Raw genomic sequence first — 72,089 nt, 5'->3', positions numbered from 1 at the left:
AGGCCACGACTTCAGAAGGTGCAAGCCACAAGTCTTGGCAGCTTCCATGTGGTGTTGAACCTGCAAATGCATAGAAGTCAAAAACTGAGGGTTGGGAATCTCCACCTAGATTTCAGAGGATGTATGAAAACACCTGGATGTCCACGGCAGAAGTTTGCTGCAAAGACCTCAAGAAGAACCTCTGCTAGGGCAACGAAAAAGAGAAATGTGGGGTGGGAAGTCCCACAAGGAGTCCCCACTGGGGCACTGCCTAGTGGAACTGTAAAAAGAAGGTCACTGTACTCCAGAACCCCAAATGAGAGATCCACTGACAGATTGCATGGTGTGCCTAGAAAAGCTGTAGCTGCTCAATGTCAACTTTTGAACATAGCCTGGAGGGGAGCTGTACCCTGCAAAGGCATAGGATCAGAGCTGCCCAAGGCTGTGGGACCCCAATTCTTGCATCAGCATGACCTGTATGTGAGACATGGAATCAAAGGGGATAATTTTGGAGCTTTAAGATTTAATTACCTGGCTGGATTTTGGACTTGCGTGAGTCCTGTAGCCCCTTTGCTTTGGCCAATTTCTTTCTTTTGGAATGGGTGCATTATGTAATGCTTACACTTCCATTGAATATAGGTAAAAACTAACTTGCTTTTAGTTTTACAGGCTCATAGACAGAAGGGACTTGCCTTGTCAGATAACACTTTGTACTGTGGATTTTTCCTCATGCTGTGGACTCATGCTGAAATAAGATAAGACTTTGGTGGACAGTTGGGAAGGCATGAGTGGTTTTGAAATGTGAGGACATGAGATTTGTGAGGGGTCAGGGGTGGAATGATATGGTTTGTCTGTGTCCTCACCCAAATCTCACCATGAGTTGTAATAATCCTCACTTGTCAAAGGTGGAACCAGGTGGGGATAATTGAATAACTGGGGCAGTTACCCAATATTATTCTTATGGTAATGAATAAGTCCCATGAGATCTAATGAATGGGAGTTCACCTACACAAGCCCTCCTTCTTGCTACCATATAAGATGTATCTTGTTTCCCCTTCACCCTCTGCCATAATTATGAAGTCTCCACAGTCATGTAGACCTTTGAGTCAATTAAAATGTTTTCCTTTATAAATTATCCAGTCTTGGGTATATCTGTTCACTTTATTGATCATTTTTTTTGCTGAGCAGAAGTTTTCAGTTTTATTAGGTTCCATGTCTCTGTTTTTATTTTTGTTTTCTGTGTTTTTGAGATCAGTCATACATTCATTTCCTAGATCAATATGCAGAATTTTTCCTAAGATTGTGTTGAGACTTAAATCTCACATTTAAGTTTTTAATCCTCTTTAAGTTAATTTATATATAGTTAGACATAGGAGTTAAGCTTCATTTTTTAATGTATGGTAATGTAACTTTCCCAGCATCATTGATTGAACAAAGTGTCTTTTCATCAATGTATGTTCTTCTTAGCTTTGTAAAAGAGCAGCTGGCTGTAAGTATGTTTGTTGTTTTATGCCTGGGTTCTATATTCTGCTCCATTGATCTATGTGCCTATTTTATACCAATACTATCCTGTTATGGTTTATATAAACTTGCAATGTAATTTGAAGTGAGATAATATGATGCTCACAGCTTTGATCTTTTTGTTTAAGATAGCTTTGGCTATTAAGGCTCTTTTATAGTTGTATATTAATTTTAGGTTTCTTGTTTTGCAATTCCGTTAAAAATGACACTGATATTTTCATAGGGATTGCATTGAGTCTACAGATTGTTTTGGACAGTGTGATTATTTTAAAAACAATATTCATTTTTCCAATTCGTTTGTGTTATCTATGATTTCTTTCATCAGTGTTTTATAATTTTCCTTGTAGTTATCTTTCACCTCCTTAGTTAATTTTTTTCTAGGAATTTCATTTTTTTGTAACTATTGTAAACTGACCTCCTTTATTTTTTTTCTTAGCTAGTGTGTTGTTGGTGTAGCAGAAATGACAGGCAGAAATAGTAGAAAGGATAGAGTAGCAGAAATGCTCCTGATTTGTTGTATGCTGATAATGTATTTTCTAAGTTAATTAAATTCACAATTCAACCTAAGAGTTTTTAGTAGAATCTTAAGTTTTTCTAGATGTAAAATCATATCACTGGCAAACAGAGATAATTTGACTTTCTTTTTTCCAATATGGATACCTTTCGTTTATTTGTGCGGCCTAATTTATCTGGTTGAGGTTTATAGTATTATGTTGAATTAAAAGGATGAAACTGGATATCTTGTCTTGCTTTTACTGTAGAGGGAATGCTATCGGCTGACCTCTCCATTTAGTACGATGTTGGCTGTTGGTTTGTCACAAACAGCCTTGATTATTTTGGGATATATACCTTCTATGCATAGTTTGTGGGAGTTTGTATTATGAGAAAATGCCAAATTTTATCAAGTGCTTTTTTCTGTATCTATTGAGATTATCAAATGTGATTTATCATATTCCTTGATTAATATATGTTGAACCACCCTTGCATCCCTGGTATAAAACCCACTTGATCATGACGTATTATCTTTTTCATGTGTTGTTGGATTTTGTTTGTTGGTATTTTGTTTGAGAACAAAATATATACGTTAATGGGAGATTTGGGTCTGTAATTTTTCTTTTTTGTTGTATTCATGTTTATTTTAGTGTCAAGGAAATACTGGCTCATAAAAAGAGGGAGAATTCCCTCCTCCTTGATTTTTTTTTTTTTTTTTGGAACAGTTTCTGGAGGACTGGAATTACATATTCTTCACATGTTTGGTAGAATTTCACTGGTGCTGGGCTTTTTTTTAATTGAGAGACTTTTTATTACTGATTCAATATCAATATTCGCTACTGATATGTGCAAGTTATCTATTTACTCCTTGTTCAAATTTGGGAGGTTTTATGTTTTCAAGAATTCATCCATTTTCTCTTGTTTTTCTAGTTTGTGAGTGTGTTGTTCATAATAGTCTCTTATGACAGTTTATATTTCTGTGTTATCAGTTGGACATATTTTCATTTCAAATTTTCTTTATTTGTTTTTTTCTCATTTTTTTTTTTTTTACTCTAACTAGCAGGTTATAAATTTTGATTATCTTTTGACAGAATCACCTTTACATTTTGCTGATCTTTGTGGTCTATTTAGGCTGTATTTCATTTCCTTATTCTTTGATCTTTTTTTACTTTTTTCTTCTGTTAATTTTGAGTTTAGTTTCTTCTCACTTTTCTAATTCCACGAGTTGTGTTGTTAAATTGTTAATTTCTAATAGTTCTATCGTTTTGATATAGGTATTTAGCACTATTAAATTTTCTCTTAGCACTGCTTTTGCTTTGTGGTGGTTTTGGTATGTTGTATCTTTATTTTTATTTGTTTCAAATATTTCAAAATTTTTGATCTTAATTTCTTTGTTGATCCCATGTTTGTTCAGAAGCATATTCACTAATTTTCATTTATTTATATAGTCTCTGTGTTACATCTTGTTTTTTTTTATTTTATTTTACTGTAGTCTGAGAAAATACTTGATATGATTTTGATTTTTAAAAATTTTTTAAGACTTTCTTAAGACCACATGTGAGCTAAAATATGGTTTATGCTGGAGAATGTTCTATGGGTTGATGAAAATAATTGTATTCTGCAGTTGTTAAGAATAATATTTTGCAAATTTCTTCTAGGTCCAATTTGTCTAAAATATCATTTAAGCCTAAATTTGTTTGATTTTTATACCTGATAATCTGTCTAATGCTGTGAATGGGGTTTAGAAGTCCCCAACTATTATTTTATAGTTGTCTATCTCTCACTTTAGGTCTAATAATATTTGGTTTATGATTCTTAGTGCTCCAGTGTTAAGTGCATACTTATTTAGAACTGTTGTGTTTTCTTGTTATATTGATCCATTTATCACTACAGAATAACCTTCTTTGCCTTTTTTAATGGCTTTGATTTAAGGTATGTTTTTTCTCATGTAAGTACAGCTCATTTTACTCACTTTTGATCTCCATTTGCATAGAATATATTTTTTCACCCTTTTAATCTATATATCTTCAGTGGTAAGTTAAGTTTTTATGAGCAGCATGTAGTTGTATCATTTTATTCGTAATGTTATATCCATTCACCAATAGTTGTATCCATTCACCAATCTTTGTATATTAAGTACTTAATCAATTTACATTCAAGGTTATTATTAATACATTAGGTTTTGTAAGTCCTTAATCTTGTTATTTGATTCTTTTTCTCCTTTGTGTAATTGCTTTACCAGTGACCTTTATACATTTCTGCGTTTTCATGATGGTGAATATATTCCTTTTGCTTCCAAGTGTAGGAGTCACTTAAGCATTTCTTATAGGCTCATCCAAGGTTTGATTAATTTCCTAAGAATTTGTTTGTCTGAAAAAGACTATTTATCCTTTATTTATGCAGATCAGCCTTGCTGGATTTATACCGATGACAAAAACGTTTTCTTTGAGCATTTTGAATATATCAGCCAAATTCCCTCTGTCCTGTAGGGTCTCTGCTGAGATGCCCACGGTTAGTATGGTAGAGTTTCCATCTAGGTTACCAGATGCCTTTGCTGTTTTCAGAATTTGCTTTTTTGGTTTGACTTTAGATATTCTTATTATAGTGTACCACGTCAAAGTCTTTCTTGCATCCCTTCTCCTTGAGGATTGCTGACCTTCATTTATATCTAAATGTGTAACTTTCTTGCTGAACTCGGGAAGTTTTTATATATTATACTCTTATACAGGTTTTCAAACTTCTTGATCTCTCTTCATACTCAGGAACACCATCACTTCATAAATTTGGTTGCCTTATGTTATTTCAAAGATTTTTAAGTCTTTCTTCATTCTGTTTAATTATTTTTTTTCTTTGTTTACCTCTAACTAGATTATTTCAAAATACTTCTCTTCTAGTTCTGAAATTTATTCTTCTGCTCAGTCTAGTCTATGATTGAAGCTTTCAAATGTATTTTGTATTTTTATCAATAGTTTTTTTTAATTTCAGAATTTTTTGTTTGTTGTTTGCTTACTTGTTTTTAAAATATCTGTCTTCTTGGTAAAGTTCTCCTTCACAAACTAAATTACTTTTCTAAATTTCTGGTATTAATTTTCGATTTCTCTTGCATCCCATTGTGAATCATTGATTAATATTTTATATTTTTTATCTGAAATTTTGAAGTTTTTTAACTAAGATATATTGGTGGATAATTATTTTATTTCTTTGGGGTGTGATACTACTTTGCTTTTCATGTTTCCTATGTTTTCATTTTGATTTGTCTGTATGTGGTGTAAAAGTTTTTATTATTTATTGAATTTACTTATTTTTGAATTTACTTTTATTAAGGTGTACTTTTGCTTAAGGATGTGCCTATAATGTTCATTGGGTAGAGTCATTTGGTTTTGCTTCTGGATGCATGCCATAGTGAAGTATATGTACGATTTTTTTTTTTTTTTTTTTTTTTTTTTGGCTATATGCAGTGTAGTGGTATCTGTGGTTTCATTAGTTCAGGTTATTGGTGGTGGGGATTTTGGTAAAGTTGTGTTGAAAACTAAAATACCAGATGGGCCCATCTTCAGGTTTCAGTGGTGGGGGTGCTGGGTTAAGTACACATTATACGAGATGTAAACTGTGGCTGAACCATCTGCTATCTACACGCTAACGGTGCCTCTATGTTCTTTATCTGCCTCTTCCTACACGTAGGCCGAGGCTTATATTACGGCTCATTCTTTCTTCTAGAAACCTGAAATATCGGCATTGCATTTCTACTTATAACCATAGCAACAGCCTTCATAGGCTATGTACTCCCATGAGGCCAAATATCATTTTGAGGTGCCACAGTAATTACAAATCTACTATCAGCAATTCCATATATCGGAACCAATCTCATCCAATGAGTCTGAGGCGGATACTCCATTGACAATCCTACTCTCACATGATTCTTCACCCTTCACTTTATCCTACCTTTTATTATCACAGCCCTCACAATTCTGCATTTACTATTTCTACACGAAACAGGATCAAATAACCCCTGCGGAATTTCCTCCCACTCCGACAAAATTACCTCCCATCCCTACTACACAGTGAAAGATATCTTAGGCCTAGCCCTTCTCCTTCTTATCTTAATAACACTAGTACTATTCTCACCTGACTTTTTAAGCGACCCAGACAACTACACCCCAGCCAATCCACTAAGCACTTCCGCACACATTAAACCAGAATGATACTTCCTATTCGCATATGCAATCCTACGATCAGTCCCTAAAAAATTAGGAGGGGTATTAGCACTCCTCTTGTTAATCCTTATCCTAACGATCATACCTATACTCCATAAATCCAAACAACAAAGCATAATATTCCAGCCACTTAGCCAATCTCCTAATCACAATCCCACTAACCCTCACTTGAATCAGAGGCCAACCAATAAACCACTCCTTTATCATTATTGGACAAGTAGCATCCACACTATACTTCATTACAATTCAAATCCTAATACCATTTGCCTCCTTAACCGAAAATAGCCTACTCAAAAGAACCTACCCTCGTAGTACAAATCAATACACTGGTCTTGTAAACCGAAAATGGAAACTTCTCCCTAGGGCAATTCAGAAAGAAAGTACCTAACTTCACCGCCAACACCCAAAACTGGCATTGTAATTTGAACTACTTTCTGTATTCTATGGTGTGCAAACTTTAAATGCAACTTAAGTACTAATTTATTTTAATATACTCCTATGTAATTCGTGCATTACTGCTAGCCAACATGAATATTATACAGTACTATAAATGCTTAACTGTACATAGCACATATCTTTACATACCTACTAACAATTCTCGAAAACATGCTTACAAGCAAGAACCTTACTAGATAAACCAACTATAATACATAATTCCACTCTCCAAAGCCCAAGCACTTCCCCTAGGATATCAACCAACACATCTCTTTATTTATTGTACTATAGCACATAATATCGTTCATTGGACATAGCACATTTCAGTCAAATCCATCCTTGTCACCACGGATACCCCCCTCACTTAGGTGTCCCTTGTTCACCATCCTCCGTGAAATCAATATCCCGCACAAGAGTGCTACTCTTCTCGCTCCGGGCCCATAACTCGTGGGGGTAGCTACAGTGAACTGTATCTGGCATATGGTTCTTACCTCAGGGCCATATAGCCAAGATTGTCCACACGTTCCCCTTAAATAAGACATCTCGATGGATCACGGATCTGTCACTCTATTAACTAGTCATGGGAGCTCTCCATGCATTTGGTATCTTTTATCTCGGGTATGCACGTGACCCCATCGCAGAAAGCTGGTCCCACCACACTACATGCCGCAGAACCTGTCTTTGATTCCTGTGATTATTAATCGCACCTACGTTCAGTATCCCAGTCCCACATGAATACTATAAGGTGTTATTTAATTCACGCTTGTAAGACATATTAATAACCCACTAAACAGCATATCTTCCGTTATAGTATAAAATCATAACAAATTTTTGTCAAACCCCCTTTCCCCATCTCTGAGTTTCCTCTCCAAAAATCCACTTTTGCCAAACCCCAAAAACAAAAGCCTTAATCCACTCAGCCAGAGCTTAAATTCTCATCTTTTAGCTGTGCACAACTTCAACTGTTATCCCTCAACTAATATAAATCTACTTCATTTATCACACTTGACCCAGCTCCTTGTCTTTTCCCTCTTTCTCCTTTCTCCTGCACACTCACCTAATACCAAATCTATACCCTCAACACCACAACCCCAAATATAGTACTTCGCAATTATACTTTTTTCTCCCCATTTATGTAGCTTAATATACCTAAAGCAAGACACTGAAAATGTCTAGACAGATTCGCACACCCCACAAACAGATAAGTTTGGTCCTAGCCTTTCTATTAACTCTTAGCAAGATTACACATGCAAGCATCCCCGCTCCAGTGAAGACACCCTACAACTCACCATGATCAAAAGGAGTAAGTATCAAGCACGCACAACACAGCACAAAACACTTTGCTTAGCCACATCCCCACGGGAGACAGCAGTGACAAACCTTTAGCAATAAACGAAAGTTTAACTAAGCTATGCTACATTTAGGGTTGGTTAATTTCGTGCCAGCCACCGCGGCCATATGGTTGACCCAAGCGAATAGAGACGGGCGTAAACAGTGTTTTAGATCTAGTCCAATAAAGCTAAACTCTATCTAAATTGTAAAACCTTAGCTGATGTAAAATAAACTACGAAAGTGGCTTTAAAGTTTCTGAACACACAATAGCTAAGACCCAAACTGGGATTAGATACCCCACTATGCTTAGCCCTAAACTTCAAAAGTTAAAACAACAAAGCTACTCGCCAGAATACTACAAGCAACAGCTTAAAACTCAAAGTACTTGGCGATGCTTCACATCCCTCTAAGGAGCCTGTTCTATAATCGATAAACCCCGATCCACCCTACCATCTCTTGCTCAGCCTATATACCGCCATAGCCACAAAGTAAGCACAACCCCCCCCCCCCCCGGAAAAATGTTAGGTCAAGGTGTAGCTTATGAGATGGGAAAAAATGGGCTACATTCTCTACCCCAGAAAACCCCACAATAACTCTTATGAAACGTAAGAGTCCAAGGAGGATTTAGCAGTAAATTAAGAATAGAATGCTTAATTGAATTAGGCCATCAAGCACGCACACACCGCCCGTCACTCTCCTCAAGTATATTTAAGGACTAACTTAACTAAACATTCCTACCATTTATATAGAGGGGATAAGTCGTAACATGGTAAGTGTACTGGAAGGTGCACTTCGATAAATCAAGGCATAGCTTAACATAAAGCATCCAGCTTACACCCAGAAGATCTCAACATCATTTGATTGCCTTGAGCTAACACTAGCCCTAAATATAACTAACACTATTACTAAATCAATATATACTAAATCATTTACCGATACAAAAGTATAGGTGATAGAAATTTTATCCTGGCGCTATAGACACAGTACTGTAAGGGAAAGATGAAAAAACTAACGAAGCATAAAATAGCAAGGACTCACCCTTGTACCTTCTGCATAATTAATTAACTAGAGAAAATTTCGCAAAGAGAACTAAAGCCAAATCCCCCGAAACTAGACGAGCTACCCAAAAACAGCCGAAAGAGCACAACCATCTATGCAGCAAAATAGTGGGAAGATTTATGGGTAGAGGTGACAAGCCTACCGAGCCTGGTGATAGCTGGTTATCCAAGGTAGAATCTTAGTTCATCTTTATGTTTACCTACAGAACTACCCAATCTTCCTGTAAACTTAATTGTTAGTCTAAAGAGGGACAGCTCTTTAGACATTAGGAAAAAACCTTACATAGAGAGTAAAAAACCCAACTTCCATAGTTGGCCCAAAAGCAGCCATCAATTAAGAAAGCGTTCAAGCTCAACATCAATTATCTAAAAAATCCCAAGCATCTTACTGAACTCCTCACATTACATTGGTTACTCTATTATACCATAGAAGCAATAATGCTAGTATAAGTAACATGAATATTTTCTCCATTGCATAAGCCTAAATCAGACCGAAAAACTTCACCAATGCTTAACAGCCCAATATTAATAAATACAAACAAGCTAGTATTATTTATACTGTTAATCTGACACAGGCATGCTTTTAGGGAAAGGTTAAAAAAAGTAAAAGGAACTTGGCAAACTCAACCCCGCCTGTTTACCAAAAACATCACCTCTAGCATGACTAGTATTAGAAGCACTGCCTGCCTAGTGACACATGTTTAACGGCCACAGTACCCTGACCGTGCAAAGATAGCATAATCACTTGTTCTTTAAATGGGGACTTGCATGAATGGCACCACGAGGGTTCAATTGTCTCTTACTTTCAACCAGTGAAATTGACCTGCCTGTGAAGAGGCGGACATAAGACAATAAGATGAGAAGACCCTATGGAGCTTTAATTTATTAATGCAACCAAAAACTCATATAAATCTACGGGCTCATATAAACTACTACACCTGCATTAAAAATTTTGGTTGGGGTGACCTCGGAGCATAATTAAACCTCCGAATAACCTATGCTAAGACTACACAAGCCAAAGCGAGCCAACACCTATAATTGATCCAATAACTTGACCAATGGAAAAAGTTACCCTAGGGATAACAGCGCAATCCTATTCCAGAGTCCATATTGACAATAGGGTTTACGACCTCGATGTTGGATCAGGACATCCTAATGGTGCAGCAGCTATCAAGTGTTCGTTTGTTCAACGATTAAAGTCCTACGTGATCTGAGTTCAGACCAGAGCAATCCAGGTTGGTTTCTATCTATTCTATATTTCTCCCTGTACGAAAGGACAAGAGAAATGGAGCCCACTTCATAAAGTGCCCTTACTCCATAGATGACCTAATCTTAATCTAATAAAACACCACATACCCAAACCAAGAGCAGGGTTTGTTAAGATGGCAGAACCCGGCAATTGCATAAAATTTAAAACTTTATAATCAGAGGTTCAACTTCTCTTCTTAACATCATGTCTACAACAAACCTCCTGCTCATCATTATACCTGCAATAGCCGCAATAGCATTTCTCACACTCATTGAGCGAAAATTACTAGGCTACATACAACTGCGCGAAGGACCTAATATTTGTAGGCCCTTACGGGCTACTACAACCCTTTGCCAATGCAATAAAACTCTTCACCAAAGAACCCCTAAAACCATCAACATCCACTACCACTCTATATCATCGCACCAGCCTTAGCCTTTTCCATTGCCCTTCTCCTATGAACCCCCCTTCCCATACCCAACCCCCTAATCAACTTTAACCTAGGACTCTTATTCATCCTAGCTACATCTAGCCTAGCTGTCTACTCCATTTTCTGATCAGGATGAGCATCAAATTCAAACTATGCACTAATCGGAGCACTATGAGCTGTTGCCCAAACAATTCCATATGAAGTTACTCTCGCTATTATTCTATTATCAGTCCTGCTAATAAGCGTATCATTCAACCTTCACATACTTGTCACAACAAAAGAGCATCTCTGACTCCTCCTACCGTCATGACCCTTAGCCATAATATGATTTACTTCCACACTAGCGGAAACTAACCAAGCCCCCTTTGACCTCACAGAAGGTGAGTCAGAACTAGTCCCAGGCTATAACATTGAATATGCCACAGGTCCATTCACTTTATTCTTCATAGCTGAATACATAAATATTATTATGATGAACGCCCTAACAACTATAATTTTCCTAGGGACATTATATTCCATTTATTCTCCAGAACTATTCACAACATGCTTTACTACCAAAACACCCCTCCTGACCTCTCTATTCTTATGAATCCGAACAGCATACCCACGATTCTGTTATGACCAACTCATGCACTTACTATGAAAAAATTTTCTTCCACTTACACTAGCACTCCTCATATGATATATCTCAACACCCACTACAATCTCCAGCATTGTCCTGTCTAGCGGGATCGTTAACACAGATCTTGGAGGAGGGGGTGGGAATTTAGAGAGACAAGAGACACAAGAAATGGAGACAAGACAGTATCCTGATCAAGTCTCGTTTAATGGTGGCGGTGCAATGCCTTATATAGGCTGGCAGGGAAGAGGAAGGGCGGCAGAGCAGGCGGGGAGGAGAATAATGAGAGACGTCACCAGGCGCATGCTCGGTAGACTTAGTCTTTCCCAGGCACGGGAAGTTATCTACGCGCGTTCGGGAAAAGTGCGCGCGCGTGGGAAAAGTTTATGATGAAGAACCAGGAAGTGCGCCATCTTGTCTCTGCAATGCGGAGCTTAAGCAACAGAGGCCGCAGCAATTTCTGGGCCTCACGGCTCCAGACAGGTCCTCCTTTTTTATATTATTAGTGACTAGAAGATAGTCCCTCGGGAACTGTGCCTGTCTTAGGTTAGAGTGACACATCTCTTCACTGGTACCCATCACGGGATTAGGCAGTAGCTATGACAGCCCTCCTGTCTTAGGTTAGTGAGAGATGACACTCTCTTACCCATCATTGGCTGTCCAGTTCAGCGCACAGGGAAGGTGGTTTACGGCAAGCGTAAGTATGGACCACCGTGATCTTCTTGTTCAAGGCGATGATAATGGACCTGTATGGGTTTGGCTTGGATGGCCTCGATTTGTTGCTTAATGAATGTCATGAGCTTATTGAAGATTATAAGTCCCAAAGAGAGTAAGAGCAATAGGCAAAGCAGGGGGCCCAAGAACGGTATAATATAGGGGAGGAGTCCATGGAACCCAGTCCAAAATGGGTTATCAGTCATTTCTTTTCGTCGTTTTTCTAGGTCTTCTTGTAGACGCTTGATTTTATCTCTGACGATCCCGGACTTGTTGGTGTAGAAACAGCACTTTTCCTGTAGAGCTAAGCAGATACCTCCCTGTTCGGCAGTTAATAAATCTAGGCCTCTTCTATTTTGGAGCACTACTTCTGCCAGGAAATCTACTTGATCTTGTAGATCCTGTATAGTACTTGAGATGGCCTGCATATCTGAGATCAATTGGCGAGACAATTTGGTGTATTGAGTAACAGAGCCCCCTAGGCTTGAAGCCCCAGTTGCTACGGCAGTAGTGATGCCTAATCCTACAAGTAAGGGGATACATTGTATTGCCCTTTTGGCTCTTCCCAAAAAGTGATCTATAGCTGGGATAGGTGCAGGTTCATCTCCAGGGATAATGTCTATATCTGGCAGAAGAGTGGCTAAGACACAACATCCTGTCCAGTTTACAGGCAAATAGGTATACGCTCTATTATTGCCACATATAAAAACTGAACTGTTTGGGGCACACAGCGATTGGGAAATATTTGTTGTGATGGAACAATTATTGAATTCAACGATTCCTACATCGATGCCATAGGTGTTATTGAGGAAAGGGGAGTAGAAGCAAGGGGAGTTAGAAAATTCTAGGGGCTGCACTTGAAGGGGAGGAATTATGGTGCAGGAAGTATTGGATGTATAGTTTAAGTCATTGCTGGGTATGGCAAGAGGAATGGGATCTCCTAACGGTAAACATAGCCAGCAGTCATTGGCTAGACTAGAGTTGGAATTATTAAGCAGATTATGAGTAGCAGTGAGGAGGTCAAAAGTCTGGGCATCAATTTTTTCTTTCCCTTGGATTTTGGGCAGAGCCAAAGGGTGGTAGCGAATTTCTGGATATAGAGATTTTTGCAACTCTTCAAGTTTTTTGTATACCCTAATTTCTCGGACCTTGTCTTGTGGTCCTCCTCCATCAGAGATACGAAGAGGGGGGTGAATATTCCAGCAGAGAGGCTGTCCTACAATTCCAGTACAGCCAGATGATATAAGGTTATTGGTATTTCCTAAAACTGTAGGGACATTACTGGCCCCTATAGTGGGGTTTCTAGTTCTTGTTAAGATAGCAGTATAGTATGTCTTATTGTCAGAGGTACATTCTTGATAAGTGGTGTAGCAGGAGCTGTGCATAGTAGCCTTAAATGTGTTGCAAGGGCAAGTTGTAATGCCCCCTACATCAGAAATCCTAGGGGTTGACACACACCTCCATTTGAGGGAGTCACTAGGCAGGTATGCTGTGTGAGCAGAGCAGGACACAGTTGAGAGGTACTTATTTGGAGGGGAGGTCACATATCCCCCATAGCAATCACAGGGTTTACCGTGCCATTGTTGTATATGCATAAGGGCCTCACGTGGATCACCGAAGCCAGCATGAACCTGGAATACTTGGTCAGTCATCACTAAGGTCCAGAGGGGCCTGTAGTTGGAGTTCATCTCTGTAATAGAAGGAAAAGGTACTCTCAGGGAGAGAGTTACTCCCTGGATTGGTTATTGTTAGGTACCTGTCTTACCAGTCGCTCTGGTAGCCATCTGGCTGCATCATGAGTTTGGGAAAAAACACAAACTGAGCCTCTTCCCCAGATTAACACTGGGTCTGGACCATGCCATGTGTTGTCTAATGGGTCTTTCCACTTAACCATGGCAAATTGTTTTTTGGAATCAGAATGCCAAAATCGATCAGCTGCTGATTTGTTCAGATCATCTAAATTTAAAAAATTCAAAATAAAGAGTGTGTGATTAAGAATGTTTCTAGGGGTGCCCTTAGTAGGGTACCATTCTCCCTTTTTTATTTTTTCAATGGTGGTTTTTAAGGCTAGGTGAGCTCTTTCAACTATTCCTTGTCCTTGAGGGTTGTAGGGAATACCAGTAATGTGTTTTATTTGTAATTTAAGACAGAAGTCTTGGAAGGCTTTGGATGTATAGCCAGGGCCATTGTCTGTTTTTAGTTGTTTAGGCTTCCCAACTATGGAAAAACAGTGTAGTAAATGAGCTATGACATGCTTGGTAGCTTCGCCTGTTTGTAGGGTGGCCAGTATAAATCCACTAAATGTATCTATACATACATGGATGTATTTTAAGTTACCGAATTCTGAATAATGAGTGACATCCATTTGCCAGATCATGTTGGGAACTAGTCCTCTTGGGTTAATTCCTAAGTGAGGGACTGGTAGGTGTGTTACACAGATCTGAAATTGTTTGATTATTTGTCTTGCTTGTTCTCTAGTTATTTTAAACATTAGTCTTAGAGTTCGAGCATTAAGATGGTGTAAGGCATGAGTAGCCTGTGCTTGGGCTAGGTTTGTGTTTGTAGCTATGGCTATTGTTTTGGTTGCCATGTCAGCCATTTGGTTGCCCTGGGATAGGGGTCCTGGCAATCCAGAGTGAGCTCTAATATGTCCAAGAAAGAAGGGGGAGTTGATCTGTCATGTATTAATTGTTGGCATTGAAAAAATAACTTGGCTGTGTCTGACACATGTTTGATTTGTGCTACGGTCTCAAGTAAAGGTATTGAGTGAGCTAAGTATGCACTGTCAGTATAAATATTAAGAGCCTGATTAGGGAAGGCTGACAGCACCGCGATTAGGGCCTGTAATTTTACTAACTGAGCCGAGGTATGGCTGGTTTTGAATTTAACAGTGGTGTCAGCAAAGGTATATGCAGCAGTTCCTGTGGATGACCCATCAGTGAATACTAATAAGGAATTGTCTAAAGGTGTTTTACTGATGACATGAGGAAATACAAAAGCATGTAGCTTACAAAATTGAATAAGCTTGTTTGGCGGGTAATGGTTATCTAAGTTACCGGCATAAGAGGTGCAAGCAATTGGCCACGTTTCAGTGTTTTGCATTAGCCAATGGATTTGCGGCTTAGAATAAGGTGTATGATCATAGAGGTTCAATTCCAAAATATGTTTTGCTATTGTCTCTACCTAAGATGATTAAATCTGCTATGGCATCATAATAGGGGAGTAATACCTTTTGGGTGATGAAGGCAAGTGGACCCACATAATAAGGTTATTTTGCCAGAATAAACCAGTAGGTGTCAGTGTTGTGTTAATATTAAAAAGGTTAATGGCTGTGAATAGTCTATGTTAGTAACAAATTGCTCAGCAATGGCCGCCTCTACTTTATTAAGTGATAAAAGAGCTTCTTTTGATAACGACCTAAGGGACTTAGGGTTGGGGTCACCTCTCAGGGTGTCGAATAAAGGTTTTAAGTGTCCTGTGGTGAGTTTTAAGTATAGCCGGAGCCAATTTATATCTCCAAGGAGCTTTTGGAAATCATTGAGGGTTTGTAACTTATCTTCACGGATAACTGCCTTTTGATTAGTAATTTTAGGTCCATTTATTTGAAAACCTAAATATGTATAAGGGTCTTGTAGTTGTATTTTTTCTGGAGCTATTTGTAACCCCGCTGTGGTTAGTTCTTGCTTGAGTTGAGCAAAACACTGTAAAACTTGTTCTCCCATTTTTCCTGCTATGAGGTTATCATCCATGTAATGTATAATGTATATTTGTTGCCATGTCTCTCTAACTGAGTGTATGGCTGTAGCCACATATTTTTGACACAAGGTGGGACTGTTGGCCATACCTTGAGGTAACACTTTCCACTGGTGTCGCTTCATTGGTTCTTTAAAATTTATAGATGGTAAGCTAAAGGCGAATCGTTTTTGGTCAGTAGGATGAAGGGGAATTGTAAAAAAGCAATCTTTAAGGTCTATGATAATTTTAAAATATCCTTGAGGGATTGCTACCAGAGAGGGTAGTCCAGGCTGCAAGGCACCCATGAGGATCATAGTAGCGTTTACTGCCCTTAAATCTTGTAAGAGTCTCCACTTACCGGACCTTTTTCTGATAACAAATATGGGTGTATTCCAGGGAGAGTTACTCTCCGCAATATGCCCTGCCATTAGCTGTTGCTGCACTAACTGTTGGGCCGCAATTAGCTTTTCATTAACTAAAGGCCATTGATAAACCCAAACAGGCTCATCCGACTTCCATGTTATGGGTCAGCGCACTTTTGGGGTGCAGGCATGTCAATGGCCGAAGCTAAAAATTTCCAAACCCTTTGTGTTAGATTGTCCTAAGGCTGGAATAGGCTGTTGAATACCATTTCCCTTTTTCCCAGTCCTTTTCTGGGGCTATAACCTTGGGCTAGCATTTGTGCAGTAACTATATCGTTAGGGCTGCACATCATAAATTTCATCTGGGAGAATAGGTCTCGGCCTCAAAGATTAACAGGCAATTGAGGGATAACAAATGGTTTAATGAGACCTGAGTTATTTTCTTTATCTTTCCAGGTGAGGTATTTAGAGCTTTGTCTGGGATTACTGCTTTGCCCAATTCCTCTTAAGTTAGTTAAAGTCTCTGTGGTAGGCCAGTGAGAGGACCAGTCCTCTTGTTTGATGATGGTTACATCAGCCCCTGTATCTATTAACCCTGTAAACAACTTGCCATCTAGCCACAAGGTCAGGGAGGGCTTTTGATTAGTAATTGGCTGTACCCAATATATGTCTGAAGATCCAAAACCTCCCATTCCTCTGTTAGGATGTTGGATTTTATTAGTAGCTTTAACCAAAGGCAATAGGATTAACTGTGCTATTCTATCCCCTTGAGGAACAGTAATGATACTGTTAACAGCCCTGGCCATAATTTTAATTTATCCAATAATCATTATCGATTACTCCTGGAAAGACTTGTAGACCTTTCATGGTGACACTGCTTCTTCCCAGGATTAATCCAAAGGTATCAGGAGGCAAAGGCCCATTATTCCAGTGCCTAAAGCTTGTGCTCCCATCTCAGGCATTAATACTGTGTGGGAGGTGGACAGAGGTCCAGTCCTGCACTTCCTGGGGTTGCTCTACTAAGTCTTGAAATGGATTGTTGCTGCTGGCTGGAACAAAGCTGATCGCCCCATAACCTTGTTTCGGGGCCTGGAGCTGGCCCCTCATCCCGTTTCCCTGTTGGGATGGTAAAGGATTTCCCTGACTGTCAGTTTTAGATTTACATTCATTAGCCCAATGTTTTCCTCTTTTACACCTTGGGCAAAGGCCTGGAACCTTTGCTTCAGAGTTTTTATTTGAATCCCCATGGCAATCTTTTGCAAAATGTCCCCTTTTGCCACATTTAAAACACCCTCCTTTTTCTTTGTTCTTATTATTAAGGAAGTCTTTTACGGTTTGTCCACTGAAAGCTGCGGCCATTGCTAAACCCTGTTGATAGGAGGGCCCAATGTCTGAACAGAGACAGATATATCCAGTTAAGTCTGTTTTCTTTCTATAAGGTCGGATTGTCGCTTGACAAGCTGGATTGGCATTTTCATAAGCCAATTGTTTAAAATAATCTACACCCGCCTCGGCATTACCAAAAATCCTTCCTGCGGTTGTTATGAGCCTATGTACAAAATCTGCAAATGGCTCATCAGGTCCCTGCTTGACTCCAGTGAGCGAAGCTCCTGGGTTTCCTTTAACAGGGAGTTTCCTCCAGGCTTTTGTAGCGGCCGCCTGGATTTGTGAAAATAGTCCAGGGTCGTATTGCATCTGAGCATCAGTGTCGGTATAATTACCTGAGCCAGTTAACATATCAAAGTCCCAACCATTTCCTGCCTGTTGGTTTCTTTTGGCTGTATCTCTGTAATTTTCAAAAAAACTCCGATTTCCAAATCAAATGATCTCCCCCTGAGAGGACTGCTCTGACTAGTGTGTTCCAATCTGTTGGAGTAAGCCAGATATCGGCCACAGACCTTACTATAGCAAGAGTGTATGGAGCAGTAGCTCCATATTGAGAAACAGCAGTTTTTAATTCTTTTATGACAGTGAAATCAAATCCATTATGATGCCTCCAGGCCTGACCCTGTCCATCTACCGTTTCAGTTACCGGGAAGATATCTTTAGGGGAGGATTCTTCCCTGTCTGGGCTAGTAGAAAATCTTCCTTTTGGGACATGTTGTCCGGGCCGCTGAGGTGGGCGAGGAAGCCTCCCATACTCTCTGAATTAGTTACACTCTCATTTCCTGTTTTTAATTTTTGCAGCCTAATGATTAGTGACTGATAACTCTTCTAGCTTAATTTGCTCTTCAAGCTGAGCGATTTTTCTTTGAGTTCCTCTTTTGGATTGACTACCGCCATTACGTTGGGTGCAGAAGCACCACGTGTCCTGTTATAGGGAGGCGGACGCGTGAAAAAGGGAGGCCAGTTAGTATTATGATATCTAGCTGCGTCTTCCTCTAAGTCATCCCAATTTACATCTGAAAGGTCAGGATTGTCGTTACTTTTATCTTTTTGTGATGTTTGCAGAATTGGGTATTTTTTGGGCCTTTTCTCGCCTAGCATCATTTTGTCTTTTACAGAAGGAGTTGGCCCCCTCGCCATCACTTTCAAGAGAAATAAGATCTACTTCTTTGTCTGGCGGGGGGCTCCCGAGGTCGGTCTGAGAACTGATCTTTAAAATCTCCTCACTCTGGGCGACCGCAGCCATTACTTGTGGATCGGCCTCCTTTTTATCTATTAGATCCTTGATTAAATTCCAATACAAAAAGGCAGTTACAGGAATTTTTTCTGGCCCAAAGGTATTATAATAATCTTGAAAGGCGTCTCCCACCCTCCGCCATCTTTTTATGTCAATGGTTCCTTCCTGTGGGAACCAAGGGCAGGTATCTTTCACAAAATCAAAAAATCTAAATAAATCACCACTTTTAACCTTTACTCCCTGTGTCTTTAAAGCCTCTTTTAATTGCCCTACATAGATTTAATGCTGGCTTAATTCTTGTCCCATTTCGGGCGTGTAACTTACCCTCAACTCCGACGCAGCAGGCTCCTGCGACGGTCGGAGGGATTTTTCTTTCACTTTAGTCGCCGGCCTTTCTATGCGCCCTCTTCCTCACACAGTTCCCTCATATCCAAGCCCCGTGTTTGGGCGCCACGTGCCCCATCCAGCGGGATCGTTAACACAGACCTTGGAGGAGGGGGTGGGAATTTAGAGAGACAAGAGACACAAGAAATGGAGACAAGACAGTATCCTGATCAAGTCTCATTTAATGGCGGCGGTGCAATGCCTTATATAGGCTGGCAGGGAAGAGGAAGGGCGGCAGAGCAGGCGGGGAGGAGAATAATGAGAGACGTCACCAGGCGCATGCTCAGTAGACTTAGTCTTTCCCGGGCGTGGGAAGTTATCTACGCGTGCGCGGGAAAAGTTCGCGTGTGCGGGAAAAGTTGATGATGAAGAACCAGGAAGTGTGCCATCTTGTCTCTGCAATGTGGAGCTTAAGCAACAGAGGCCATGGCAATTTCTGGGCCTCATGGCTCCGGACACAGCATCCCCCCTCAAACTTAGAAATATGTCTGAACAAAAGAGTTACTTTGATAGAGTTAAATAATAGAGGTCCTAACCCTCTTATTTCTAGGACTATTGGTGTCGAACCTACCCCTGAGAACCCAAATTGCTCCGTGCTACCTATCACACGCCATCCTAAAGTAAGGTTAGCTAAATAAGCTATCGGGCCCATACCCCAAAAATGTTGATTATACCCTTCCCGTACTAATTAACCCACTAGCTCAACATATTATCTACCTCACCATAATTATAGGCACCCTCATTACATCACTAAGCTCACACTGATTCCTTGCCTGAGTGGGCCTAGAAATAAATATACTAGCCTTCACCCCAATTCTAATCAAAAAAACAAACCCCCGTTCTACAGAAGCTGCTGCTAAATATTTCCTAATACAAGCCACCGCATCTATAATTCTCATGATAACAATCATTTCCAATAATCTATTCTCCGGACATTGAACCATAACAAACAACATCAACCAACTTTCATTTCTAATTATAACAACAGCCCTCACTATAAAACTAGGAATAGCTCCTTTTCACTTCTGAGTCCCAGAAGTCACTCAAGGAACACCCTTAATTACCAGCCTACTTCTCCTCACATGACAAAAACTAGCCCCCATCTCAAGTATATATCAAATTCACCCATCAGCTAATACAAATATTATCCTAATCCTCTCAATCCTATCTATCATAGTAGGCAGTTGAGGAGGTCTTAACCAAACACAACTACGTAAAATTATGGCATACTCTTCAATCACACACATAGGCTGAATAACAGTAACACTAGTATATAACCCAAATATCACAATCTTCTATCTGGCTATATACATTATTCTAACAACCACTGTGTTTCTAACTCTCAACCTGAATTCAAATACCACAACGCTCATGCTATCCCGCGCTTGAAACAAATTAACTTGATTAATACCATTAACATCCTCTGCTCTCTTATCTATAGGAGGCTTGCCCCCATTAACCGGTTTCCTACCCAAATGAATTACCATCCAAGAACTTACAAAAAAACAGTAACTTCACTATCCCATCATTATAATTATCATGACCCTACTCAACTTATACTTTTACATACGCCTAATCTACACCACCTCCATAATACCATTTTCCACACCCAACAATATAAAAATAAAACTACAATTCGAAAACACAAAATCCACACTTCTCATCCCCCCACTTATTCTCACTACCTTCCTCTTACCAATCTCCCCACTAACCCTAACTATTATCTAGAAATTTAGGTTAAGTAAGACCAAGAGCCTCCAAAGCCCTTAGTAAGTTAAACCATGCTTAATTTCTGAAATACATAAGGACTGCAAAATTCTACTCTGCATTGATTGAAGGCAAATCAATTACTTTAGTTAAGCTAAACCCTTGCTAGATTAATGGGACTCAAACCCATAAAATTTTAGTTAACAGCTAAATACCTTAATCAACTGGCTTTAATCTACTTCTCCCGCCGCAGGGAAAAAAGGCGGGAGAAGCCCCGGCAGAGATTAAAGCTGCTCCTTTGAATTTGCAATTCAACATGAAAAATCACCTCGGAGCTGGTAAAAAGAGGGCTTAACCTCTGTCTTTAGAGTTACAGCCTAATGCTTACTTAGCCATTTTACCCCATTTTTCCACCTATGCTCATTAACCGTTGGCTATTCTCAACAAACCATAAAGATATTGGAACTCTATACCTATCATTTGGCACATGAGCTGGAATTATAGGCATAGCTCTAAGCCTTCTTATTCGAGCTGAATTAGGCCAACCCGGCAATCTGTTAGGCAACGACCATATTTACAACGTTATAGTTACAGCTCATGCATTCGTTATAATTTTCTTTATAGTTATACCCATCATAATTGGAGGTTTCGGAAATTGATTAGCACCCTTAATAATTGGCGCTCCCCGTTTAAACAATGTAAGCTTTTGACTTCTTCCTCTATCCTTCCTACTCCTACTCGCATCCGCCATAATAGAAGCTGGTGCTGGAACAGGCTGAACAGTTTATCCTCCTTTAGCAGGAAATTTCTCTCACCCAGGAGCCTCTGCAGACCTAACTATTTTTTCACTTCACCTAGCAGGCATTTCCTCTATTTTAGGAGTCATCAATTTCATCTCTACTATCATTAACATAAAACCTCCTGCAGTATCTCAATACCAAACTCCCCTATTTATTTGATCTGTCCTAATCACAGCAATGCTACTATTCCTATCTCTACCAGTATTAGCTGCCAGCATCACCATACTACTAACAGACCCTAATCTCAACACCACTTTCTTTGATCCTGCCGGGGGAGGGAATCCCATCTTATATCAACACTTATTTTGATTTTTCAGCCATCCTGAAGCTTATATCCTCATCTTACCTGGATTCGGAATAATCTCTCACATTGTAACATACTATTCCGAAAAAAAAGAACCCTTCAGGTATATAGGCATAGTTTGAGCTATAATATCAATTGGGTTTCTAGGCTTTATTGTATGAGCACATCACATATTTACAGTGGGTATAGACGTAGATACACAAGCCTACTTTACTTCTGCCACTATAATTATTGTGATTCCTACTGGTGTTAAAGTCTTTAGCTGACTCGCAACACTTCATGGAGGTAATATCAAGTGATCCCCTGCAATATTCTGAGCCCTAGGTTTGATTTTTCTCTTCACCATAGGAAGCTTAACCGGTATTGTGTAAGCAAACTCATCCCTAGATATTGTACTACACGACACATACTATGTTGTAGCCCACTTCCACTATGTCTTGTCAATGGGAGCTGTATTCGCTATTATAGGAGGTTTTATTCACTGGTTCCCTCTATTTTCAGGCTACACACTAGACCAAACTTACTCCAAGGCCCACTTCGCCATTATATTTGTAGGCGTAAATTTAACTTTCTTCCCACAACACTTCCTCGGCTTACCCGGAATATCCCGACGCTATTCTGACTACCCTGATGCCTACACTGCGTGAAATGTTCTATCATCTATAGGCTCCTTCATCTCCCTAGTAGCAGTAATATTAATAGTCTACATAACCTGGGAAGCCTTTGCCTCAAAACGTAAAGTCTTATTGATCGAACAACCTCCTACTAACCTAGAGTGATTACATGGCTGCCCTCCGCCTTACCATACATTTGAAGAAGCAACCTATATTAAACTAGATAAAAAAGGAAGGAATTGAACCTCCTAAAACTGGTTTCCAGCCAATCCTATAACCTCTATAACTTTTTCAATAAGGTATTAGAAAAATTATTTCATAGTTTTTTCAAAGCTAAATTATAGGTTAAATCTTATATACCTTATATGGCTCACCCAGTTCAACTAGGTTTACAAGATGCCACATCCTCTATTATAGAGGAACTAATCGCCTTTCATGACCACGCTCTTATATCCTTGATCAGCTTTCTAGTTTTATATGTTCTATTCTCAACAGTCACAACAAAACTAACCAACACTAACATCACAGATGCCCAAGAAATAGAAACCATTTGAACGATCTTACCCACTATCATTCTAGTCTTAGTCGCTCTCCCATCCCTGCGCATCCCATATTTAACAGATGAAATCAACAACCCCTGTTTTACTATCAAATCAATTGGACATCAATGATACTGAACCTATGAGTACACAGACTATGGAGGCTTGATCTTTAACTCTTATATACTCCCCCCATTATTCTTAAATCCAGGGGACCTTTGAGGCCTAGAAGTTGACAATGGAGTAGTCCTTCCAATTGAAGCTCCCATACGTATAATAATTACATCTCAGGACATCTTACACTCATGAACCATCCCCACACTAGGTCTAAAAATAGATGCAATTCCTGGGCGCTTAAACCAGACTACATTTACCGCTATACGACCAGGCGTCTATTATGAACAATGCTCAGAAATTTGTGGCGCCAACCACAGCTTTATACCTATTGTCGCAGAATTAATTCCACTAAAAATTTTTGAAATAGGACCTGTATTCACCCAATAGACACACCACTTCCCACTTTATACTTCTAATGGCCCCCATGGCCCCTCAAAATTTTTACAGACCCACTGTACAGCTATTCCAGCATTAACCTTTTAAGTTAAAGATTGAGAAAAGCATTCCTCTCTGTAGTGAAATGCCCCAACTAGATACATCCACACGATTCACTGTCATCACAACCATACTCCCCACACTATACCTCATCATACAATTAAAACTATTAAACACAAATTACTATCTATCCCCCTCACACAAACCCCCTAATACACAAACCCACAATAACACCTGACAATTAAAATGAACGAAAATTTATTTACCCCATTCATAGCCCCAACAATCCTAGGTCAGCCTGCTGTAGTATCCATCATTCTATTTCCCATGTTACTATTTCCAACCTCCAAATTCCTGATTAACAACTGATTAATTACTATTCAACAAAACCTAGTTCAACTCATCCTAAAACAAATAATAATAATTCGCAATACCAAAGGACAAGCCTGATCTCTAATACTGATATCCCTAATTATTTTTATTTCCATAACCAACCTTCTCGGACTTACACCTCACTCATTTACACCCACCACCCAATTATCTATAAATCTAGCCATGGCAATTCCCCTATGAACAGGTACACTAACTATAGATCTTTGCTTTAAAACTAAAAGCTCTCTAGCTCACTTTCTGCCACAAGGTACACCCACACCCCTTATTCCCATACTAGTAGTCATTGAAACCATTAGCTTATTTATTCAACCAGTAGCCTTAGCTGTGCTCTTAACCGCTAATATCGCAGCAGGCCACCTACTAATGCACCTAATTGGAAATGCCACACTAGTACTATCAACCATCAACTTCCCCGCTGCCTCACTAATCTTTGTACTCCTAGTGCTATTAACTATTCTAGAAATCGCAGTCGCTCTGATCTAAGCCTATGTTTTCACACTCTTAGTCAGTCTTTATCTACATGACAATACTTAATGACTCACCAATCTCATGCTTAACACATAGTTATACCCAGTCCCTGACCATTAACAGGAGTCCTATCAGCCCTCCTGATAACATCTGGCTTAATTATATGATTCCACTTTTATTCCGCTACTCTACTAACACTAGGTCTACTAACCAACATACTAACTATATAGCAATGGTGACAAGACATTGTCCGAGAAAGTACCTATCAAGGCCACCATACAATAGCCGTCCAAAAAAGCCTGCGTTACGGAATAGCATTGTTTATTATCTCAGAAGTTTTCTTCTTTACCGGCTTCTTCTGAGCATTCTACCATTCAAGCCTCACCCCAACCCCATACCTAGGAGGTCACTGACCACCAACAGGCATTACTCCCTAGATCATCTAGAAGTGCCTCTTTTAAACACCTCTGTATTACTCGCATCAGGAGTTACAATCACCTGGGCCCACCATAGCCTAATAGAAAATAATCAAAAACAAATAATCCAAGCCCTATCTATTACAATCCTACTAGGCATCTATTTCACCCTACTACAAACCTCAGAATACTTTGAAGCACCCTTTACTATTTCTGACGGTATCTATGGTTCAACATTCTTTGTTGCTACAGGCTTCCACGGACTTCACATCATCATTGGATCTACATTCCTTATTATCTGTCTTATTCATCAACGAGTATATCATTTCACATCAAACCACCATTTTGGCTTTAAAGCCGCCGCTTGGTATTGACACTTTGTAGATGTTGTCTATATTTCCTCTATATTTCTATCTACTGATGAGGGTCTTATTCTTTTAGTATAACTAGTACAATTGACTTCCAATCAATTAGTTTTGACAGCATTCAAAAAAGAATAATTAACATATTATTAGCTTTAACAATTAACACTCTACTAACCCTACTACTGATAATCATCATATTCTGACTGTCTCAACTCAATTCCTATACAGAAAAAACTAATCCTTGCGAATGCGGTTTTGACCCACTAAACTCTGCTCGTATTCCTTTCTCCATAAAATTTTTTCTAGTTGCCATCACCTTCCTGCTATTTGATTTAGAGATTGCCTTACTACTACCCCTACCATGAGCCCTCCAAACAACAAACCTCCCTATAATGATTAAGTCATCCATCATATTAATTATTATTCTAACTCTTAGCCTGGCCTATGAATGAACTCAAAAGGGACTAGACTGAGCTGAATTGGTAAGTACTTTAAACAAAACAAATGATTTTGACTCATTAGATTATGATAACCATACTAACCAAATGCTCCTTATCTATATAAATATTGCACTAGCATTTACCATTTCACTCCTAGACATATTAATCTACCATTCACACCTAATATCCTCTCTACTGTGCCTAGAAGAAATAATATTATCACTCTTTATCATAAGCACCTTCACAGCTTCAAACATACATATCCCCCTAGCTAATATTATACCCATTGCCCTATTAGTATTTGCTGCTTGTGAAGCAGCAGTAGGCCTTGCCTTATTAATCTCAATCTCTAACACATAAGGCCTAGATTACATCCACAACCTAAGCTTACTTCAGTGTTAAAAATAGCTATTCCTACAATTATATTGCTACCGACAACATTATTTTCCAAAAACAACATAATCTGAATTAACTTAACTACACATAGCCTAATAATTAGCTTTATTCCCCTACTATTCTTCAACCAAACTAATAACAATCTCAACTATTCAACCTATCTATCTTCTGACCCGCTAACAACGCCCCTCCTGATACTAACTGACTGACTCTTACCCCTCATAACCATAGCAAGCCAGTATTATCTGCACAATGAATCCCCCTCACGAAAAAAGCTCTACCTTTCCATAATGGTCCTCCTACAAATTTCCCTACTCCTAACATTTATAGCCACAGAACTAATCATATTCTACATTTTATTTGAAACCACCCTCATCCCTACCCTAATTATTATCACCCGATGAGGCAACCAAACAGAACGCCTCAACGCAAGCACATACTTTCTATTCTATACACTAGCTGGCTCTCTTCCCCTACTCATCATATTAATCCACACCTATAACAGCCTATACTCACTAAACATTACATTACTAACTCTCGTGGCTCAAAAACTAACAACCACTTGATTCCACAACCTTACTTGACTAGCATGTACAATAGCCTTTATAGTAAAAATACCCCTGTACGGCCTACACTTATGACTTCCTAAAGCCCATGTTGAAGCCCCCATTGCAGGATCAATAGTTCTTGCTGCAGTACTCTTAAAACTAGGCTGCTATGGCATAATACGACTCACCTTAATTCTCAACCCCCTAACAGAATATATAGCCTATCCATTCTTCATGCTATCTCTATGAGGCATAATCATAACGAGCTCAACCTGTCTTCGACAAACGGACCTGAAATCACTTATCGCATACTCCTCCATAAGCCACATAGCTCTAGTGATCATAGCTTCCCTCATTCAAACCCCCTGAAGCTTCACTGGTGCAACTATCCTTATAATCGCCCATGGACTCACTTCATCCATACTATTCTGCCTAGCAAATTCAAACTATGAACGAATCACAGCCACATTATAATACTTTCTCGAGGACTTCAAACCCTACTTCCGTTAAAAGCCCTCTGACGATTTACAGCAAATCTTACTAACTTTGCCTTACCTCCCACTATTAATCTAATAGGAGAACTCCTCGTAGTAATAACTTCATTTTCCTGATCACATATTACCATTGTACTCACAGGACTCAACATACTAATTACAGCCCTTACTCCCTCCATATATTTACTACAACACAATGAGGAATACTTACGTATCATATTATTAATATAAAACCCTCTTTTACATGAGAAACACATTAATATTTATACATTTTTCACCCATTCTCCTCCTATCCCTCAACACTAGTATTATTCTAGGCTTCACCTCTTGTAAATACAGTTTAACTAAAACATTAGACTGTGAATCTAACCATAGAAGCCCACTACTTCTTATTTACCGAGAAACCTCTCAAGGACTGCTTAACAAAAAGGCTTTCTCAACTTTTAAAGGATAACAGTTATCCATTGGTCTTAGGAACCAAAAATGTTGGTGCAACTCCAAATAAAAGTAATAACCATGTACACCTCCATTACTATAATAACCCTAACCTCTCTAATTCTCCCAATTATCATTACCTTTATTTACCCCAACAAAAAACACTTACATCCTAACTACGTAAAAACAACTACAATGTGTGCTTTTACTGCTAGCCTCCTTCCCACGACCCTACACATTCGCCTGGATCAAGAAACAATCATCTCAAACTGACATTGGACAACAATCCAAACATTAGAACTAACACTAAGCTTCAAATTAGACTATTTTTCCATAATATTCATCCCAATCGCACTATTTATCACCTGATCCATTATAGAATTCTCATTGTGGTACATATACTCAGATCCAAATATTAAGCAATTTTTAAAATATCTTCTCATCTTCCTCACCACTATATTAATTCTGGTTACTGCCAACAACCTCTTCCAACTTTTCATTGGATGAGAAGGCGTAAGAATTATATCCTTTCTACTAATTAGCTGATGACACGCTCGAACAGATGCTAACACAGCAGCTATCCAAGCAATCCTGTATAACCGCATTGGCAATATTGGCTTTATCCTGGCCATAACATGATTTCTCCTACATTATAACTCATGGGACTTTCAGCAAATATTTATCCTAGACTCCAACTCAAATCTCCTTCCACTGATAGGCCTTCTCTTAGCAGCAGCAGGAAAATCAGCCCAACTTGGCCTCCACCCTTGACTACCCTCTGCCATGGAAGGCCCAACCCCAGTCTCAGCCTTACTCCACTCCAGCACCATAGTCGTTGCTGGGTTATTCCTACTTATCCACTTCTACCCCCAATAGAAAATAACGCATTAATTCAAAGCCTTACACTATGCCTAGAGGCCCTTATCAACATATATACAGTAGTCTGTGCTCCAACACAAAACGATGTTAAAAAAATTGTAGCCTTCTCTACCTCAAGTCAACTAGGCCTAATAATAGTCACTATCGACATCAACCAACCATACCTAGCATTCCTACACATCTGCACTCATGCCTTCTTCAAAGCCATACTATTTATTTGCTCCAGATCTATCATCCACAACCTAAACAATGAGCAAGACAGCCGAAAAATAGGAGGACTATTTAAAACAATACCCCTCACTTCAACTTCCCTAACCATCGGTAACCTAGCACTCACAGGCATGCCTTTTCTCACAGGCTTGTACTCCAAAGATCTTATGATCGAAACTGCAAACATGTCGTATACCAACACCTGAGCCCTATCTATCACACTCATTGCCACTTCCCTAACAAGTGCCTACAGTACTCGCACTATTCTCCTCACCCTAACAGGACAACCTCGCTTCCTAATCTCAATCAACATTAACAAAAATAACCCAACCCTATTAAACCCAATCAAATGCCTCACAATCGGCAGTCTATTCACAGGATTTCTTATCACCAATAGTATCTCTCCTACCGTGCTCCCCCAATCAACTATACCTCACCACCTAAAGCTCTTAGCTCTATATGTAACCGCCCTAGGCTTCCTAGTAGCCCTAGATCTTACCCTTACAATCAATGAACTCAAAATACATACTTCATCACACATATTTAAATTCTCCAATATACTAGGATATTTTCCCACTACAATCCACTGCATAACCCCCTACCAAAACCTACTTATAAGCGAAAATCTAACTTCCCTTTTACTAGACTTAATCTGACTAGAAAAATCTATGCCTAAAACAATTTCACACATCCACATTATCACTTCCATCACCACAACCACCCAAAAAGGTATAATCAAATTTTACTTCCTCTCTTTCCTTATCCCCTTATCCTAACCCTATTCCTAATAACATAACCTATTTACCTTGAGTAATCTCAATTACAATATAAACACCAACAAATAATGTTCAACCAATAACCACCACTAATCAACATCCATAGTCATACAAAGCACCAGCACCAATAGAATCCCCTCGAATTAACCCTCGTCCCTCTCCCTCAAAAATCACCCAACTCCCTATATTATTAAAATTAACCACCACCACTAATCCATCAAAATTTAAAACTCATAAAACCAGTTCTACCTCCATCACTAATCCTACCAGAAGACTCCCTACCAGTTGGCCTTGGGCCAACACATGCTGGCACCTGTATGGGTGATTCCAGGTATCCAAGCTCTTGGGCAGATAGCATGTCATGTTCAATGGTGGTTGCAGTGGTGGTAAAATGTTATTTTGGTTCCTAAGCACTGAACCTTGCGTTGTCTGTGGTTCAATAGGCTGTGTGGTCAGCCTCCAGGCCAGTAGCTATTGCTTGCAGTTAGAGATAAACTGAGTTGATAGTGGTAGAGTGTTTATGGTCAATATCAGTTCTCTGGGAAGAGTACTCCAGTGATCCAGGCGGTGAATTGGGTTGCAGAGCCCCCAGGGCCCTGGATCTTACACTCTGTTTCATGGGAGGAGGCAAAGCCTGGTAGAGATAGGTGAAGTAAGCTTTTACTCAGTGGCCCCAGATGCAAATGCCTCCACCAGCTTTGTCTGGCAGAATGCTTGGGTGCAGGGTGACCACATCTGTGCTAAGGTCCTGCCACAGGAAGGGTGGGACTAATCCCAGTGGTCACAGATCTTACTGGCAGATGGAGGACTTGTGTCCTTTTCACATTCCAGTCCAAATCCATCTTGGCTACTGTAGCTGACCTGTCTAGCCTGTCAGACCCAGGAGATTACATCTAGCCTGAAACTCAGGCCCAGGCTGTGTGAGTCCCCATCCAGCTTAAGACCAAACATTCACAGCAACTCTTGTCTGTCTTATGTCCTGGGGGCAATGCCCACTTCCAGCACTGATGACTGTAGCCTACACTATGTTTACTTCTCAGTTCTGGTTGTGAAAACCACCTCCAACTCATGCCTTGGTTCCACAATAAGCAGCCTGTTTCCCTAATGCATGGGACTAGTGCAGGTTCCCAGGACTGCACACAGCCTGCTAAGTGTAGGAATAAGGATGACACCTTGCTATAGCCAGTTAGGTTTCAGAAACTGCATGGGACCCAGAGTGATTTCTCTCCCTGGAGAAGTTTATTCTCACAGTTTCTTGGCTGTTCCCTAAGATTCAGGAATTAGGAGTGTCAAGATGCTATCCTATGGCCTGGATGGCCTTATTCTCCAGTGGAAAAGTGGACTGCAGAAAAACATTCACACATTCTCATCTGTACTGGGAAGTCACTTTGAATTCCCAGCCAATTCCAGTCACATCAATTGCCTGTTTCTTTTCTTCCTAGTTTTTGAAGTTTCCTGTTCTTTTTCTGTTAAACTGCCATGTTTCTTATTGGATAATGTATACAAAGTATTATATTGTTTATACATTACTAAGGTTTTTCTAAGTGGATAAGATGTACTTGAAATGCTTCTAATCAGTCATCTTAAACATTTTAATAATTTTAAATAAGAGCATTATTGCTTTACAGAATAAAAGCATCTGTATACACTGGTATCAATAAATTATATAAATATATAGCTCTATACATATTTTATATAAAGCATAAATAATGAATGTTGCCTTAAATAATAATTTAAACAATATCTGCCATGGTATCATGAATTTACCATTTTCTTAAATCTAATTTTATTATACTTTGAGATTATTTAATTTCTATAAAAATTATATTCTATTTAAGGAAGTTATTTTTGGTATATATGTCTTGATTAAGTAATATGAGCTTCAATGCTTCTATTTTAATATGACTATTATAATTGTGTGGATATTATAATAATTTACACATTTCTAATTTCTTATGTTCAATGATGCACTAGATTCATTTATAGACACTTTTGTGAATATCAGCTACTGCTGAAAATTATGAGCTCAGCATAAGCTAAAGATTAAAATTTGAGCTCCTTCCATTACTATGTTCAACTCAAATATCCTTCCCAGATTTGTCTTCCCATTTTAGGTAATCAAAATGATTATCATAATAGTAGTAATAAAGAAAAGAATAAAAATAAGAGAGAACTTTAGTCCAATTGAACTACACATCAACTACCATATACATACTTCCTAGCCTCAGAGTGGTCTTGGTGTCAGGATTTCTTATATCAGTCTTTCTTGGAATACATATTTTTACAATTTCTGTAACTATTGAAATCCATCTTATATGTCAAGATCTAGCTCACATAATAAATTTAATTTTCTTTCTTCTAATAAAGCAAGCTTACTTTCTACTACAATGTCCCTTACTACATAAAATCTATTGTATAAAAGCTCCTATAACAGCTTAACATGTTATCAAGTTTAAATTCCTTAAAGGCAAGCATCATTTTCTCCATGTATTTGTTAAAACTACATTAAAAATGCATAGATATACACACATTTTAACACCTTAATTTGATTCAATTATATGTCATTGTCTTGACTATAACTTAACAGAATACTTTTAAGGATCGCAGGCTCTCATATTGTTTATTTTTGAAAAATCTAATTTGCTCATGTGATTGAACTACACATTGAGAGTAATGATTCATATTCTTCTTGAAAACCTTAATTGGAGAATCATCTTTAATCTCTATGCTTTCAAAATATAAATTTAAATGAGATTTCAGTATTATACATTTATTTTTAGTAATAAATATTTAATTTTTAGTTCAAAGTGACCCACAGAAACCATCTTTTGATTAAGTTTCTAAATTTAAGAATATATATTTAAAATTAAGTAAATTGTTTTCTCTAACAATTAACACTATTAACTCCTCACCACTTCACAGCCCTGAACTACACTCTATAACTTTATTCCAGAATACAATAAGACTTTATATAGAACAAGTTTTATTAAATATAAACTACAAATTCTTACACACTCATGAGTTATACACTGGGAGAACAGAGAACAGAAGATATTTTTAACAGACTTCATTTTCAAAAATAGCGTACTGATATCCTTCCTTTTTTTTTTTTTTTTTCTTTTTTCTAGGAGAGATACTATTGTCTAGGGGTTCTCTGGTTCTGTTTTGTTAAAAACACCTATGTACTTCTAAGCTGTTCTTCTGATCCTGTGTTACCGAGAGAGAAGGTTGATCTTTCAACTTACTTTTATTTTCTGCCTGCCTTTACAAAGCGTTACATTGTATATCTAATGCTGATATCAGTTATAATAGATAGTAAGGGTAGATAGTATACCAGACTCTTTTTCTACAATATTGGCATTGTTAGAGAGATCACTGACCTTGGAATAACTTTTACGTTACCTTGACTTCCTCTGTAAGTCATCTGTACTAGACGAACAGCTGGTGAGATAATGCATGATGCCTATGTATAGCCTGAATATTCCTTAATATTGGTTATTTAACTATTTCATTGTGCTTATTTGTGCCCATGTCTATTTGACTGTGACAACCATAGTATTTTTCAATACATTTTCTGCACTGTGATCTCGTCCCTCTCCATGAAAAAGGAGAGTCAGTTTGCCTGACCATTAAATCTGAGGAAAAAAATATGTACAACAAATATGTTAAATAAGTAAAGGTGATAAATGAAACAAAGAATATGAAAAATCGGGTAGGGCATTGAAATAGAAAGGTACAGGTAGAGGCCTAGATGTAACTTTTAAATAAAGAGGTAGAAAAGTCTTTTTTAAGTGGTGATATTTAAGTAAAAACTTGAAAGAAATGAGGAAGATGCCCCCGTGGATATCTGGAAAGAAGGTTGTGTAATTGCTAATTTTAATTAATTTTGGTTTTGCATTAAATTTAACTTTCTTTTTCCAAATTCAGTCAGAAACTTAATCACATTTATAATACATTTTTCTAGCATTATTGAAGTATAGTTGACAAAATAAATGTACATATTTACAGTGACAGTATATAATGTAATGTTTTGATATATGAGAACATTGTGAAATTATTAGTACAATTGAAGCTAATTAATATATCCATTACCTCATATCTTTTCTCTGTGTGTGTATGGTGAGAACTCTTAAAACTACTGTCTTAGCAAATTTCCAATAACCAGTTCAGTATTAATTAGAGTCAGCAGGCTGTATATTACATGCATTCATTAAGCTTGCCTAGTTGAAATGTTGTTCCCTTTGATCAGTACCTTCCCATTTCCCCATCTCCCCACTCGTCACAACCACTATTCTACTCTTTGCTTCTATATATTTGATTCTGTTTTGCTTCCACATATAAGTGACAGCGTACAGTATTTGTTTTTCTGTGCCTGGCTTATTTCACTTAGCATAATGCTCTCCAGGTTCATTCATATTGCCACAAGTGACAGTGTTTCCTTCTTTTTTAAGACCCAAAACTATTTTAGTATGTGTGTAATTTTCTTTATACATGTATCCATCAATGGAAACATAGGTCAATTCCATATCTTGGCTATTGTGAATAATGCATCAGTAAACATGTATGTGCAAATATCTCTTTTACAATTTGATTTTATTTCTTTTAATTTTTTTCTCCAAAGGGATATTGCTGCATCATAGTAGTTTTATTTTTATTTTTTTGAAGAATCTCCATACTCTTTTACACCATGACTGCTCCAATTTGTACTCCCTTCTAAAAATGCACAAAAATTCCCTTTTCTGCACATTCTTGTCAACAAATATATTTTGTCTTTTAGATAATACCCAGATTAACAGTTGTAAGGTGATATTTTACTATGATTTTGATTGGCATTTTGCTGGTGATTAGTGTTGTTTAGCATTTTTTTATATATCTGTTGGCCATAAGCCTTCTTTTGAGAAATGTCTATGCAGGTCCTTTGACTATTTTTTAAATCAGGTTATTTGTTTACTTGCAATTGAGTTGCTCATATTTCTTATACATATTGGATATTAACATATCATCAGATACATGACTACCAAATAATTTGTCCCTCTCTATGAGTTGCCTCTTTAATCTATTGATTGTTTTCTTTGCTGTGCAGGAGCTTTAAAATTTGATGCAATTCCATTTGTCTATTTTCCTTTTTGTTCCCTATGCTTTTAGAGTTGTATGGAAAAAAATCACAGTCCATCACTATTATGAAGAAACTTTAACATTATATTTTCTTCTAGTTTTACAGTTTCATACCTTACATTTAAGTCCCTAATCCATTTAGAGATTTTTCCATATGGTGTAAGCCAAGAATGTGGTTTAATTATTCTACATGTGGATATCCAGTTTTCCCAACCCATTATATGTTCTTGGAATGCTTGCCAAAAACTAGTCTTGTATCTATGGGTTTATTTCAAGATTTTCTCATCTGACATATATATACACACATATATATGTATATATACACATATGTGCATATGTATACATATATGCATATATACATACGTAGACATATATGCATATATACATACGTAGATATATATGCATATATGCATATGTAGACATATATGCATATATAGCCTGCTGTGAAACTATAAGTATCATACTGTTTTTATACTCTAGCTTTATAACATTCTAAAATCAATAGTGTGATTCCTACATTCTTGTGTTTTTTCTCAATATTGCTTAGGCTTTGGAGGGTATTTTATGATTGAAAGTATTTAGAAAACTTCAGCATCCCTTTCTGATTAGAATTCTAAACTAATTAAGTATGAAGAAATGTACCTCAACATAATAAAAGGCTTTCCTGACAAGCTCAGAGGTAACATCATATAGAAATCTTTTTCTCCATGATCAGGAACAAGACAAGAATGCCAACTCTTACCACCTCTATTCAGTATAGTACTGGAAGCACCAGTCAAAGTAATTGGGAAATAAAAGATATCAAAATATGAAAAATATAAATAAAACTATCTGTGTTTGCAGATGACAAGACCTTGTTTATATAACACCCCAAAGACTCCACCAAAAAAGCTCTTAGAACAAATACATGAATTAAGTAAAAGTGCACGATACAAAACAAATAAATGGGCCACAAGGACCGTAATACATGGGCAATTCCTGGTGCTGGGCAAGGCTTGAAACCAGTAGGCGTGGGGGCATGCAGATTAGTGAAACACCAGTCCAGGCAGCCAAAGAGTGCTTGCATCACCCTTCCACCATTTGCAGGCAGCAGAGCTCACACCTCTGAGAGAATCCTTCCTTGCCCTTGAGGACAGGAGAGGGAAGAGGAAATATAACTTTGCTTGCAACTCTGATACAAACTCACTTACAGTACGATAGAGCACCAGGGAGAATTTTGAGGCCCCCATTCCAGGACCTAGCTCCCAAATGACACACCCTGGTCCAGAAGGGTATCCATCCACTGCCTTTAAGGAAAGGAGTCAGTCTAGGCAGGATTCACCACCTACTAACAGGTTTGTGCTCTGAATAATCAGCATTGGTACTCATGCAGTACTCGCTATAGGCTTTGAGTAAGACTCTAAGACATACTGGCTTTAAGTGTGACCCAGCACATTCCAAGCTCTGGTGGCTACAGTGAAACATTCCTTCCATTTAACAAATGCAAACAGAAAATTGAAGAGGACTTGGTCCTACACCATAAGAAGTAGCCTGGACAAAGTGGGGTAGAAAGTCAAGCAGGCTCTTGGGGATCCCCATTCAAAGTGTTGGGTCTTAGATAGAACTTCTAGACCTGTCCTGTGCCAGAGAAGATACCACTGGCCTGAAGGGACAGCCCCAGGCTTGGAAGCATTCATGATAACCTGGCTAAAGAAGAATGCTTGGGTCTTAAACGAACACTTGTAGTGCCAAGCAGTACTCACAATGAGCCTAGGATGGTGGTGGCCATGGGGAGAGACTACTCTGCTAATGAAAAAGGAATATAAGAATGGAAAAAAAAAAAACAACTCTGCTTGTGGCTTGGATGCCTGCTCGGCAGCAGTAGAACAGAGCACCAGGTAGATTCCTATCATTTCCAAATTCAGGACCTGGCTCTCAAATGACATCTCTGGATCTACCAAATACCAGGGAGAATTTGCCACCATGAAGGGAAGAACACAACTGCGGTCTGATCCAGCACAGTCTACGTGATAATTGCCATAAGGGTGCTTGTGTTATCCCTTGCCCAGCTTTAGGCAGTTCAGTATAGAAAGAGTGACTGCTTATTTGGGGCGGGGGGGGAATAAAAAGGAAGAAATAAAGAGTTTCTACCTGGTAATCCAGGTAATTCATCTGAATTGTACCCAAGACTACCAAGGCAATACCTCTATTAGTCTGCAAGAATCATAGCAGTGCAGAGATTGGGATGTCCCTAATGTAGGTATGACTGCAGTGATCAAAAACTTGGATCACAACACTCAAGTCCCTATGAATATCTGGAAAGTCTTCCTAAGAAAGACAGGTCTAAAACGTCCAGAATGTGAAGACTAAAATTAATACCTAACTCTTCAATGCTTCAATACTGAAAAACATCCAAAAGGATCAAGACCATACAGAATAACATGCTCTCACCAATAAAAAATAAATAAAAAACCTAAATAAAGCATGAAGGACCAATCATGGACATGGAGAAACAGAAGCATGTGAACTTTCAGACAGAATATTCAAAAATAGCTGTTTTGAAGAAATTCAACAAAATTCAAGAAAACACAGAGAAAGAATTCAGAAGCCTGAAAGATACATTTAGCAGTGAGATTAATATAATTTAAAAAATCAAGCCGAAATTCTGGAACTGAAAAATGAATTGACATACTAAAGAACACCCTAAGCAAATATAACACCCCTCAAGACCTCAAGACATTTAATAATAAAACTCCAAAAAGACGAGGATGAATAAATAATCCTAAAGGCAGCAAGAGAAAAGAAAGAAATGGCATGTAATAGAAATCCAATATATCCGGCAGCAGAATTCTCAGTGGAAGCCTTAGAGGTCAGGAGAGAATGGCATGACATATTTAAAGTAAAGAAAGTGGAAAGAACTTTAATCCTAGAATAGTACATCCAGCAAAAATGTCCTTCAAGCAAGTAAGAGAAATAAAGGCTTACCCAGACTAACAAAAGCTGAAGGATTTCTTCAACAGAGTACTTGACATACAAGAAATGCTAAAGAAAATTATTCGGTCTGAAAGAAAAGACATCAATGAATGACAGAAAGTCATCTGAAGGTACACAACTCTCTGATAATAGTAAGAACAAAGAAAAACAAAGAATAGTATAACACCCTAATTGTGGTGCATAAACTACCCATATCTTGAGTAAAAAGACTAATAGATTAGTCTATCAAAAGTAATAGCCACAACAACTTTTCAAGACATGGACCCTATAATAAGAAATAAATACAGACAACAAAAGTTAAAAATCGGGGTGAAAAAAGTTAAAGTATAAATAATGTATTAGTTTTCTCTTTGCTTGTTTGTTTATTCAATCAGTGCTGAATAGTCATCAGCTTAAAATAATGGGTTACTATATTTTATTTGAAAGCCACATGGTAACCTCAAATCAAAAACATACAACAGACACATAAAATCAAAAAGCAAGGAAAGAGAAAATCATCTTTCCTTTACTAAAAAGAACACAGAAAGAAAGAAAAGGAGGAACATAAGACCACAAAACAATCAGAAAAACATTGCAAAATGACGAGTAAGTCCTTACTTTTTAACAATAACAATAAATGTGAATCAACTAAATCCTCAATGAAAACAAATAAAGTGAATGAAAGGCTTTTAAAAAATCCAAAAATCTGTTGCCTGCAAGAAACACTATTCACCTATAAAGACAAATGCAAACTGAAAATAAAGAGACAGAAAAAAGAAATTACATGCAAATGGATTTTTTTTAAGTAGCAATGGTCATACTTAGATTAAATAGATTTCAGGACAGAAATTTCAAAAATGTACAAATAAGGTCATTATATAATGGTAAATGCATCAATTGTACAGGATAAAAATTGTAAATATATATGCACCCAATATTAGAATACCTGATTTAAAAAGCAAATATTAACAGAGACAAAGAGAAAGACAGACTCCAATACAATAACAACTGGAGACTTCAGCAATTCACTTTCAGCTTTGGTGAGATTATGGAGATAGAAAATCCAAAAATAAACTATAGATTTAATCTATACTCCAGACCAAATGAACGTAATGGATATTTACAGAACATTTACTCCAACAACTGCAGCATACACATTCTTCTTCTCAGCACATGAATCATTCTCAAGGCTATCCCATACACCATATGTTATCCACAAAAAAAATCTTGAAAAATTAAAAAAACACTGAAATTACATCAAGCATCTTCTCTGAAAGCAGTTAAATAAAACTAGAAATCAATAACAAGAGAAATTTTGAAACTATACAAATACATAGAAATTGAACCACATGCTCCTGAATGACCAATGAGTTAATGAGTAAATTGAAAAGGAAATTAAAAAACTTCCTGAAACAAATAATGGAAACACCACATCCCCAAGCCTATGAAATACAGCAAAAGCTGTACTAATGAGAAAGTTCACAATCCAAGTCACCTACATCAAACAAGTAGAAAAAATTTAAATAAAATACATTATTGTATGAGTCTAATATTATGCTGATTCCAAAACCAGATGAAGACACTTCGAAAGTGAAAACTACAGGCCAATATTTTTTATGAACATTGATGTAAAGATTGTCAAAAAGTAATAACAAAAAAAATCACCAACACATTAAAAAGGTCATTGATTATGACATATTGAGATTTTTCCCCAGAGATGCAAGATGTTTAAACATACGCAAATCAATAAATGTGACACACATTATATTTTAAAAAGGGACAAAATCCACATGATAGTTTCAATTGAGGCTAAAAAAGGATTTGATAAAATTCAACACCTCTTCTTGATAAGAACTCTCAAAAGCTAAGTGTAGAAGCAAAATATCTCTACACAATAAAAGCCATATGTTACAGACCAACAGCTAGTATCATATTAATTGGATAAAACTCCAGCCTTTCCTTTAAGGTCTGGAAAACAAGAATGTCCACTTTCATGACTATAATTCAGCATAGCATTGAAAGTCCTAAATGGAGGAATCAGATAAAGGGCATCCAAATTGGAAAGAAAGAAATCAAATCATTATTTTGTGTGTGTGTGTGAATAATACGATCTTCTATTAGAAAAAACCTAAACATTAAAACTACTAGAACCGATAAACAAATGTAGTAATTTTGCAAGATACAAAATCTAGCTTACAACTATCATTAACAATTTTATATACCAACAGCAAAGAGGCTGAAAAAGAAATCAAAACAGTAATCCCATATACCATACTATGAATGTTATAAAATATCTTGAAATTAATATAATGAAAGAATTGATTGATGTCTATACTAAAAACTATAAATCATTGATTCAAGAATCTGGAGAGGACAGAAAAAATAAAAAAGATATCCCATCTTCCTGGAATGAAATAACTCACGTTTAAAATGTCCATACAACCCAAAACAATCAAGATTCAGTGCAATCCCTGTTAATATAACAATGACAATCCTCATAGGAAAAAAAAAATTAAAAACACACAAACACAGTCTTAACATTTATATGTTTCCACAAAAGACTCAGGCAAAGCCATCTTGAGCAAAAAGAACAAAACTGGAGGAATCTCATTCCTGACTTCAAATTATACTACACAGCTATAGTAATCAAAGAAGCACAGAAATGTCATAAAAAGTGATACACAGACCAAAGCAACAGAGTAAAGAACCCAGAAGAAGAATATTCATGCATCTACAATAAACTCATTTTCAACAAAGATGTCAAGAATATACATTGGGAAGAAGATAGTCTCTTCAATAAATGATGCTGGGAAAACTGGATATCATTATGGAAAAGAATGAAACCAGACCCCTATCTCTTGTGACATACAAAAATCAATTCAAAATGTTAAAGACTTAAATTTAATACCTAAAACTATGACACTATTAAAAAAAATAGGATCACATGTAGTTAGAAAGTTTCTGCACAACAAAGGAAGTAATCAACAACGTGAAGATAAAGCCCACCGAGTGGGAAAAAATTTGCAAACTGTCCATCTGAAGAAGATTAATAATAGGATCTTAAAAGCAGCTTAAGAAACTCTACAGGATCAAAAATAATCTGATTAAAAAATGGGCAAGTGGCCTGAGTAGACATTTTTTCAAAAGAAGACATACAAATGGCAATCAGGTACAAAAAAGTTGCACATATTTCTGCTGATGGGAAGTTTCTTTCAGAAGAGGCACATTTGCCATGTTGAGCTCACTGTGAAAAGTCTTTAGCTCTAACTCAAGAGTCTGGTAGCCTTGGTGCTCATGAATGGTCTTGGAGATTTCTTTTCCCTTTCATCCAACACTGAAGACACAGCTGGGGCTTCTCCCTTAGGGGCTCAGCATTGGTGTGTCTGTAGTCAGCCTTTTGAAACAGTTAAGTGTGACTGCATCCCCACAGGAGAAGAAACCTTCAGGTTCAGGCTTGGATGACAGGTAAACACCCAAGTCCTGTCTATTTGAAACATCAACATTCCTGCAGATAAAAAGGGATGCTTTTCTGATATGAACAACCAGATGCAGAGTCAGGAGTGTGAGAGATGGGTTGCTTTCCTGCTGGCCAGGCAGATGCGATAAGGTGGCTCCAACACTTCCCCCTGATAAGTCTTCAGTGCATTTCATGAGAGCTCTTCTAGTCAGCTCTGTCAAGGTGGGACCTCTGCCCACCATTAGGTATTACATTTACTCACCTTTTTTAGCTAAAGCTGGTTTCTACTCAGCAACATCTCCCCTCTGGCTTGAAGCTTGAACTATTCAACCCAATAAATAAAATACTTAGAAAAAGCAGTATTTAAAAAGTGCATAAAACGGAGGAGTGACATAAGCTTCAAGAGACTTCCGCCATTCCAACCCTATAGGGACCGAGAACTTCATCACACACTAAGCGCATAAGAGACTTCTGCCATTCCAGTCTGATAGGGGACCAAGAACTTCCTCATACACTGAGCACATTGCTGCTACAAGTAGTATCTGAGAAAGCCATTATGCAAAGACTCTGTGATATTTAATATTGAATGTCGAATTGATTGTATTGAAGGATGTAAGATATTGTTCCTTAGTGTATCTGTGAAGTTGTCGCCAAAGGAGATTAACATTTGAGCCAGTGGGCTAGGAGAAGTGGACCCCGTCTCAATTTGGGTGGGTAGCTTTTGGACTCTTGGACTTACACCAGTGGTTTGCCAGGGACTCTCAGGCCTTTGGCCACAAACTAAAGGCTGAATTCTCTGCTTCCCTACTTTTGAGTTTTGGGATTCCCACTGACTTTCCTGCCCCTCAGCTTGCAGATGGCTTATTGTGAAACTTCACCTTGTGATTGTGTGAGTCAATACTCCTTAATAAACTCTCTTTCATATATACATCTATCCTATCAGTTGTGTCCCTCTAGAGAACTCTGACTAATACAGACTGTCTATAACCAAGGAACTCATACAGTCTTCACCCCTGAAACAATCAAAAGCCAAAATAGGCTACAGTAAAATATATACATTAAAGTCACGTTCTAAAGAGAAAACATAGATTTTTTAAAAATCCAAATTAAAAATAAACTCAAGAATAATTAGAAGAAATAGTCTCCCAAATGAGAAGGGCCAGAAACATAATTCTAGTAATATGACAAAACAGAGTTCTCTAACACCCCCCACCACAAAAAAATCACACTAGCTCTTCAGAAATGAATCCAAAGAATGATAAACTTTTTAAAACACGAGACAAAAAATTCATAAGGTTGATTATCAAGATACTCAAGGATATACCAAAGAAAGGTGAAAATCAACATAAATAAATTTAAAAAATAATTTAGGAAGTAAATAAACATTTTCTAAAGAGATAGATATCCTAAAGAAAAAGTAATCAAACCTCTGGAAATGAATGACACACTTAGGGAATTCAAAAGTGCAGCAGAAATTTTTGACAATAAACTAGAAAAAGTAGAAGGAAGATTTTCAGAGATTGAAGACAATGCTTTTGCATTAACCCAGAAAGACAAAAGTAAAGAAAGGGAAAACAAAAGAAATAAACAGAGTTTCTAAGAAACACGGGATTATGTAAAATGATGAAACCTAAAAATAACTCATGTTCCTGAGGGAGAAGAGAATGTAAAATTTTGGAAAACTCATTTGAGGGAATAATTGAGGAAAACTTCCCTGGTCTTGCTAGAGATTTAGACATCCAAATGCAAGAAGTTCAAAGAACTCCTGGGAGATTCAACACAAAATGTACCAAAGTATATAGTCACTGGGTTACCTAAAGTCAACATGAAGCAAAGAACTGTAAGAGCACTAAGGCAAAAGCATCCGATAACCTATAAGGAAAGCATACCAGACTGAAAGAAGACTTTTTAGCAGAAATCTGGCCAGCCAGAGCACATGAGGTCCTGTGTTTTATCTCCTTAAACAGAATAAATGTCAGCCAAAAATTTTGTAGCCCAAAAAACTGTCAGGTCTCTGAGCCCAAGCTAAGCCGTCATATCCCCTGTGACCTGCATATATACATCCAGATGGCCTGAAGCAACTGAAGATCCACAAAATAAGTGAAAATAGCCTTAGATGATGACATTCCTCCATTGTGATTCGTTTTTCCCCCACCCTTAAGAAGGTTCTTTGTAATCTCCCCCACCCTTAAGAAGGTTCTTTGTAATTCTCCCCACCCTTGAGAATGCACTTTGTGAGATCCACCCTCTGCCTGCAAAACATTGCTCCTAACTCCACAGCCTATCCCAAAACCTGTAAGAACTGATGATGGTCCCACCACTCTCTTTTCGGACTCAGCCCACCTGTACCCAGGTGAAATAAACAGCCATGTTGTTCACACAAAGCCTGTTTGGTGGTCTCTTCACACGGACGCATGAGACAAAAACTAAGTTTCATAAATGAAGGAGGAATAAAATCACTTTGGGCATTTGTCACTACCAGACCAGCCCTATAAGAAATGCTAAAGGAATTCTAAGTCTTGAAACAAAAGGTTAAAATGAATCACGATATAATCTCTTGAACAGATTAAACACCCCAAAGCTTATAAAACAACAACACGATGAGGAAAACAAAGTATCTTAGTAACAATTAACATGATGACTGAAATAGTACCTTACATCTCAATATTAACACTGAATGTAATTAACTTAAATGTTCCACTTAAAAGATATAAATTAGCACGATGAATTAAAGAAAAACACAAATCAAACATTTGCTGTCTTCGAGGTACTTACCTAATATGTCAGTATTCATATAAACTATAGTTAAAGTGGTTGAACAAGATATTTTACAAAAATGGAAGGCAACAGCAAGCAGGAATGGCTATTATTATATCAGATAAAACAGACTAAAGCAACAACAATAATACAGAAAAATACAAAGATAATTATAATATAATTTTAAAAGGATAAATTCAAAAGGATATTACAACCCTAAATTTATATACATGTAACACTAGAGCTCCCAGATTCATTAAGCAATTACTACTATATCTAAGAAATGGAAGTCAAAAAAGAAACAACAAATTTAAAGTATACTCTAGAACAAACGGATCTAACAGGTATAAACAGAATGTCCTACCCAAGAATTGCAGAATACACATTCTTTGCATCAGCACATTGAACATTCTGCAAGCTAGACCATATGATAGGAAACAAAACAAGTCTCAGTAAATTTTTGACAATTGAAATTATGGCCAGGAGCAGTGGCTCTTGCCTGTAATTTCAGCACTTTGAGAGGCTGAGGTGGGCAGATGCCTTGAGGCCATGAGTTTCAGAGCAGCCTGACAAACATAGTGAAACGATGGCTCTACTGAAAAAAAAAAAAAAAATAGCTGGGTGTGGTGGTGCATGCCTGTAATCCAGGCTACTCAGGAGGATGAGGCATGAGAATCATTTGAACTAACTCAGGAGGTGGAAGTTGCAGTGAGCTGAGATTGTGCAACTGCACTCCACCCTAAGTGACAGAGTGAGACACTGTCAAAAAAAGAAAAAAGAAAAGAAATTGAAATCATTTCAAGTGTCTTCTTAGACTAGAGTAGAATACAAATACAACTAGAAGTCAACTCAAAAAGGAACACTGAAAACTATACAAATACATGGAAATTAAACAACCTTCTTTGGAATAATTTTGGAGTTAATAAAATCAAGATGAAAATTTAAAAATTCTTTAAAGTGAATGATTAGTGACACAAGTTATCAAAACCTCTGGGATACAGCAAACACGGTGTTAGAAGGAAAGCTTATAGTGCTAAATGTTTATATCAAAAAGTCTGAAAGATCACAAATTAACAACTAATGTCACACCTCAATGAACTAAAGAAAAAAGAAAAAACTAAACAAGCACCTAAAAATAAATAGCAAAGATTATGGTAGAGCAATTGATATTGAGACATAAAAACTACAAAATATCAATGAAACAAAAAGTTAATTATCTGAAGGGATAAGCAAATTTATAGACCAATAGCTAAATTAAACAATAAGAGAGAAGATTCAAATAAACTCAATTAGAAATATAATTGGAGACATTGCAACCAATACCACAAAAACACAAAATACCACTCAAGACTACATCAACACCTGTATACATACAAACTAGAAAATATATAAATAATGGATGCATTCCTGAAAACATACAACTCTCCTAAATTAAATCTATAAGAAATAGAAACCTTGAACAACCCTAAAATATGTAGTGAGACTGAACCAGAAATTTTAAAAGAACCTTCAAATAAAATCCACGGCCAGATAAATTCAGAGATGAATTCTATCAGTCATTCAAACAATTGGCATCAGTCCTCTGAAACTATTTGATATGATTAGGCTTTGTGTTTCCACCCAAATCCCATATTGAATTATAATTCCCATAATCCCCACATGCCATCGGAAAGAAAAGGTGGAGGTAATCAGATCATGAGGGCAGTTCTCCCCTTGCTGTCCTCATGATAGTGAGTGAGTTCTCACGAGATCCAATGGTTTTATAAGGTGCTCTTTCTCCTTTGCTTGGTCCTTCTATATCCTGGCACCTTGTAAATAAGGTGCCTTGCTTCCCCTTCACCTTCAGCAATGATTGTAAGTTTCCTGGGGCCTCCTCAGGCATGCTGACTATGAGTCAATTAAACTTCTTTCCTTTCTAAATTATCTAGTCTCAGGTAGTTCTTCATAGCTGTATAAAAATTAAAAATTATAAAAATTAACAAATACAGCAAGCTGATACCACAGAGAGTGGTGTTCTGCTATAAAGATACCCAAAAATATGTAAATGACTTTGGAACTGTGCAACAGGCAGAGTTGTGAAAGTTTGGAGGGCTCAGAGAGGAAGACAGGAAGATGTGAGAAAGATTGGGACTTCCTAGACACTTGTTGAATGACTTTGATTAAAATCCTGACAGTCATATGGACAATGAAGTCCAGGCTGAGGAGGTATCAGATGGAGATAAGGAATTTGTCAGGAAGTGGAATACAGGTGACTCTTGCTATGCTTTAGCAAAGGGATTGGTTGCATTTTTCCCCTGCCCTAGAGATCTGTGGAACTTTACACTTGAAGGAGATGATTTAGTTATCTGGCAGAATAAAATTATAAGCACCAAAGCATTCAAGATGTGATCTGGGTTCTCCTAATAGCCTTCAAATTTTACGCATTCAAAAAGAGATGTTTTGGAATTGGAACTTATGTTTAAAAGAGAAAGAGAGCTTAAAAGTTTGGAAAATTTGCAGCCTGACAATGCAGTAGAAGAAGAAAAAAATTCTGATGAGAAATTCAAGCCATCTGCAGTAACTTGTGTAAGTAATGGGAAACTAAATGTTAATTGCCAAGACAATGGGGGGGAAAAAGGCATATAAGAGATATGTGCAGCAATCCCTTCCATCACAGGATCAGAGGCCTAGGAGGAAAAGAAATGGTTTTGTAGGCCATGTCCAGGACCCCACTGCTCTGTGCAGCCTTGGGACTTGGTACCCTGCATTTCAGCTGCTCCAGTCATGATTAAAAGGAGGAAAAGTACAGCTCAGGCTGTGGCTCAAGAGAGTGCAAGCCCCAGGCTTTGGTGGCTTCTACATGGTGTTGAGCCTGAAGGTGTACAGAAGACAAGAATGGAGGCTTGGGAAACTCCATCTACTTTTCAGAGGATGTATGGAAATGCATGGATGTCCAGGCAGAGGTGTGCTACAGGAGCAGAGCCCTCATGTAGAACCTCTGCTGGGGCATTGCAGAAGGGATATGTGGGGTTGGAGTCCCCACACAGAGTCCCCCTTGGGGCACTGCCTAGTAGAGCTGTGTGAAGAAGGCCTCCATCCCGTAGACCCCAGAATTATAGATCCACTGAATGCTTGCACTGTGCACCTGGAAAAGCCATAGACACTTATTGCCAGCCTGTGCAAACAGCCAGGTTTGAAGGCTGTACCCTAAAAAGCCACAGGGGAAGAGCTGCCCATGGCTATGGGAGCCCACTTCTTGCATCATCCTGACTTGTAGATGAGACATAGAGCCAAAGGAAATCATTTCAGGACTTTAAGATTTGAGTGCCCTGCCAGAAATTAGACTCGTATGAGGTCTGTAGCCTCATAATTTTGGTCACTTTTTCTCATTTTGAATGGGTGTATTTACCTAATGTCTGCACCCTCATCGTATCTAGGAAGTAATTAACTTGCTTTTGATTTTACAATCTCATAGTCAGAGTGATTTGCCTTGTCTCAGATGAGACTTTGGACTTAGACTTTTGGATTACTGCTCAAATGAATTAAGACTTTGGATGACCGTTAGGAAAGCATAATTGATTTTGAAATGTGAAAATGACATGAAAGGTGGGAGGTCCCGGGGTGGAATGATATGATTAGGCTTTGCTTTCTACCCAAATTACACCTTGAACTTTAATTCCCATTATCTTCACATGTCAAGGGAGACACCAGGTGGAAGTAACTGGATCATGGCAGGGGGTGAGCGAGGTTCCCCCAGGCAGTTCATATTACAGTGTGTGAGATTTCACAAGATCTGAAGATTTTATTAGGGGTTCTTTTCCCATTGCTCAGCACTTCCCCTTCCTGGCACCTTCCAGAAAGAAGGTGCCTTGCTTCCCCTTTGTCTTCTGCTATGATTTTAAGTTTCCTGAGGCCTGCCTAACCACACTTAACTGTGAGTCAATTAAACCTCTTTCTTTTTATAAATTACCTCTTCTCTGGCAGTTCTTTATAGCAGTATGAAAATGGAATGATACACTATTCTGAGGGATTGAAAAGGAGAGACTCCTGCCTATCTCATTCTCTGAAGCCATTATCACCCTATTATCAAAACCCAGAAAAGACATGACAAAAACAGAAAACTACGGAACACTATCCCTGATAAACATAGATGTAAAAATTCTCAACAAAATGACTAACTGAATCTAACACCACATCAAAAATGTAATTAACCATGATCAAATAGGTTTCATCCCAGTGATAATGGGACAGTTTAAAATACATTAGTCAATAAATGTGATATATTACATAAACTGAATTAAAAGCAAAAACCATATAATCATCTCAACAGATACAGAAAATACATTTGATAAAATCCAGCATTACTTGATGACAAAAACCCTCAACAAACAAGGCATAGAAGGGATTTACTTCAAAGTAATAAAAGTCATATATGATAAACCCACAGCCAACATTATACTAAATGGGGAAAAGTTAAAAGGATTCCCCCTGAAAACTGGGACAAAACAAAGATATCCATTTTAACCACTTCTATTTAATATAGTACTGGAAGTTCTAGCCAGAAAAATCAGGCAAGAAAAAGGGATAAAAGGACATCCAAATTGGCAAAGAGGAAGTCAAACTATTGCTGTTTGCTGATGATGTAATAGTATACCTAGAAAACAGTTCCAAGAGATGCCTAGATTTGATAAAGAAATTTACTAAAGTCTCACGTTACAAAATAAATGATCACAAATCAGCAACATTGTTATATACCAACAATGACCAAAGTGGGAATCAAATCAAGAACTCAATCCCTTTACAATAGCTGTAAAAAAAATATACCTAAGAATATATTTAACCAAGGATTTGAAAGTTCTCAACAATCAGAACTGCAAACCACTAATGAAATAAATTATGGATGACACAAACAAATGAAAATGCATATCATGCTCTTGAATTAGAAGAATCAATATTATGAAAATAACTATACTTCCCAAAGTAATCCAGAGAGTCAATGCAATTTTTATCAAAATACAACATCATTGTTCACAGAATTAGAAAAAAAAAAATCTTAACATTCATATGCAACTGCAGAAAGCCCGAATAGCCAAAGAAATCCTAAGCAAAAGAAACAAATCTGGAGGCATCACATTACCAGACATCAAGTTACACTACAAGGCTACAGTTACCAAAACAATATGGTAATATTATAAAAGTAGACACTTAGACCAATAGAACATTATAGAGAACTCAGAAATAAAACTAAATACTTATAACCAAATAATTTTTGACAAAGCATTCAAAAACACAAAGTGGAGAAAGGAAACCTTATTTAATAAATGGTGCTAGGAAACCTTGCTAGCCACATACAGAAAAATAAAACTGGATCCTTATCTTTCACCTTATACAAAAATTAACTCAAGATGAAACAAAGACTTAAATTTGCTACCTGAAATTAGAAAAGTTCTAGAAGATTATCTAGGTAAAACTTTCCTGACATTGGTTTAGGCAAAGATTTCATGACTAAGATTCCAAAAACAAATGGATCAAAAATAAGCATAAATAAATGGAACCTGGTTAAACTAAATAACTTTGGTCCAGCAAAAGAAATAATTATCAGAGTAATGAGACAACCCAGAGAATGGGAGAAAATATTTGGCAACTATACATTTGACAAAGAAATCCAGAATCTACCAGCAACTCAAACAAATCAAAAGAAATCAACTATCTCATCAAAAACTGGGCAAATTACATAGATATTTCACAGAGGATATACAAATGGCCCACAAACATAAGAAAAAAAAAAAAAACAATGCTCAACATCACTAATCATCAAGGGAATGCAAATGCAAATTAAGATCACAATTAGACGCCACCTTACTCCTGTAAGAATGGCCATTAAAGGAACACTAATACACTGTTTGTGGGAATGTAAACTAGGAGCACTTCCATGAAAGCAAGGAGATTTCTGAAGGAACAAAAGTAGATCTGCCATTTAATCCAGCATTCCCACTACTGGAGATACCCAAAGAAAAAAAAGTCACTATATCAAAAAAATGCCTGCACACGTATGTTATTGCAGCAGACTAACCTACAAGTGCAAAGTTATGGAACCAACCTAATTACCCATTGGCCTATGAATAGATAAAGAAAATGTGGTGTATATACACCATGGAATACTACTCAGCCACATAAAGGAATTTAATGATGTATTTTGCAACAAGATAGAAGGAACTGGAGATCATTTTTCTAAGTGAAATAACTCAGGAATGGAAAACAAAATACCATATGTTTTCACTTATAAGTGGGATCTATGCTATGAGTATACAAAGGCATACAGAATAGTATAATGGACTTTGGATACAAAAGCGGGAATATGGGAGGAGGACGAGGGATTTAAAAAACTACGTATCGGGTATAATGTACACTACTCAGGTTCTGGGTGCATTAAAATCTCAGACTTCATCACTATATAATCCATTTATGCAAACAAAAAGCACTTGTACCTCCAAAGTTATTAAAATTTATTTATTTTTTATTTAAAGAGAGCAGAATGATGGCTACTAGAGGTTGGGAGGGGTAGTGGTAAGGGGAAGTGGGAAAGAATATTGGGTACAAAAATATAGTTTGACAAAATGAATAAGATCTTGAATTTGGTAGCATAACAGGGTGAGTATAGTTAACAATAATTTGTCTGTAAAACAGAAAAAGGATAGATACTTGAAGGGATGAAAATTCAATTTACTCTGATCTAATAATTATACACTGCATTCCTGTATCAAAGTGTCTCATGGACCCATTTGAGATTTTCCCCATTTAGTATAATATTAGCTATGGGTCTGTTGTATGTGGCTTTTATTGTTTTGAGTTTTGTTCCTTCTATATTCAGTATTTTTTAAGGCTTATGAAGGGATGTTGAATTTTACCAGTAGCTTTTTCAGCACCAATTGAAATGATGTTTTTTATCTTTTATTCTTTTGATATAAAGTATCACATAGATTGATTTGTGTTTGTTGAAGGATGCTTGCATCTCTGGGAAAAATATTACTTGGTCATCATGAGTGGTCATTTTAATGTGTTGGTGAAATTGATTTGCCAGTATTTTCTTGAGAATTTTTATATCAATGTTCATCAGGGATATTGGCTTGTAATTTCCTTTATTTTGGTGGGCTGTACATTTGTCTAGTTTTGGTATCAGCATAGTACTGGTATTTCACAATGAGTCTGAAAGTATTCTTTTTTCTGTTTTTTTTTTTTTTTTTTTTTTTTTTTTTTTTGTAATAGCGTGTATAGGATTGGTATTAGTGCTTTTTAAATGTTAGCAAAATTCAGCAGTGAAGCTATTGGTTCTTGGTCTTTTTTGTGCATAGAGACATTTTGTTATGACTTTGATCTTGTTATTTGTTATTGTTTGGTTCAGTTTTTGGATTTTTTCATGGTTCAATCTTAGTAAGCTGTATATGTCTAAGAATTTTACCCTCTTGCAGAATTTTCAATTTATTGGCATACACTTGTTAATAGTAGCCAGGAATGATCATTTGCATTTCTATGGTATTTGTTGTAATGTCTCCTTTTCATCTCTGATTTTTTTTATTTGGATTATCTCTCTGTTTTTCTCAGTTAGTCTGGCTAAAGGTTTGTCATGTTTACTTATCTTTGAAAACAAAGCTTTTTGTGTTGTTAATTTTTGTATTGTTCTCTTCATTTCAATTTTGTTTATTTCTGCTGTGATCATTACTTTGTCTCTTCCACTCATTTTGAATTTGGTTTACTCTTGCTTTCCCATTTCTTTAAGATGCATTGTTAGGTGGTTTATTTGATGTGTTTCTACTTCTTTGATTTAGGCACTTAATTGTTTTAAATCAACTTCACTCTTAGTACTGTTTTTGCTGTATACTATAGATTTTAGTATGTGGTCTTTCCTTTATCATTTGTTTCAATGACTTGTTAAATTTTTGTTTTAATTTTCATATTTATCCAGTCCCTTCCTTGGCCACACCAGTTGGTATCTCAACATGTTATGTGCACCCCAAGTCTATTGGCTCAAAGCCCAACCCAGCACCTGAATATTCCCAGGAATTGTAGTCCTTGTGCCCTTGACTGCCTGTTATGTTAATTTAGGCCCCTGAGCACTTTATCCCTTGGTAGTGAGACTTGATAGAACTCAGGTTCTGACCACTGGGACGGACAGTTCACCTCTGGCTAGTGCTCGTGTACAAGCTCCCTCTGTGGACACTGGTTGAGTTCTGTCCTGTGTTGGTCTTTGCTGCGGTAGGGCAGCACTCAGTTCCAATGCAACATCCAGCAATCACTGTACTTTCCCACCCCTAAGCAGACAGATTCTCTCTACCACGTGGTTGCTGCCAAGGAAGAAAGAAGGGGTGGAATTGGCAATTCAAGGCTGTCTTTCCTAATCTCTTCTGTGCCTTTTTTATTGCTATGAAGTTAAAACCAGGTACTGTAATCACTCACCTGATTTATGGTTCCTATGAAGGTTCTTTTTCATGTATTTAGTTGTAAATTTTGGTGTTCCTACAGAGGGGTAATCTGTGAAAGCTTCTATTCAGTATTCTTGTTCAGCTCACTTCTTTTTAACTTTTAAAGTGTTATCTTATGCTAATACAATGTGCGTGCAAATATGCCTTTGAGATATTGAGATGGCAAAATTAATAGTGCTTTAGGATTCAAGTAAGTGAGATAGAGATAGAGAGAGAGATAATATTTGTTATAGACCTTAGACCTTGAGCACCCGAAGGAATAGCATGCTTCAGAAGTTGGCTTCATAATGAAAACAAAGGGGAATAACCGAAGAGGTGTAAACAGGAAACTGAAATGAGTAACATTGAAGTTAATATTTATTTTACATAATAGTGTGAAAAATGGAGTGATAGGAAATGTAGCAAGACACGAGACAGGAGGTCTACCTGAAAGATTGTTGCAGCAAAGCAAACAATATATTTTGGAGATACATACTATTCTTAGCTAGTGAGGTTGTGTATGAGTCCATGTTCATACTGCTATGAAGAAATACATAAGACTGGGTGATTTATAAAGAAAACGAAGTTCAATTTAATGGACTCACAGTTCCACCTGCCTGGGGAGGCCTGACAATTGTGGCGAAAGGCAGCGGAGGAACAAAACACATCTTACAGAGTGGAAGGCAAGAGAACATGTGCAGGGGAACTTCCCTTTATAAAACCATCAGATCTCATGAGACTTACTATCATGTGAACAGCATGGGAAAAACCTGCCCCCATGATTCAATTACTTCTTACCAGGTCCCTCCCACAACACGTAGGGATATGGAAGCTACAATTTAAGATGACATTTAATCATATCAGGTGTCTTTGAAGAAGAGAGTACCAAATAGAGGGCAATTGTATCTACACAAATAAAAAGACATTTTATTTTGGTAAATGTTGGGCATAAGACATTGTGAGTAATTTTCATATTTCTGGTATAAGTGGCATTTCTCTGAATCAAAAATATAAAAGGCACAGTTTTTTGGATAAATTAGAGGGTAGAAACAACCATTCATGTCACTGTCTTTTCGCTACCTCATACCCTCTGTCCAAACACTATAATTTATCTGCTAGTAACAAGTTGTATGGTGTATGAAAAATATTTGTATAATTGTTCTGAATAACAGTCTCCAGTACTTATTTGAAGAGATAAATAAATGTCTGAAGAGATAAATGAAAAAAAAAAAACATGACTTTGTATCCAAATACTGACTGCTTCAGATGAACACAATTTAGCAGGCCTCTTTTATCAAGTTCCAAACACACGTGGGTATATATAGAAATCCACGATCTAATCTAATGCTGACTCCTCCAGTATGCAGATGATGAAAGAGATGTTTCTAGATGGTGTAATACTAATTGGTTTTAGAAAGAGCCAAATTGTATTTAATATAAAACCTCATTTGGTTCCATACACTTCTCAGATTATAGCTGTTATGTGTTTGTAGGAAAGTGAATAGCATTTTCCAGTTGTATTTCCATATGTAGCAGATACATGCATAATGGTTTTAACAAATAATTTAAAATCCCTATATTTAAATCAAAATGAAAATTTCATCACAAAAAGTTGACATTTAATGATAATACACTAAATCAGATACCAATTAAAATTTTATTTTAGAGTATATAATTTAGCTGAGGCTTTTAAAATTTGCCTGATAATAGCTACATAAAAATAAACTTAAAAATTGGTAAGTATGGATATGTGCTGTTGTATAATTCCTGATCTTTTGATAGAAATGTGGTTTCTATTGTGTTGTAGCATGAATATCTTTTAAGAAGCTTTATATAAGTGGTATTTTCAATTTTGTAAATAACATCTATGTTGTAATTAGAAGTGCTTGGAAAGAAATTATTAAAAAGTTGTTCATTAACTTGCCTTGCTTTTCTGAAAATACTTCAATATTCTCCGCTTTCTGTATTCTCAGAACTATAAGTGAGCAAGTATTCCGTTGGAATACTACAAAATTAGTCCTGAACATCTTAAAGGAAATCTAATAATCAATTTAATTCTGATTTTTATTTTACTTAAAAGATTTTTGCTTTAACACAACTTATAATTGTGCATATTCTTATTTCCCAATTTCAAGATATATTTGTTACATGATACCAAATAAAACTTGAAATTGATAGAAACAAAAACCATGAAATTCACCATTCATTAAATCAACTTTTTTGATACAAGTAATTATGGATGTGAGCAACACCTGAGAATATAGACATTAAAAACAAACAAGCAAACAAACAAACAAACAAATTTCACAAGTAAATGCAAAATTTCAATTGGGATAAGTGTCCTGAAATATAAGTATTTGGTATAATGTAACCACATTTTAGGAGATATGACTTAAGAAATTTCTGAAAAGACTTCCCCCACCAAAAATGGAAGTTGAACTGAGAAAAGGATGATGATTAACGAAAAAAAAAAAAAAAAAAAAAAAGATCTCCATACAGAGAGTGTAGCATTTTTAAAGTTCTGTGCCAAAAAGGACCATATACCAGTGCTTAAAGGAAGCCAGTATGTCTTGACTTCATACAATGCTGGCTAGGTAGTCATGGTACAAGTTGAGAAAGGAGAAGCAGAATATTAACTTTTTTGAAGACCACAATTTTTTTATTATATGAGTAACAGGTAAATAAAGAAAGCAAATAAAAACTTTTATATATCTGGGAGAAGTTAATTTTTGCCTTGTTACTACAAAAAATACTGTAAAGATTTTATAATTTTGAAATATATAAAAGAAAAAAATAAAAATGTTTTCCATTTTATCAGTCTCTGCCATTACAAAATATATCAATTTTCTTAATAATTTAACATTCTTGAGCATTATTGAGACAGTAACACAATAAAATTAATATTTTGATAATAAAAATATTTTATGTTGAAAGAGGAGAAACCATGGAGACATTATGCCGCTTGTTTAAAGAAAACGAAGAACTGATTATAAGTTTTACCCTTTCACAAATTGTCAGAGGAGAGATCTTTTTGTTCCGATAAAATAGAGATTCTCTTTCAAAGAGTGGAATGCCTAGATTTTTAACAAAAATAAGGGCGTGACTATAGAACTGAATACATACCCAATGAATAAATCAAATTGGAAGTTTGGGGACAGGGCAAAAAATATGTATGTGGCAGTGGCCATGGCTAAATAGATGATTGTCCTCTTTGTGTACACATTCCAATAGTTCAGATGGCACCACTCAAGAACCATCCAAACCATGGGAGAAGAAGCTATATGAAAAACATAGGATTTTTTTTTGTGTAAGGTAAATTTGTCTGTCTGATGGGCTGAATGATGAGCAAGTACTTTTGTGGTAAGGATATAATGTGGTGGGAAAAACGCAGTGATAGATACATCCAGGAATAATCTGTTTCCATTTACAGACCATTTCTCATACATTATTTTAATTGCCTTCACAATAGGCATATAAGTAATAACTCATGTGGCCTCTGCCAATTAACTTATGTCACTATTGTACTTTTATATACATTCTAATAATAAATGCATTTCTCTATCAAGATAGGAGTGCTATGCTATATAAAGATATATCATCAAAAAAGAAAGTTGGATTTCTCTTTCTGGGACAAAAACACATTTTCCCTAGATAAGTTGTTAAATATAAGAATCCCTTTGATGTTTGCAGATTCATTGCTTAAAAATCATAAAGCTAAGTTATTCAAAATCTGCTCTTATTATAACTTACAAAACAAACTAAAAATTTGTTTCCAAATAATTTCCCACTTGGAACTATTTAATGATTCTATAGTACATAATTAATCAACTTAGATCAATAAATATATCTCATATTCAAATTTTGGATGTACTATAATATCTGGATTCTTTGACTGTGATTTTTACCAACAAACGTCATTATTTCTTTAAAAAATACTACTACCTTTTTCGTACTGTTGTAGTATCCATCAATCATCTCTTCACTTTCTTTCACTTGACATACCCTTAGCAAACAAGCAAAACCAAAATCAACCTATGCTGATACATCTAGTGATTATATCCTTTAAACTCTTTTCAATCTGTATTTCTCCTAACTTCCCTTATATCTGCCACCTTAGCGAAGTGGCTTGGGGCTCACCTTTGGATTTTTCATGAAATCTCACTCAGTGCCTTTTGTTCTGTAGTTCTTTCCTTGAACAAATACTCCCTCTTGTTTCCTCTCCAGCATGACACACTCATTTCATTTATCCATAAAGTCTCCATTAAAATAACACATCATTAATTATGTTCAAGTATCATAACATATTTTCAACCAAAATCAGTATCTCAACCTCTCTAATTTCATCATATTTGATCATCTGAGCTGGTAGCATGATCCTTTCTGTTCAGGGTTACAGTCCTTTATGTTTGATACAGTTGAGGGCAGGAATTCTGTCTTGTTTAATCTTCATGTGGGACTCACTGCCAGCAACAACCTTGCTCAAAATTGGTGTCATGTGAGAACGTGACACAGAGAATTGTTTCAGTCTCATACCAGTTGTAAGAGATAATGTTCAAGAATGATTCTTTTTGCTTTAGTGGCCAACTGTTCTTGGCTTCTGGGCCTAGGCCAAATGTTCTCATATTCTGAGATTTAAATGATTGTCTTATTTTTAATCTAAGAAACCAAGAAAACCATGACCTTCCAATGCCAGGTGTTTTGCTGGATCATATGCCTTAAAATATGCGTGCACCTGTTAATTGGGCATAGTTCAACAATGCGAATTATTTTCTATCTGCAGGGCTATTGCTACTTTGAGACATGTTCTCATATGAAACTATCTTATGTTATACCATTAGTACCCCCACAATGTGTTATTTTTCCATTTACATTTTAATAGTTTTTATAATTTATCTGATTAGTTTTGTGTGATATGTAAAATACAATCTTATATTAATTGCTGTAAAAATATCTATGCCACTTTTGTAAAAGTGATCAAGAGGTGTGTTCCCAAATTTTAAAAACATGCATCATCTTTATTTTTCAAGAATATTTCAAATCTCTACTTGGTCATCGTTTATATGGATTTGTTATGTTTTCTCCTAGCTATTTCTGTTAATTGATTTTATAAATTTAATTCATGTGATTTTAAGATAATTTATTTTGAATTTTTTATTTTATTTATATCTTAAAGTATGGGTCATGTATGATCTCATATTCATAAATTCAAGCAAACACCATGTGTCAAAATTTCCTGATTTGAACAGAATGCTTTGTTTTAAATTGTACAAGTTGTTTTTCTTAAGTAACAGATGGTGGGTGGGTGGGCACCCTGTAGGTACGGGTGGGCACCCTGTAGGTACAAGCTATTATGGAAATTAATAAGCCCTGGGTAGAAATTTTGGATAAATTGGCAATTGATTAGAGAATCTGTATACAAAGATGCTAATATGGAGCTAGGAGTTTTAATCTAATGTTCATAAAAATCAAATACTGTTTCTTAGTCTTGGATTATTATTGATTTAAGCAGGACAAGTGAACCACATGCTTTACTATATATTAATATGTATTTATAATTAATAGCTATAATTTTCCATCATCCAGATTTCTTGCATCCTCAAAACAAGTGAAGCTTTGTAAATGGCTGTGTTTCTACATATATTTGTTTGGTACAAAGAAATGTTTTAAGTGTTTCAAATATTCAAATATGTTAGAAAAAATGCTGAGATACCAAAGTGTATACAATGGGAGTATATACAGATGTGTGTGTGTGTGTGTGTGTTTGTATAGTATAAACTAACATGTTCTTGAGTTTGAAGTAAAATAAACTAGAAATCTTGTTAAAATTCAGATCTTCAATAAGATTCATCAAGTTTAATATTTTTAATCTTGAGCTAATTCATTGACTTTGAAGTATCTTGCTTATACTAGAGAAAGGAAAAAATTACCTATATCATAATGATGTCAAGTTGCCAGGTGCAGCAGGGGAAGTGTGGCTAGGCTGCATGCTCCACAGGGCCAGCAGGAGCCAACAACAGGTAGAAGCACCGCCCTCCTGGGTGCACCTGCAGCTGCCCAAGCTATGGCTGTGGACCTAGGCACCTCTGCACTCTCAGGGTCCTGGAAAAACCTCCCCTGCCTCCACAGGCTGGGATATATCTGCTCCCACTGCCTGACCTCTCCGCACTCCCAGTGCCCATTCTGATCTCAAAGCAAGGTTGGTGCTGAGCCCAGGCACTGTAGCACCCCAGACAGGTGTGTGGACACTTGAGGCAGTACCAACATGCCAACCCCTGCTGTCTCAGCCCTCTCTGGACTTTGGGTACTGACAAGCCAGGAGAGAGGCCCAGGAGTGTCCAGAGCCATGAGGCCCAGAGTTAGCCAACCTCTGTTGCTTGATCTCTGCAAAGTGGAAACAAGATGGGACATTTCCAGGTTCTTCATTACAAACTGTTCCCATGCGCGCCTAAAGCTCTTCCCGCGCATGCCTAAAACTTTTACTGTGGGAGCAAACCTTTCCCACGCGTGCGCAAACTTTTTTGCGCCCAGGAAGATATGCAGCCTATGGCACAGGCGCGATCCCGCGCCTGGGAAAATTACAAACCCACGGTGCATGCGCAATTGTAATTTGAGAAAACCCGGCCCCCCATTACCGCCCAGGCCCAACTTCTTCCTCTGACAGCCTATATAAGGCATTGCACTGCCACCATTAAATGAGACTTGATCAGGCTCTTTGTCTTGTCTCCATTTCTCGTGTTTTCTTGTCTCCTCCATTCCCACTCCTCCTTCCAGGGTCCGTTCGACTGTCCTGCAGGTCGGGACACGTGGCGCCTGAACAGGGACCTGGACACGGGGGAAAAAGTGAGGAAGAAGGCACTAAAGTCGGCCAAAAGTAAAAGTGGAAGAAATTCCTCCGGACGTCACGGGAACCTGCCACGTTGGAACCAGAGGTAAGTAACAGTGTCTGATTATGGGACAAGAATTAAGTCAGCATCAGATTTATGTAGGGCAGTTAAAAGAGGCCTTAAAAACATGAGGAGTAAAGGTTAAAAGTAATGATTTGTTTAAATTTTTTGATTTCATAAAGGATACCTGCCCTTGGTTTCCACAAGAGGGAACCATTGACATTAAGAGATGGCATAGGGTGGGAGACTGTTTTCAAGATTATTATAGTACTTTTGGACCAGAGAAGGTTCCGGTGACAGCCTTTTCCTATTGGAACTTAATCAGAGATATAATAGATAAAAAGGAAAAAGAAAAAGATCCTGAGGTAATGGCGGTGGTTACTCAGACTGAGGAAATATTAAGAGGCAGCTCCCAAACCGACCTCGAAAAATCCACACCTAACAAAGAAATGGACCTTATATTGCTACAAAGTGATGAGGAAGAGGCTGGGATCCCCTCAATAACAAACATAGAAACATCAAATAAGGAAAAGGCCAAAAAATACCCAGTTTTGCCTACAACTAATGAAAACAAAAGTAAAAATAACCTTAACCCTTCAGAAGTAAACTGGGATAATTTAGAGGAAGAGGCAGCAAAATATAATTCTGGCTGGCCACAAACTCTTACTTATCCCCCTCCCTATATTAAGGCTTCTGCCCCCGCAGTTATGGCAGTAATAGACCCAAAAGAGGAGCTTAGAGAAAAAATTGCACAACTTGAAGAGCAAATAAAGCTCGAAGAACTACATTAGTCTTTAATCACTAGATTGCAGAAATTAAGGACAGGAAGTGAGAGCGTTCAATACCCTAATGGAATAGAGAAACACTCTCACCCTCAGAGACCTGGACAGCATGTCCCAAAAGGAAGGTCACTTGGTAGTAGGGATAGGGAGAATTCCTCTCCTTGAGACGTTTTTACAGTAACTGAAACTACAGATGCACAGGGACGAGCCTGGAGACACCACAATGTGTTTGAATTTACTGTAATGAAAGAACTAAAAGCCACTGTCTCTCAATACAGAGCTACTGCCCCGTATACCCTGGCCATAGTCGAATCTGTGTCCAAAAATTGGTTCACTCCCATAGATTGGAATACCTTAGTTAGAGCAGTTCTTTCCAGAGGCGACCACCTGATTTAGAAGTCAGAATTTTATGAAAATTGTAGAGATACGGCCAAGAGAAACCAACAAGCCAGAAATGGTTGGGATTTTGATATGCTAACTGGCTCGGGTAACTACACAGAAACCGATGCTCAGATGCAGTACGATCCTGGACTGTTTTCTCAAATCCAAGCAGCGGCTACCAAAGCCTGGAGAAAACTCCCTGTTAAGGGGGATCCAGGAGCCTCACTCACGGGGGTCAAACAGGGGCCTGATGAGCCCTTTGCAGACTTTGTACATAGACTTTTAACCACGGCCAGCAGAATATTTGGAAATGCCGAGGCAGGGGTGGATTATGTAAAACAGATAGCTTACGAAAACGCTAACCTGGCTTGTCAGGCAGCAATCAGACCTTATAGAAAGAAAACAGACTTAACAGTCTACATCCGCCTCTGTTCAGACATAGGGCCCTCATATCAACAGGGTTTGGCTATGGCTGCTGCCTTTAGTGGACAAACCGTAGAAGACTTCCTCGCTAGTAAAAATAAGAATAGCAAGGGGTGCTTCTAGTGTGGAAAAATGGGACACTTCGCTAGGGATTGTAAGGGAGAGCTAGCTAAGACCTTAGAGGCAAAAGCTCCAGGCCTCTGCCCTAGGTGTAAAAGAGGAAAACATTGGTCCAATGAATGTAAATCTAAAATTGACAATCAAGGAAATCACCTAACACCTCAACAGGGAAACGGATTGAGGGGCCGGCCCCAGGCCCCGAAACAAGCTTATGGGGCGGTCAGTTTTGTACCAACCAACAACAATCCGTTTCACAGCTTAGTAGAGCAACCCCAGGAAGCACAGGATTGGACCTCTGTTCCACCTCCCACACAGTATTAACCCCTGAAATGGGACCCCAGGCCCTAAGTACGGGTATATATGGACCCCTACCCTCAAACATGTTTGGATTAATCCTAGGGAGAAGCAGCATCACCATGAGAGGCCTACAGGTCTTTCCGGGAATAGTTGATAGTGATTATATAGGAGAAATCAAAATCATGGCCAAGGCTATTGACAACATCATTATCATTCCTCAAGGGGATAGAATAGCGCAGTTACTCCTGTTACCATTGCTAAAAACAGCTAATAAAGTCCAATCGCCCCTAAGGGGAAAGGGAGGAATCGGATCCTCAGACATCTACTGGGTACAGCCCGTTACTAATCAAAAACCCTCTCTCACCTTGTGGCTAGACGGAAAGTTATTTACAGGACTGATAGACACAGGGGCCGATGTAACAATTATTAAACAACAAGATTGGCCCGCCAGTTGGCCCACTTCAGAGACCTTAACAAATTTACGAGGAATCGGGCAAAGTAATAACCCTAGACAAAGTTCCAAGTATCTCACCTGGAGAGATCAAGAAAGTAATTCCGGTCTCATTAAGCCATTTGTTATCCCTGATTTGCCTGTTAACCTTTGGGGTAGAGATCTTCTCTCCCAAATGAGGGTCATGATGGGTAGCCCAAATGATATAGTCACTGCACAAATGTTGGCTCAGGGCTACCACCCTGGGAAAGGGTTAGGAAGAAGAGAAGATGGCATTTTGCAGCCAATCCCAGCCATAGGAAAATTAGATAAAAGGGGGCTTGGAAATTTTTAACCGTGGCCATTGACATGCCTGCACCCCAAAAATTTGCTGATCCAATCACTTGGAAGTCAGATGAACCCGTTTGGGTTGATCAATGGCCACTAACCAATGAGAAGCTTGCCGCTGCCCAACAGTTAGTGCAGGAACAATTAGAGGCAGGACACATTACAGAAAGCAACTCTCCTTGGAACACCCCCATGTTTGTCATAAAAAAGAAATCTGGAAAATGGAGGCTCCTACAAGATCTAAGAGCAGTAAATACTACCATGATACTTATGGGTGCTCTGCAGCCCGGACTACCCTCTCCAGTAGCAATCCCTCAAGGATATTTTAAAATTATCATAAACCTTAAAGATTGCTTTTTTACAATTCTCCTTCATCCTACTGACCAAAAACGATTCGCCTTTAGCTTACCATCTATAAATTTTAAAGAATCAATGAAGCAATACCAATGGAAAGTGTTACCTTAAGGTATGGCCAACAGTCCCACCTTGTGTCAAAAATATGTGGCTACAGCCATACACTCAGTTAGAGAGACATGGCAACAAATATACATTATACATTACATGGATGATATCTTCATAGCAGGAAAAATGGGAGAACAAGTTTTACAGTGTTTTGCTCAACTCAAGCAAGAACTAACCACAGCGGGGTTACAAATAGCTCCAGAAAAAGTACAACTACAAGACCCTTATACATATTTAGGTTTTCAAATAAATGGACCTAAAATTACTAATCAAAAGGCAGTTATCCGTAAAGATAAGTTACAAACCCTCAGTGATTTCCAAAAGCTCCTTGGAGACATAAATTGGCTCCGGCCATACTTAAAACTCACCACAGGACACTTAAAACCTTTATTCGACACCCTGAGAGGTGACCCCAACCCTAAGTCCCTTAGGTCGTTATCAAAAGAAGCTCTTTTATCACTTAATAAAGTAGAGGCGGCCATTGCTGAGCAATTTGTTACTAACATAGACTATTCACAGCCATTAACCTTTTTAATATTTAACACAACACTGACACCTACTGGTTTATTCTGGCAAAATAACCTTATTATGTGGGTCCACTTGCCTTCATCACCCAAAAAGGTATTACTCCCCTATTATGATGCCATAGCAGATTTAATCATCTTAGGTAGAGACAATAGCAAAACATATTTTGGAATTGAACCCTCTACAATCATACAACCTTATTCTAAGCCACAAATCCATTGGCTAATGCAAAACACTGAAACGTGGCCAATTGCTTGCACCTCTTATGCCGGTAACTTAGGTAACCGTTACCCGCCAAACAAGCTTATTCAATTTTGTAAGCTACATGCTTTTGTCTTTCCTCATGTCATCAGTAAAACACCTTTAGACAATGCCTTATTAGTATTCACTGATGGGTCATCCACAGGAACTGCTGCATATACCTTTGCTGACACCACTGTTAAATTCAAAACCAGCCATACCTCGGCTCAGCTAGTAGAATTGCAGGTCCTAATCGCGGTGCTGTCAGCCTTCCCTGATAAGGCTCTTAATATTTATACCGACAGTGCATACTTAGCTCACTCAATACCTTTACTTGAGACCATAGCACAAATCAAACATGTGTCAGACATAGCCAAGTTATTTTTACAATGCCAACAATTAATACATAATAGAAAACCACCCTTCTTTCTTGAACACATTAGAGCTCATTCTGGATTACCAGGACCTCTATCCCAGGGCAACCAACTGGCTGATATGGCAACCAAGATGGTATCCATAGCTACAAATACAAACCTAGCCCAAGCACAGGCTACTCATGCCTTACACCATCTTAATGCTCAAACTTTGAGACTGATGTTTAAAATAACTAGAGAAAAGCAAGACAAATAGTTAAACAATGTCAGACCTGTATAACATACCTGCCAGTCCCTCACTTAGGAATTAATCCAAGAGGACTAGTTCCCAACATGATCTGGCAAATGGATGTCACTCATTATTCAGAATTCGGTAACTTAAAATACATCCATGTATGTATAGATACATTTAGTGGATTTATACTAGCCACCTTACAAACAGGAGAAGCTACCAAACATGTCATAGCTCATTTACTACACTGTTTTTGCATAGTTGGAAAACCTAAAAACTAAAAACAGACAATGGTCCTGGCTATACATCCAAAGCCTTTCAAGATTTCTGTCTTAAATGACAAATAAAACACATTACTCAAATTCCATATAACCCTCAAGGACAAGGAATAGTTGAAAGAGCACACCTATCCTTAAAAGCCACCATTGACAAAATAAAAAAGGGAGAATGGTACCCTACTAAGGGCACCCCTAGAAATATCCTTAATCACACACTTTTTATTTTAAATTTTTTAAATTTGGATAACCTGAACAGATCAGCAGCCAATCGATTTTGGCATTCCGAGTCCAAAAAACAAATTGCCATGGTTAAGTGGAAAGACCCCTTAGACAACACATGGCATGGTCCAGACCCAGTGTTAATCTGGGGAAGAGGCTCAGTTTGTGTTTTTTCCCAAACTCATGATGCAGCCAGATGGCTACCAGAGCGACTGGTAAGACAGGTACCTAACCATAGCCAATCCAGGGAGTAATTTTCTCCCTGAGAGTACTCTTTTTCTCTATTGCAGAGATGAACCCCAACTACAAGCCCTTCTGGACCATGGTGCTGATTTGCCAAGCATTCCAGGTTTATGCCGGCTTTGGTAATCCCCATGAGGCCAGTAGATATATACAACAATGATACGGTAAGCCTTGTGATTGTTATGGGGGATATGTGACCTCCCCTCCAAATAAGTACCTCTCAACTGTGTCCTGCTCCGCTCACACAGCATACCTGCTTAGTGACTGCTTTAAGTGGAGGTGTGTGTCAACCCCAAGATTATCTAGCGGAGGGGGTACCAAAACCTGCCCTTGTGACACATTTAAGGCTGCTATGCATAGTTCTTACTACAATACTTATTTAGAATGTACCTCTGGCGGTAAATCATACTATACTGCTATCTTAACAAGATCTAGAACCCCTACCATAGGGGCCAGTAATGTCCCTACAGTTTTAGGAAATACCAATAACCTTATATCAGCTGGCTGTACTGGAAATGTAGGACAGCCTGTCTGCTGGAATATTCGCCCCCCTCTTCATATCTCTGATGGAGGAGGACCACAAGATAAGGTCCGAGAAATTATGGTATACAAAAGACTTGAAGAGTTGCAAAGGTCGCTGTACCCGGAAATTCACTACCACCCCTTGGCCTTGCCCAAAGCCTGAGGGAAAGAGAAAATTGATGCCCAGGCCTTTGACCTCCTCACTGCTACTCATAACCTGCTTAAAAATTCCAACTCTAGTCTAGCTAATGACTGCTGGCTGTGTCTGCAATCAGGAGATCCCGTTCCTCTTGCCATACCTAGCAATGACTTAAATTATACATCCAATACCTCTTGCACCATAATTCCTCCCCTTAAACTACAGCCTTTAGAATTTCCTAGTTCCTCTTGCATCTACACCCCTCCCCTTAATAACACTTATGACCTCGATGTAGGATTCAATGAATTCAATAATTGTTCCACCATAGTAAATATTTCCCAATCGTTGTGTGTCCCAAACAGCTCAGTTTTTATATGTGGCAATATTGGTCTTATACCTATTTACCTACTAACTGGACAGGACGCTGTGTCTTAGCCACACTTTTGCCAGACATAGACATTATCTCTGGAGTTGAACCTGCCTATCCCAGCTATAGATCACTTTTTAGGAAGAAACAAAAGGGCAATACAATTTATCCCCTTACTTGCAGGATTAGGCATAACTACTGCCATAACAACTGGGGCTACAGGCCTAGGGGTCTCTGTTACTCAATACACCAAATTGTCTTGCCAATTGATCTCAGATATGCAGGCTGTTTCAAGTACTATACAAGATTTACAAGATCAGGTAGATTCTCTGGCAGAAGTAGTGCTCCAAAATAGAAGAGGCCTAGATTTACTAACTGCAGAACAGGGAGGCATCTGCTTAGCTTTACAGGAGAAGTGCTGTTTCTATGCCAACAAATCTGGGATTGTCAGAGATAAAGTCAGGCATCTACAAGAAGACCTAGAAAAACAATGAAAAGAAATAACTGATAACCTGTTTTGGACTGGGTTCTATGGACTCCTTCCCTATCTCATGCCATTCCTGGGCCCCCTGCTTTGTCTATTGCTCTTACTCTCTGTAGGACCTTTGGTCTTCAATAAGCTCATGACATTCATTAAGCAACAAGTTGAGGCTATCCAAGCGAAACCTATACAGATCCATTATCATTGCCTAGAGCAAGAAGATCGCGGTGGTTCATACTCACACCCATTATGACCACCTTCCCTATGCGCTGAACTGGACAGCCAATGATGAGTAAGAGAGTATCATCTCTCACTAACCTAAGACAGGAGGGCCATCATAAGCTACTGCCTAATCCCATGACGGGTACCAGTGATGAGATGCATTACTCCAACCTAAGACAGGCGCAGTTCCCGAGGGACAATCTTCTAGCCACAATTATATTTTAAAAAAAGGGGGACCTGTCCGGAGCGATGAGTCCCAGAGTTAGCCGACCTCTGTTGCTTGATCTCCGCAAAGCGGAGACAAGATAGCACATTTCTGGGTTCTTCATTATAAACTGTTCCCACGCGCGCCTAAAGCTTTTCCCGCGTGCGCCTAAAACTTTTCCCGCGTGCGTCTAAACTGTTCCCGTGCACGCAAACCTTTCCCACACATGCACAAACTTTTTCGCGCCCAGGAAGATATGCAGCCTACGGCGCAGGCGCAATCCCGTGCCTGGGAAAATTACAAACCCACGGTGCATGCACAATTGTAATTTGAGAAAACCCGGCCCCCCGTTACCGCCCAGGCCCAACCTCTTCCTCTGCCAGCCTATATAAGGCATTGCACCACCACCATTAAACGAGACTTGATCAGGCTATTTATCTTGTCTCCATTTCTCGTGTTTTCTTGTCTCCTCCATTCCCACTCCCCCTTCCAGGGTCCGTTCGACTGTCCTGCAGGTCAGGACACAGGAGGTGTTGAGGGCAGTTTGGGACAGGCCTGAAGGCGCCCCATGGCACAAACAGCAGGAGGCAGACAGGTTCCTGCATGGGAGGGGGTGGATCCCCAGTGAAACCCCACCTTCAAGACAGGGAAGGCCTGAAGCCTAGGGTCTTGGCAGCCAGTCCCAAAGAGCAGAAGAGGTACTTGTGGCACTTTTTCCAGGGCTGCCCATGGCCACCCATGGACCAGTTGGTGTGCACTTCCTCCCCTCTGAGACCCATAAAACTCTGGACTCAGACAAACTTGAGGAGATGATGAGACAATCAGCTGCAGAGAGAAACTACCTATCCCAGGGCCTCCTCTCTGCTGAGAACCAAAGAGAGGATGTGATCAGCTGTAGAGAGGAGCTACCCACTCCAGGGTCTCCTCTCTGATGAGAGCTGAATGCCCAACAGGATGACCTGCCTGTGGAGTGGAGCTACCCACTCAAAGGTCTCCTCTTTGCAGAGAGCTGAACAATTGGGAGACCCTGCCTGTAGAGAGGAGCTACTCAATGAGGGTCTCCTCTGAACTGTTTTGTCACTTAATAAAGCTCCTCTTTATCTTGCTTGTACTCCACTGGTCTGCATACCTCATTCTTCCTGGATGCAGGACAAGAACTTGGGACCTGCCAAACCGTGGGGCTAAAGGAGCTATAACAGAAACAGGGTTAAAACACGCCCCTTACTCACCACATTGCAGGCAACAAGAAGGATAGAAGAGAGAGGGAAAGAAGAGATAAGCCCTTCAGGGAGCCCAGACCTAGGAGCTCCCCAGGCCAGACCTGTGACACCTTCTTTGTGGCTCTGCAGTTCCTGGCATCTCTGAGCTTCCAGGTGCCACTGTATTCCTTGATGTCAGCCATGGAAGCTGCTTGCAGTATGCCTGGTCCAGTCACAGTCTCACAGGGAGCCAGTACCCAGGCCAGCACCTGGAGCGACCTGCTTCATTACAGCCAGTGTACCTTGATGAGCACGTGGCTGGACTCCATGTCCACTCACACACCTATTGCCACTCTGCACCTGGTTCATCCTTGGCTGGTGTGGGATCCAGGCTAGTAATGTGCACTGAGTGTACCCTGCCAGGCCGAGCTCAGTAGGCCCTAGAAAACTTGGGCAAAGATGCCACTGGCCACAGGGGATTCAGGCTGGCAAAGCAACATCCCAAGGATTCGGTAATAATAAGGTAAGTATGTATGTTAAATGTGATAAGATAGTATATATAAAGTTTCCTGGCAAGTGGCTTTAATATTGTACATGCTCAGCCAGTGTTAACACTATTAATAAGTAGGCTAAAATAAATGTTACTGTTAATTTTCTCTGGGAATACAGCTGAATATAAATTTAAAATATTTAATGTTAAGTCTGAACATTTATATTCATGTTAGATGTTACCATATCATACAGTAAATAAATGTTCTAATATTATCAAGTGTTCACTCTAAGAACAAAATTGTCTGATTATTTAGGGTCTTGACTCTGGAAACTTACAGTCTTGGTTCATAATCCTGTTTTGCCACCTTAATAATCTTATAATTTAGAAAAATTATTTGTCTGGGTTTTAGATTTCTCATCTGTAAAATGTTAACATGAGGGCCTACTTCATAGCATTGTTACGGACATTGTACATGTCAATATATGTAAAACATGTCCTGAAAGAGTAATCATGCAATTGATGTTATTTATGTTTTAATTATTATGTTTTAAAACTGCTAAAAGATAAATGAAGTCTATATATGTATATTTTTATATATAAATATATATGTATTTACCATATTACATACAAAGATTTAAGTGAATATTCATCATTTGGAAGACATACTTGCAAGTGGATGAAAATTAGATTAGTTAACATTTAGAAAACTTCCCCTGACAGGTTTTGACATCAAGTTAATAACAGTGATTAAAATTACACAACGATGTTTTTATAGTGGAATTCCATACTTAATAAGTCATTTTGTAGGGAAAACCGTTTCAAATATGAGATACGAAGTGAATATCATAAAGCCTGATGATATGCACTGGAAGTGTGATCAAACTGCTTCTATTATTGGAATGCAAAAGATCACATTTCCAGAAATAAAGTAGAAGGTAAGAATTTCTCTAAAGGTGTTTAATATTTCTTAAAACCAATGTAAGAATGGGAGAAAGTTTTTGCAATCTAATCATGTGAGAAAGGGCTAATAACCAGAATCTACAAAGAACTCAAGCAAATATACAAGAAAAAAACAAACAACCCCATCAAAAAGTGGGGAAAGGATATGAACAGACATTCCTCAAAAGAAGACATTCATACAGCCAACAGACACATGAAAAAATGCTCATCATCACTCGCCATCAGAGAAATGCAAATCAAAACCACAATGAGATACCATCTCACACCAGTTAGAATGACAATCATCCAAAAGTCAGGAAACAACAGGTGTTGGAGAGGATGTGGAGAAATAGGAACACTTTTACACTGTTGGTGGGATTGTAAACTAGTTCAACCATTATGGAAAACAATATGGCAATTCCTCAAGGATCTAGAACTAGATGTACCATATGACCCAGCCATCCCACTACTGGGTATATACCCAAAGGATTATAAATCATACTGCTATAAAGACACATGCACACATATGTTTATTGTGGCACTATTCACAATAGCAAAGACTTGGAATCAACCCAAATGTCCATCTGTGACAGACTGGATTAAGAAAATGTGGCACCTATACACCATTGAATACTATGCAGCCATCAAAAAGGATGAGTTTGCGTCCTTTGTAGGGACATGGATGCAACTGGAAACCATCATTCTTAGCAAACTATCACAAGAACAGAAAACCAAACACCGCATGTTCTCACTCATAGGTGGGAACTGAACAATGAGATCACTTGGACTCGGGAAGGGGAACATCACACACCGGGGCCTATCATGTGGTGGGGGAGGCGGGAGGGATTGCATTGGGAGTTATACCTGATATAAATGATGAATTGATGGGTAAAAAGAAAAAAAAAAGTGGGGATCAACATGATGGTCAATGGTTTCCTAAAGTTACTTAAGGTATGTTCTTAGAATGATTATTTTCATTTCTACTTATCAATAGTATTTTTATGTCTACTTGTCAATAATATTCAAAGTATGGCTGGACCTAAATGTAGAAGACTAGTGATACTAAGATTCTTTCAGCCTCACGATTCTATGGCATATCACTACATGTCACAAAATCAATAACCTTGTAAACATAAAATACTCTCATAATTGCTGTATAGAAAATATTTTGTCATTACTCTTGTTTTATGCCTTTACTTTATATTATCAAAATAATAATTATACCTGTAGATATGATTCCAAGCATAGGTATGGATTTGTTTAATCATCTTATCAAGTTTTTCATTTTTAATTTTTAAATTTATTTTACAGTTATCAGGCTTGCACAATAGGCAAAAGAATACTTAATTGATTATTAGCATATTTAATAAGAACCAGAAAATGCACTATTTTAGTGCCTGGGGATATTTAAAAGTCAAAAGAACACCACCATATGGCCACAGTATGCACATTATAATGAGAGAGATGGACAATAAAAGAAAATAAAACACTATACAAAAAAAAAACAATGTAAGGAAGCCAATAGTTCTAGTACCATAATGCAATTATGTGTAGGAATCTGTTCAATGTCTTTTAATTATGTCTAATTTTGACTTCCAAATAATGTAGACTGGGTTAAATTTTAAAAAGTGATATAGATCAAGTGGCTTCATATCAAGACGCCATATGAAAACTTCACAGATAATTGAAATAGGCAGGAATATGGCTAATTGAAAATGATTACTCCAAAAGGAAATTTAACTAAAAACACATTCAGGTACTTTGTTTTTTTGAAAATAGACCCACTGCATTGTCTCTTTTGACCTTTACAACAGTTTGTAAGAGTGATGCTATAATTCTCATTCATGATTTTGAAGCTCGACTTATAAAATTTTCAGTTAATTTATCAGAGGTCACAAGGAAGTTCAAGTCAAGCTATATTTGCTACTAAAATCTGTGTGCTTGCTATGTTATCCAAATCAGTAGAAACTGCTAACATCTGTAAAAATATATGTGCTCATTAGTGCAGAGTCCAAGAGAACAACTGATCATTCTGTTGAGTACCTATCAGTTATTCTCAACTAGCATGAATAATATTGCCTTTTCAATGTTAGTATTACATTTTTCATATTTTACATCAATTATTATTCTTATTACTATAATGACATATCTAGATATATTTGAAATACAAGAGAGAATATTTTTAATGTTTACATAAAAGTGTTATTAAAAAAATGAAAATGTTCTATGATTTATACCATTTATTTAACTGCTAGAATATGTATGACACATGAGATGTGCCAACTAGAGGCCATGTGCAAGAACCTGCAGAGGTTAGTATCTGTTCTATAGCTTAGTAAGCAGAAGTTTTGTGATTCTAGACATTCCAGGAAAACATGTACAAAATTAAAGACGACGCTTCAAGTTTCAAACAGAGATCTGTTGATATATAGTCTGTGGACTTTTCATTGAATTTTACCCATGAAGAAATTGATTTCTCCAAAGTAGTGAATTATAATAATAATAATTCTCTACAAAGGAAAATCATACTAGTACAGTCACTGTACTTTTAATCTCAAGTAGTGATTTATGTAGTTCAAATAGTATATATCATTGTATCAAGAGTGGAAGTAGTTCCATAGAATTAACATAAGTAATCCAACAAAAGATGATTGTATGGATGCCAGAGGAAATAAGAAAAGAAAAATGATGGTGAGTGGAAATGAAAGCAAAATTAATGTACTCAGCAGATTTGAACTAGAGGTCCAGGGCCCAGGAAATGTTGAATATGTATTTGCATTCAATGTAGAATTACTACGTCTCTGAAGCATGAAAGTGTATTAGCACTATCTTAGTTGCTAGAACTACAAAGTTATTAATTATTAGCAAAATATGATTTGTTAAATTTCAGCCACAGATAACTCACTTTGTTGGTTAAATGCTGTGTAAAGAAATGCTTCCCTATGTATGAACCTTCAAAGTAAAGAAACGCTAGTTCACTTTACTTTATTACCCACAGTCACTACCCACTAATTTTACTATGATTGTTGCAATCCATGATGCTTTCCTATAAGGTCATCATCAGTATTTTACCCTCTTAGTT

At 37.8% G+C, this 72,089-nt stretch overlaps 2 long non-coding RNA genes and 3 pseudogenes across 3 annotated transcripts in view; 4 read left to right on the top strand and 1 right to left on the bottom strand.

Annotated features, from left to right (window-relative positions):
- LOC117083674 overlaps nt 1-6,345 on the bottom strand; it is a 21,204-nt gene extending 14,859 nt beyond the window's left edge. Inside the window, exon 1 of the long non-coding RNA XR_004437160.1 lies at nt 6,101-6,345. This is a non-coding gene — a long non-coding RNA (uncharacterized LOC117083674). The remainder of the gene's footprint in view (nt 1-6,100) is intronic.
- Nucleotides 6,346-21,551: 15,206 nt separating this feature from the next.
- On the top strand, nt 21,552-40,606 carry LOC117083675. Its single transcript, XR_004437161.1, has 3 exons — nt 21,552-21,735; nt 29,927-29,929; nt 40,596-40,606. It is a non-coding gene; the product is annotated as an uncharacterized LOC117083675 (long non-coding RNA).
- LOC117083672 lies at nt 22,938-23,615 on the top strand (annotated as a pseudogene).
- Nucleotides 23,895-25,230, top strand: LOC117083671 (annotated as a pseudogene).
- LOC117083670 lies at nt 27,618-29,629 on the top strand (annotated as a pseudogene). The gene has a single exon (XR_004437159.1). The product of XR_004437159.1 is annotated as an NADH-ubiquinone oxidoreductase chain 5-like (transcript).
- Nucleotides 40,607-72,089: the final 31,483 nt, after the last annotated feature.

Source organism: Trachypithecus francoisi, unplaced genomic scaffold (genome assembly GCF_009764315.1).
Source record: "Trachypithecus francoisi isolate TF-2019V2 unplaced genomic scaffold, Tfra_2.0 Lachesis_group0, whole genome shotgun sequence".
NCBI lineage: Eukaryota > Metazoa > Chordata > Mammalia > Primates > Cercopithecidae > Trachypithecus > Trachypithecus francoisi.
The sequence above is the reverse complement of the archived record's forward strand: the minus strand, read 5'-3'. Positions and strand labels throughout refer to the sequence as shown.